The 72,089-nt window shown below is 36.6% G+C and overlaps 3 protein-coding genes across 4 annotated transcripts; all 3 read right to left on the bottom strand.

Moving 5' to 3' along the window:
* Window positions 1-208: 208 nt before the first annotated feature.
* LOC114320526 (uncharacterized) lies at window positions 209-1,344 on the bottom strand. The gene is made up of 3 exons (XM_082881267.1): window positions 713-1,344; window positions 343-415; window positions 209-214 (listed from the first exon to the last, which is right to left on the bottom strand). Exons 1-3 carry the CDS (start codon window positions 1,342-1,344, stop codon window positions 209-211), a joined length of 711 nt encoding a protein of 236 aa, XP_082737393.1.
* A 26,944-nt stretch (window positions 1,345-28,288) lies between these two features.
* On the bottom strand, window positions 28,289-28,972 carry LOC145796221 (uncharacterized). Its single transcript, XM_082881266.1, has one exon. It carries the CDS (start codon window positions 28,970-28,972, stop codon window positions 28,289-28,291), a length of 684 nt encoding a protein of 227 aa, XP_082737392.1.
* Window positions 28,973-42,149: 13,177 nt separating this feature from the next.
* Window positions 42,150-51,216, bottom strand: LOC114305919 (zinc finger BED domain-containing protein RICESLEEPER 1). Of its 2 annotated transcripts, none has more exons than XM_028251062.2 (4): window positions 50,912-51,216; window positions 43,298-45,307; window positions 42,751-42,816; window positions 42,150-42,471 (listed from the first exon to the last, which is right to left on the bottom strand). In XM_028251062.2, the coding sequence occupies exons 2-3, from the start codon at window positions 45,279-45,281 to the stop codon at window positions 42,761-42,763; spliced, it is 2,040 nt and encodes a 679-aa protein (XP_028106863.2). In that variant the 5' UTR covers window positions 45,282-45,307; window positions 50,912-51,216; the 3' UTR covers window positions 42,150-42,471; window positions 42,751-42,760. The 2 variants fall into 2 exon arrangements, with proteins under 2 accessions (XP_028106863.2, XP_028106864.2); XM_028251063.2 differs by having other exon boundaries at window positions 42,150-42,430.
* Between the last annotated feature and the right edge of the window lie 20,873 nt (window positions 51,217-72,089).

Below are 72,089 nucleotides of genomic sequence, written 5' to 3'. Positions count from 1 at the left end.
TAAAGACAATATATTGATTTTTACTGCTATTTTTACACAGATGTGGAGATGGAGGACGACAATTCAAGCATGCCGTCCTTAAAACCTACCCGTAAAATAGGAAAGAAGTTGAGTAAGAAGATCAAGTTGGCTAAAAAGAAGCATCGCGGCAGTTTTGGTAAGGGCAAGATCAGGAGGAAGCACAACGTTTAGTTGTCGAAAATATACATCATGCCTAGATTGGACATGATGTAATCTTATTACATTGCAGTAATAGCATATATGAATTATTGAGGAAAAAATATACATCATGCCCTCATGGTGCAGAAATATATGCATACAAAAAATATTTAAAAAAAGTACCTTTAGTATGACCTCTTCTGCAGCTGTCCATGGGAGTTTCTTTTGCCTCAACTGAGGAATTGCCGGGTAAGTGCTGCAGATTGGAACAAAGTTCATCCCTTATCAATCAAATTAGCAGCACCCAAATCCAACATCAGAGTATTCAAAAGACCAAGCGCATACATGAGGATGGGAGAGGACATACAGTTGTTGGACATTCAAATACTTGCAACAAATTAAAGTTGATAAAAAGGAAGATCAATTATTTAACAGAAATTTGCCAATTAAGAACATATTAGTGTTTGGATGCTGGTTAGAATAGAGTGATTTACTTTAGCATAGACATGCAGAAAATAAACACCCCTATCATCTACAAATACGACAAACTCACTACTTTTTTTCTTTTCTTCTGAGTGATCTGGAGTAATTAGAAGAGGTCTTATCATTTTCTTCTTCAGAACTTTCCTCTGCGTTAGCATTCGGTGGACATGCAGCTTTTTGGGTTGAATCAGTAATCGATTGTTGTAAAACTTCCTGTTGCTTTCCATCTCCAGCAAGTATCTTGGTCACATCGACAATCTCTGCGTCTCTGGAAGATGGATTATCTTCATGAAGCTTAGAACCAGACCGTTCATCAATCTGTTGTGTCTCCGCAAGTGTTCCATCATTTACGGTCACACCACCTTCTCGACAAGATAGATTGCCATTAAAGCCTGATACTGAAGGTTCTGCTTGTTGCTTAGCTTCTACATTTTCTCTGTATTGAGAACTATTGACTTCATCTACATGGTTTCCATTGTAGTTTGTTTGATTGTTTCCATTCACGTTGTCATCTCGTCTCAACTGATTTTGCTCTGATCTAAGAAATCTCTTACAAAGTTTGTTTGCCCGATGTCCATTCTCCAATCCAATGAAAGCAGCGAGATCTTTCCTAGCTAAAGACGCCTTTTTCTTGACTTCAAAGTACTTCAAAATTACATGAGAATATGCACAAAAAGGGCAGTAAAATAGTGAAACTATCATCAAAGCTGGGTGCAGAGCTCAAGCACCTCTGATGAACCACTAACGGACACGTGCTTGGACTACAAACAGTTCTTTATTGCTATATGCATGAACCAAGTTCTTTATTGATGCAACTCGGTGGCCTTTTGATCGAAACAGTTCTTTATTGCTATATGCATGTAGCAATCAATTTCTTTAGGGTAAAGTTATGGAAGGAGGCCAAATGTGGTGTTAAGAGTGTCTCCAACCTTTAATCTTTTGTTTCATCAAATAATCTAGTGCTCCAACGTTAACATCAAATTAAATTTGATGAAAAACGTACAAATCTAGGGCTCTATCAAATTAGCAACACATGGTATATACTTTTATTTCGTTGATACAAAGAAAATGCCTTTATGTTCTATTCTTCACTTACCAGGCGAAGTTATCAAATAAAGCAATACATGCACTTGAATTGTAGTTACACTATGATCATCAAGTGCTTCTATGAATTGTATGAATTGTAGTTACACTATGATCATCAAGTGCTTCTATGAATTGTAGTTACACTTGAATTGTAGTTAATAAATGCCTTGTTTGCAGTTACACTATGATCATCAAGTGCTTCTAAAATTACCTAATATTCAAAAGATACAGGAGCCAAAGCCGCTGAATATCTGTTGAGGTAGTTTAGTTACTTGAATTGTACTTTGATCTTTCCTCTGCAGTTGTGAATACTAGATTTTCATAAATCATATGCTTTAGATATGTTGAGAAGTGCAGGTTTTTATAGAACTTTGCCTGAGCTCTAGCTCATCGTTGTATCTGTATGAATTTGGGGGTGCTTTTAATGAACTTCTCAGTTTCTAAATTAGTTGAGTTAGGTCATGCCTTCAAAATTATTTTTTGTCCAAACTAACTAAATCAGGCATATGATGGCATATTGGAAAATGGAAAATGGTGTTACTTATGTTATTGTGTAGTTCATGTATTATTTTTGTCTGCAATAATCAAGCGGACTTATTTTTGTCTAGTTCATGTATATAGTGTTACTTATGTTATTGCAGATTGGAAAATGGTTCCTGGCTTAAAGACTGGTCAACTTCGGAAGAAGACACTCACGCAGCCAGAAACAGACTCGCCAGCTGCTATTCCTTTAGGATCACCCGTTGCTCCGTCTCCTGTTGTACCCGTCCGATCAAATGTGGGACCATCTCATCATGTCACTAGCCAACCAATGGATGATTCTGATGAGACACAAGCCCCATCCGAAACGCAGCCGAGTGGCGTAGGTAAGAATAAAGTGTATAAAATTTGTCAATTACCACATGCCATTGCCATTGTTTTTTTGTAGCCAAATTTTAGGCAATTTTCATGATGTTATGTTGTTAACAGGGACTTCGAAGCCCTTACGTGTACGTGGACCGACACTTGGCAAGGGCATACAAAAAATAATTAGAGCCAACAAAGGGGAAAAATGTTATGTTCACATCGATCGTGGGTTGAATGCAATGACTGGCAAGTATGCCACTCCAGCAACTAACGAGTTAGGAATTCAAATTAGAACCTTGTGCCCTTTGAAAGATGTGAAGTCATGGCTGGATCTTGATGAGACTACTAAAGCTGCCGTCATCCAAGGAGTTCTTGTAACTAATATTTACTTGTCCACAATATGTAATTGTATTATGTGAGTAATAAGAAAGACTAATATGTAATGATTACTATTTCAATTTGTTTTGCATGTAGGACAAGTTTCAAATTGGAGACGATTTCCACAATGACTTACAAGCACAGGAGATTGTGAATAAGAAGGCCTATGGGTTGTACAAAGATTGGAGGTACACCTTGAAGCAAGAGTTCGAATTGTTAGAAGGACTTCCACGTGATGAGATCTATGGTCATCCGCCCGTAGGGGTGAGTTTAGATAATTGGAAGCATTTGATCGATGTGGCATGGCAAGATGCATCTCACCAGGTAAAATAATAGACTAGATAGAGTAGATACATCTATGTGAAAATGTGATATGCCTTAATATTGACAAAAAAATTGTTTATCTGCTTGACTTATTTTTAGAAACGGTCAAAAGCTGGCAAGAGTAATAGGAGTCAATTGCCGTACAATCATACCAATGGGTCTCGCTCATTTCCTATCGCAATGGCTGCTATGGTGAGTTCGATTTTTTTTAAACTTGAATCCATTATATGTTGTTTGGATATGAAAAATGTTATGTTTTGCTACACATATATATATATATATATATATGTTAAAATCTGTTAGCAAACATATGTTAGCAAAATCTGTTAGCAAAATCTGTCTACACTATACTATATATAAATCTGTTAGCAAAATCTGTTACAGTATATATATATCTGTCTACACTATAATACACAATCTGAACTATATATACTGCACTCTAAAAATCTGTCTGCACTATACTACAAAATCTGTCTACACTATATATAAATCTGTCTACACTATACTACAAAATGTAAACTATACTCTAAAAATCTGTCTAAACTATAATACAGATTGTGTATAGTTCAGATTTATAAATCTGTGTACACTATACTACACTATAATACAGTATACACAATAGTTTACTAAATCTGTCTACACTAATTCATACACAATCTGAACTATATATACTGCCCAAAAGCTAAACTATACTCTGTTTTTCACTTAAGATAATTAGTCTTGCAGCTCTTTGTGTTTTAGATTTAAGTTAATTCATTCACAAAAAACAGATATTCCTGTACATACACCATGTTATAATACACATAATCTGACGTGATTATAAGTGGCTATGTGCGAAAATCTGTTGCACATAATCTGTTTGAGAAATTCTGTTTGATAATCTCTACTAACATAGCTCATATAAATTTGTTGGACATAATCTGTTTGAATTTAAAATCAATGAGGATTGGGTTAATTTGATTATGAGCTATGTTACTAATAGCCACTCCTCCATACTTTGGAATGGAGAAGTGATTAATGGTATCCATAATAAAAGGGGCGTAAGGGAAGGTGACCCAATCTCACCTTACCTTACCTCTTTGTACTCTATATGGAAAGACTCTCAAACATGATCACTTCCAAGGTTAAAGATCGCACTTGGAAGGGCATTAAAGCCTCTAGAAATAGTCCCCCACTTTCTCACTTGTTCTTTGCTGATGAACCCAACTGTGAAATTATCATGGATGTTCTCATTGAATTTTGTGATGTGTCTGGGCAGAAAGTCAACCATGCTAAATCTAAACTTTTTGCCTCTTCTAACCTTCCTAGACATAAAGCTATGACCATGGCAGTTTGAAAGTAGGATCCCCCTGACGTAAGATCTTGGTAAATACCTGGGATCCCTACTTCTCCATGAAAGAGTTAACAAGACCATGTTCAATGAGATCATAGAAAAGATGAAGACTAGACTCTCAGGGTGGAAAGCTAGAAATCTATCTCTTGCTGGCAGAACCACTCTCATTTTGTCTGTGAACTCAATTATTCCCAATTCATTTGGTGTGTTGGGATAATGTGTGTAAAACAAAAGTTGAAGGGGGACTAGGTATTAGAAAAGTTAAAGATCACAGTGCATCCCTTCTCATTAAACTTGGATGGAAAATTTTTAGTGAGAAAGACAAACTTTGGTGCTAAGTACTACAGTGTAAATATCTTAAGAATAACACCATATTCAATTGGCCCATAAGGAAAAGATCATCTCATACTTAAGAATAACACCCAATCATTAGTCTAGTAACATAGCTCATATAAATCTGTTAATGATAATCTCTTTGAATTCGAACTAGAATAGTGCTGCCTCTATTTCCAAATCTGGCGGCAAATATGTCTGAAAATCTGGGAGAAAATCTGTCTCCAAATCTGTCTACCAATCTGTCCAGCAATTTGTTTAAAAATCTGTTCATGGAAATTTGTCTGTTTGGTGCATAAAGTGTCATTGATTTATACATTGATGTGTTAACAGGTAGCAAAAGATAGAGAGTTGGATTTCCCAAAGTTCTATGAGGACAGCCACACTTCAAAGAAAACGAATGACTGGATCCATCCAAAATGCCGTGAGCTGCATGTAAGTATGTGACAACGAAATATATGTATTCAATATTTTCTTATACTTAGTACCTAATAATACATATATGTTGCCAAAGTTTTTTTCGTCTTATTTATTTGAAATGACAGCAAGAGATGGTCAATGTACAAGCGGCTGCCATCGAGTCGGGGACGCCATTGACACAAGAGGAGATTTCAAGACAAGTGCTTGGACAGAAGAAAAGGTACTTGCTTGGATTTGGGAGTGGCCCACAACCGTCTACCATATTTGCAACACGAGCACACGATAAGGACATGGAGGCAATGCGAGCTGAGGTGGAGGCACTTCGTGAGGAGCGGCAAAAGGATCATGACGAGTTAATGAAAGAGCGAGAGGAGCGCGAGAGATGTTACAATGAGCTGTTGAAAGAACGAGAGGAGCGCATTCAATTATCCAATGAGATGTTGAAAGAGCGGGAGGAGGGACAAAAGGCAAGGGACGAGACAAATACAAAGGTCGAGCATCTCAATAACGTAGTCGCCAAACTGTCACAACTCTTGGGAATCTAAGTTGGGCATCCGACGTTTGGTTTTTGGTAAGAACAATTTCATTAATGTCACACTTACTTTGTTTAAATATGTTCGCTTGAAGAGTTGAAAATGTCATCAATTTTTGAGTTATTTGGGGTTAATGATTTCTTGTGTAGTTACTAGAGTTTGGTATTGAGTTTTCTTAACAATGAACTTGTATTTAAAATATGTACTTGATTAAGATTAACTATAGTAGAAACATGTTAAAAAAACATAGCGAATTTCAATCTTCGTTTAGAGTAACATGTAAACTTCAACAGTGGTATTTTGAATAGTAACTCGAATATGTGTTTAAAAGTAATGGTAACATTCCCGGTGACAAAAGTGACACGTTGGGACAAACGGTACGTAAATAGGACACATACGTTGGGAGTTAGAGTTGAAAAAGTCATAAACTTAGACGAAAAAAGGGGTTCGAGGGGCGAAAATGCGAAATAGCCCCCGAAACACTATTTTCTCATAACGGGAAGCTTCCCGGTGATAAATGTGACATGTAGGGACAGACGGTATGTAAATAGCACGCCTACGTTGGGAATTAGAGTTGAAAATGTTATAAACTTAGTCGAAAAAAGGGGTTCGGGGGGCGAAAATGCAAAGCATCCCCCAAAACACTGTTTCCTCATAACGGGAAGCTTCCCGGTGACAAAAGTGACACGTTGGGACAGACGGTACGTAAATAGCACGCCTACATTGGGAATTAGAGTTGAAAATGTCATAAACTTAGTCGAAAATAGGGGTTCGGGGGCAAAAAATGCAAAGCAGCCCCCAAAACACTGTTTTCTCATAACGGGAAGCTTCCCGGTGATAAATGTGACATGTAGGGACAGACGGTACGTAAATAGCACACCTACGTTGGGAATTGGAGTTCAAAATGTCATAAACTTAGTCGAAAATAGGGGTTCGGGGGGCGAAAATGCAAAGTAGCCCCCGAAATTTTATTTTTTGGTAACGAGAAGCTTCCCGGTGATAAATGTGACATCTACTGACAGACGGTACATAAATAGGACACCTACTTTGGGAATTAGAGTTGAAAATGTCATAAACTTTGTCGAAAAAAGGGGTTCGGGGGGCGAAAATGCAAAACAGCCCCCGAGCCACTGTTTTTCCGTAATAAGAAGCTTCTCGGTGATAAATGTGACATGTAGGTGTCCACAATATGTAAGTAGGACAAGAACTAAATGTGACGAATGATATATCCTGTTGACCTAGTCCTTTGGAAATTGGAACAAAGGATTTGTAAAGTTCAGCTAAGGTTTAGGCGCAATTGTGTATTTGATAAGTTTAACTATCACCACTACAAAATGTGCAACAGTTGAACAATAGATAGTTCATATACATAACATGGCCTCAAGATTTGGCTGATGGGAGGATAATTCCTCAGCAACAGAATAGGGAACTTAGGACTAAAGAAGCTAAGTATTGAAGGTACGTATCAAAATTAGATGGTGTAATGGAAGAATAATTAAGCATAATCTTATATAGCTCGTCCCCATAAGCCTTTAAAGAACCCAAGGCATTACTCATTCACAAACAGAAGCATATGTACATCTATAAACCCACTAATTAGTTTATTCTTTAAGGAAAGTGTTTCCAAAATTTCAATGAGTATATCGAGAAAATTAGAATCTTTTACGAAGAAAAAGACCATATTAATTTCCATCCGTGGAGGTCAGAAAAACACTGAACTAACGTAACTGGAAGCTTCGTGGAGGTCACAAAAGCATAACCATAGTGAGTTTTATGGATACCAGACAAACTGTAATGATGGGTTTTCTTACATTTTTATAACAAATAATTTTTGGATGAAATGGTAAGTACACCCAAAATTTTGGTAATTTCATAATACCTACACAATTTACTTTCACATTTAAGTACTAAAATTTACTTCGATAGATTTAGAGATAAAAAAACTAAAACAAGAACTCATGATGGGTTCATGTTTGGATGTCTTGCATTAGTTAATAGATATCACTGTCCTTGTCTTTTAATGTTTGAAATTATTACGATATATATATGTCGTCCAGAAGTGCCATTACACGCACCGAACTAATGATTTTTTCCCCCTTTCTTGCAGATGTTTTTGGACATACAAATGTGGATATATTTTTGTTGACAAGTACGGGAGGGCATTTTTTTCATATCTCTATCCGTATATGTAGTGGTTTGTAAAAAAGTTTTTGTTGGTAGCAATTAACATAGCACGTGGTACATAATAGTTTTGTGGCAGTACATAATATAATTTTTGTTGTGGTACAAAAGTTGTAGGTGCACAATGACTTTGGTTATTCCAGTATTATGTATTGAATTAAATTAAATTGAATTAAATTATTGACGTGGGCTTAGACTTTGGTTCTTATGAAATTTGTAATATATATATATATATATATATATAATTGGATGTTCAATATTAATTTTTTGGATGGTTGGAATTGAAATGTGTGTAATTGTTGTTGAATGGTTCATAACATATTTACCGTTGATGGATATAGGAATGCTGATTAATAATGGATACAGGTGCACCAAATATTTTCATTAAAAAAAAATGTGTAACGTATTTGGCCACCAAATATTTTGGTAGGTAAATATGTAATCAAATGTTTTGGTGACTAAGAATTTAGTAGCAAAAACATAACCTATTAATTTTTTGCGACCAAATAATTAGTAGCTAAAACAATTGAGAAAGAGATAAAGAAAGTATTGGCTACTAAATTTTTTAGTCACGGAAAAAATATGGTGTCATTTGGCTACTAAAATGTTTGGTGGCAAAAAATGAAAAAGTGAATGTGAGCAGGCTTTTGGCTACAAAACTTTTAGTGGGCAAAAGTAACAATGACAAAAATTACTTAGTCACTAAAAATATGTATTCTATTGGTGACAAAAATGTTTGGTCTATAATAGTTATTCTTAAATTATGGTAACACTTTTAGTGACTAATAGTTTAGTGGCAGAAGCAGACCTTTTGCCGACTAAACTCAAAGTAGTAGCCAAATGTGCACTTTCGGCGACCAATTATTTAGTAGCTAAAAGTGCACCTTCCCCGACCACCACATATTGGTAGCCAAAAAGTGTAATTCCGCGACCAATTATTTAGTGGCAGAAACATATATTTTGCCGACCAAAATCAAAGTCGTAGCCAAATGCTGATTATCGGCGACCAATTAATTTAGTAGGGGAAACGTATCTTTTGCCGACTAAAGCCAATTTAGTAGCCAAATGTCTACACTTTCGGCGACCAAGAAGATTTTAGTCGCCAATACTATCGCCGACAGGGTAAAGACGACGAGCTTAGCGATGAAAAGTTTTGGTCGCTAATTCATTTCGGCGACTAAATAAGTGACTTTTGGCGACCAATATTTTGGTAGCCAAAAGTGACATTTCTTGTAGTGATAAGTGGCGTTTGACACGAGTCTGGGGTTTCCTAAATTTCCTAAAAATATTTAGGTGGCGACTCTGTATCTGGCAAAGCAGTCTATTTTTGGCATTTTGATTCAAAATTGATTTTCCAAAAGATTTATCGGATTTGAACTCTTTGGTGTTTATCTATTTCACATTGCACTTGTGAGATCAAATTCAGAGCCGCGAGAGTCCAAACTGTAGGGCTAGTCGTATCCAAAAGGAGCACGAAAAGTCGAGCTACACTCATTTAATTCTTAATGGTTTTGGTCATTCTTTTTGTAGAGTAAAGATCTTGTTACAAAGAATCTAAACCCATTTGATCCCACTCAACCAATGGTTAGGACCTACTTTAATTTCATATTAAAGTCAGCATAATACCATTTTTTCCAATAATCCCCCACATGAATAAAAATTGACTAAATAAAGAAAACGGACAACGTTTATAACCAAGACTCGGAGAGAGAACACACAGACTAACCCTGCATTAGAAAAGATAGCTATTGGCTTTGAACCTTTCATAGTAAATGCCTATCGAATTTACTGGCTATCCAGTGAACGTGATATCTTGAACTGTTCTGTCGTTTGTGTAAACTGAGACAATAAAAGCATTAGCTTAACCTTCCACTCCCATAGGATATCACTGAACAAAGTAATGGACAAGAGGATTTACCTCTTCAGTGACTCACCTGTTACACGAAGTTAAATTGTTCCTTTAAACCTAGATCTTGGGATCTCCAGTCAACTAGGTTGGGTTTTCCGTTCTGGTAATATTACTAAAGGCCTTAACTCCATTCCTCTTGATGAAATTTCAATTAACTCTCGAGTTAACCCTTTAGTTAGCAGATCCGCAATGTTATCCTTAGACTTTACATAGTCTAGATAGACAACTCCATTAGAGAGTAGTTGTCGTATGAAATTATGTCTACGACGGATATGTCTAGACTTTCCATTATACATATTACTTTGTGCTCGTCTAATCGTGGATTGCCTATCACAATGAATATAGATAGCTAGCACAGGTTTCGGCTAACGTGGAATATCTTTAACGAATTGGTAAAGCCATTCAGCTTCTTCAGCTGCTTTATCCAAAGTAATAAACTCAGATTCCATCGTTGATCTCGATATACATGTTTTCTTGGAAGATTTTCAAGACATGACTGCCCCACATAACCACTAGTGGATTTGGAGTCCTTTATATCATATATTCAATTAGCGTCACTATACCCTTCTAGTAGCACTAGGTATCTGGTATAATGCAGCCTATAATCCCGGGTGTAGTGTAGATATCCTAACACTCGCATAATACCCCTCCAATAAGTAGCATTTGGATTACTCGTGTATCTACTGACCCTACTAACAGAGTAGACTATATCTGGCCTTGTACAACTCATTAAATACATCTAGCTGAGAGGCACTCTTACCATTATTCTTGGTCAAGTGTAGACTCAAGTCTACTGGTTTCCTAGACACACTTGTATTTGATTTACCAAATTTCTCAAGTATCTTTTCAACATAGCGAGATTGAGAAAGTATAATAGCACTATATGTTCTGGTAATCTTAATACCTAGAATTACATTTGCAAGGCCCATATCTTTCATGTCAAACTTAGAATTTAACGATCTCTTGGTAGTTCTAATCATTTCATCATTACTGCTAATAATGAGCATGTCATCGATGAATAGACACAAAATGACATAGCCTCTATCTGTGTCTTTGACATATATGGATTTGTTACACTCATTGATTCTAAACCCATTTGACAGCATAGTGTTGTCAAACTTCTTATGCCATTGCTTAGGAGCTTACTTCAAACCATATAATGACTTGACACGCTTACAGACTTTCTTATTTTGCTCTGGAGTTGAAAACTCCTTGGGTTGCTCCATGTAGATTTCTTCATCTAAATTTCCATTTAAGAAAGCTGTCTTTATATCCATTTGATATATCTCCAGACCACGTAAAGCGATTATCGCAATCACCATGCCAATGGATGTAATTCTTGTCACAGGTGAATACGTATCAAAGTAATCTAGGCCTTCTCGCTGCCTGTATCCTTTGATAACTAGCCTAGCTTTATACTTATCAATTGCCCATCCACTTTTATCTTTCTTCTAAAGATCCACTTACTCCCCAAGGCCTTACTGCCTGGGGGGAGATCAACCAACTCCCAGGTATGGTTTTGTGAGATGGAGTCAATCTTACTCTTAATTGCTTCTTTTCATAAGGGACTTTCAGGTGAAGTCACAGCTTCATAGAAAGTTAGGTTCTCCCTCTAACATATAAGTCAAGAAGTCCGGACCAAAGGACTTAGAAGTCCTAACCCTCTTATTCCTTCTTGGCTCATCTACTTCCTCATCTTGATCACTATTGCTAAGGTCATCTTCAACTTCGTTTTTAGAACTTTGATCCGCTCCTCGGTTTTGGCAAGGAAACGCGTCCGCAAAGAAAGACGGATTCCTTGACTCCATAATGGTATTCTTGTGTATATATGAAATATTAGATTTGTGCACAAGAAACCTATATGCACTACTATTCTGTGCATAACCAACGAATATACAATCCACGATTTTTGGACCTATCCTAACTCATTGGGTGGAGGTACTGCCACTTTGGCAAGACACCCCCACATTTGTTGGAAATTATAAGAAGGCTTGCGGCTTTTCTGTAATTCATATAGAGTCTTGTCCACTTTCTTCTAAGGTATTCTATTTAGAATGTAATTTGCGAAAAGAATTGCTTTCTCCCACAAGTTCTGTGGCAACCCAGAGCTTATCAATATTACATTCATCATTTCCTTCAACGTCCTATTTTTTTGTTCAGCAACACCATTTGACTAAGGGGAATAAGGCACTGTAGTTTGGTGGATAATTCCAGATTGAGCACAAATCTCAATAAAAGACGATTCATACTCTCCACCACGATCCCTTCTTAAAGCCTTGATCTTTCGGCATCAACTTTATTCTTAAAAAGAATAAACTTATCAGTCGCCTCATCTTTACGTTTAAGCAAATACACATAACAATATTTAATGCCATCATTAACAAAAGTGATGAAGTACTTGTTGCCACCACGTGATTGTACGACTTTCAAGTCACACATATCACTGTGCGCTAAATCTAAAGGCTCAGTACTTCTTTCAACAAAATGAAATGAAATCGTGTCAGTTTAGCTTCTACATAAGTTTCACACTTATGATTTGGATTAATCTTGACAGATGGTATGTGATCTAACTTGATTGATCTACGCAAAGAGTCAAAATTCAAATGACTAAGTCTACCATGCCATAATTTAGAAGCCTCAAGCATATAAGTAGAAGAAGAAGCTTTCTCATTAATCTTAAGGATAATAGTCATTACATTGAGCTTAGACATACCGCCCGACATATACCCCTTCCCCACATAGACCCCGTTCTTAGTCAACATGACCTTATCAGACTCAAACACCATGCGAAAGCCATGCTTGCTTAAGAGCGACCCCAAGACAAGGTGTGACGACCCCGACCTCGATAATATTATATTACATTATTTCAATAAGTTTAATTGCATGATTGTTTGTTTAATTGTCTTATTACATGCTTAATTTCGTGATTATCTGTTGATACATGTAATGCCTGTTTACTTACCGACTTGGAATCAGAAATTGAAAGCCGAAATGGCTTTAGAAACCAAAATTGACTAGCCCAATAGGCTAATTAGAATAATTAAAATTTTATGGCAACTTTAATTGAAATTTGATTTAGATCAAAATAATTAGAATAAACTAATTAGAATTAATCAAGACTAAGTGGGATTAATTAGTTCTAAGCAAGCTTAATTAGCCCAAGTTAATTACACTATATATATAAGCCTAACTCATGTCTTGAACTCATATTTTTCATACATGGGTTGAGAATCCTAGAGAAAGAGAGTGTGTGTGCTCTACACTTGAGAGAGAGAAGAACCTGAAGGAGGTCGGGAGAAGATTTGAGGAATTAAGCTATACTTGAATTCACACTCTAGGTATGAATTTCATACTTAAACCTTAGAAATAAAACATGTAGAAATTGAATTCATCTAGTTCTTGAGTTTTTGCATGTAATTGTACAATGGAGGCATGAATTACCTTGAATTTGGAAGACAATAGTTGATCATATACATGCATACATAATTTGAGTTTGGAATTCATGAAATTCTTACATGCATGGCACTTTTACACCTCAACTTGAAGAGTTCTTCATGTTTTCATACTTCTCATGTCATTTGATCATATTTTGAAAAGATATAGACTCAACTTGGTTCAAACATGGTTTATAGCTTGAAGTTGAAGTTTTGTTTTGAAAATTGGCCTCAATTTTGAGTAATTGGTTTCGAATTAGAGAGTGTTTTCATGTTACACAATGTTTTTCCATGTTTTTGTACCAAACTAGCAAGTTTTGAACTTTTGAATTCATGTTTTGAGCTTCATATTCAATTCTGAAAATTTCAGAATTCGACCAGTTCGCTCGAGCGAAGAAAATGTCGCTTGAGCGTAAAATTCAAGCTCCCAGTATTTTTGCAGACAATTGCACGATGGGTCGAGCGACAAAGTGGCTCGAGCGAACCCACTTTTACCTAGTCTTTGGCTCAAGCGACCATCGAGCATAAAATTCAAGCAACCAGTACTTTTGTAGAGTTTTGCAGACCGCTTGAGCGACCAAAGTTGTGCTCGAGCAAAGACCCTGTTTTCTGCAAATTTTGACTAATTCTTGTAAGTGCATACTTGCATCCTCATATCATTTCAAGTACTCTTAGGCATCAATTGGACTCATATAACCATGAAATGAGTTAGAAACACATAAGAAGAGTTAAACTAAAATCAAATGGATATTGAGTGGTGTTTCAATTGTGTATTTGTTATGTGTTTTGTTTAGGTGGACGTTCGAGGATTAGCATTGGCTTAACCCACTGTGAGTAGTAACTTTATAAAAATATGTTCAAGTTATATCTACTTTCTAAACTATTATTGTTTTCGGATTTGATATATGATTGATGGAATGGTTTATTGAAATGCTATTTTTCCTCAATGAATGAAGTTCCCTTTGAAATTGTATTCGTGGCATCCATTGATTATAGGCCCTTGCCTAGGGGAACCAATACCATGGCTATTGGATTAATTGAAACACAAAGATTTCTGCTGTTAGACCTTGATGGTCCATTGGATTGTTGAATGACCTGTTGTGGTCCATTGATTGACCCTCGTGGTCCATTGTTATTGTAATGGATGTACCACGTAAATTGTTATTGTATTGAATATTTTTATTGAGATATCAAAGAACATTTTAAATTGAATGGAAATGAGAATTGTCTGGAAAAACTATTGAACTTCATTCATTTAACCTCTTTATCTTGTTATTACTCACTAGGTTCTAGCTCACTATTTATATGTATATGTAGGTGAGCAAGCTGAACGCCAAAGTTAGGGAAAGCCTCGAAAAGTCTACCCTGTGTCAGCCTTTTTGAAGAACTTCCAAAGTGAAGCAAGTTAGGGTCGTGTAGAGCCAAGTAAGTTAAACCCTTTTTTGTTTGAAACCTCGTTTTGATACTTTTGGTATTTGTAAATGGGGTTTTTGTTTATTATGACTTGTGGAGTTTTGGTGTATGGATTAGATGTTTTAAACTTTTGAGATGTATATACTTAAAGAATGGTCGCACAGCTATAATATGACGTCTCTTCATATAAGTACAGCTCAATGGATTATTTTCAAGTCATATATTACTTCCGCTAAGCCCGCAAATTAAATTAAGGATGTTTGTAAGTAGAGGCCATAGGTAATCTATGATTATTGGCCGGTCATGATGCTAAACCTATATGGACATGTTTGGGTTGTGACATAAGGTTCTTACGAATGTCTGACACAAATAAGACATCGTTCAGAGTCAGCTCTTTTCTTGACGTCATCTTCAGGACCACCTTACCTTTACCCTCAACAGTTGAGGTCGCAGAATTTTCCATGAAAAACTTCCCACCGTTTGATACCGGTTTAAAAATTACGAACATTTTCTTCTCAGCACTGATGTAGCTAGTGGCCCTAGTGTCCACCCACCATTCATTCAGGTTGGACCCCACCATGTTCACCTTAGAGACGATAGCTGACAAATGCATGTCATTCATATCTTGTGACAGATCCTCCATTTCAACCATGTGAGCTCGGCTTTTGTTATGTGGAGGGTACTTCTTGTAAGGCTTATTCTTCTTGCAGCAATCAACTACCCAATGCCCATCACTTCCATAGTTGAAGCACTTTCCATCAAACCTAAAAATAGGTTCCTGTGGCTTGTAGACCAGCCTTTTGGAGGCGCTGCCTCTAGGCACCAGCTTTGAGCTTTTTCCTATCGATGGCTTCTTCTTCACCCCCGAGGATTGGCCATGCTCAACCATGTTCACTTTCGCAGTAGAGGTACGTTCCCCACTCTTCTTGTTGTCTTCCTTAATTCGTAGTTTGACAACGAACAATTCAATTGTCATCTCCTTTCATTTGTGCTTCAAGTAGTTCTTGAAATCTATCTAGCCACTAGGCAACTTCTCAATCAGAGCAGCTTCCTAGAATGATTCACTCAGGAACATTCTTTCTGCATGAATCTTGTGCAGAATCACTTGGAAATTTTAGACTTGGCTAATGACGGTTTTTGAGTCCATCATTTTGAAGTCCAGAAACTGGCCAACACAAATTTCTTTGGCCTAGCATCCTTGGTCTTGTACTTCTTGTCCAAAGCATCCCACAGCTCATTCGCCGACTTCTTGGCATAAAACACGTTGAACAGTGTATCTGCCAAGCCATTCAGAACATAGTTCCAGCTAAGGAAGTCTGACTGCTTCCTAGCATCTAGAGCCATGAACTTCTGTTTGTCTTGCTCATTCTCCTCCACGGCTGATGGATCCTCACCCAAAAGTCTCGCAAGGCTAAGAGTAGTCAGGTAGAATAGCATTTTCTGTAGCCACCTCTTGAAATTCACTCCAGTGAACTTCTCCGAGTGCTCATGATGGTTGAGCGGTCCTCCCGGAACAGCGAGAATTGCAACAAGGTTGACCATAGAGGTTACGGCAAGGGCTGGCAAGCCAGTTGCCCTAGGGTTCTGATCCCCACTAACATTAGTAGTAGCATTAGTGACAATTGCCATTTCTGAAAAATATAAAAGAATTTCACTATTCTGCGTTTCTAGAAATTAAACTTAACATTAGAAAATCTCAAAGTTGGAAATTTAATTCAAAACTAGTCTCACCACTTACCCTAAAATTGAACAAGGTCAAGAAAGTTTCTAGGAAGACTGGAGGGGTTACACCGGTCCCACTTAAGACTTAGTTAACCTTAGACAAAACTTTCAAAAGCATATTGACTCCTAATCCATGGGAAACAATTTTTAGAATTAAATTTTTTGGGGGATAAACTAGGTTAAAACAAATTAAGTTCTAAAAATTACAAGTAATTAAAAACTTGCAACAACAATTATAAGCAAATAAAATGCTTTCAAGAAATTACAAGCAAACAAACTTGTTTCAACATATTGGGAAATAACCACTACTAGAACTCAAGCGAAAAATGCTTCAATCATAAAGAAAAGTAACCAATCCACTTAGGATTCTATTTTGTCCAAAACTCCTTTCTACGCTTAGGTATTTCTGTTAAACAAAAAGTTAGAAGTCCAAATTTTTAGTTTTACAGTACCAAATATTATTCATTTGGATTTGGATTTTTTCCCATTCCTTTTTGCATAGGTATTCCTATAAAAAAAAAAAAAATAGCAGAAAACACTACAAAATACAAAGCAAATAATTGAAAGAAACTGTAAAAATAATAAATTAATTTACTAGCAAAATTAAGTAAAAATTAAAATGCTAGATAGGTTACACAATTAAACTTATAACTCTAAAAATTAAATTAAATATAATTGGCAAGAGTTATAGGAAATTATTATACAATAAACATGTAAATAATTCTAGTAATCATGCAAGTAATTCTAGAGCAATTAACATGTAAATTAAACAAAAAAATAGAAATAAACTCATGCAAACAATTCTACAGCACTAGACAATAATAAGCATGTAATTTAACTTTAATTTAGAAAATTTAAAACATGCAAATTAGGTTGCAAATATAGAATTAATAAACATGTGAAATAAACCAGAATCTAGAACATATGAACATGTATATTATATTAGAAAAGTAGAACATATTTAATATGTCAATTTTAACTAAACAACTAGAGACTCATGAACATACAAATTATATTATATAATTATAAAATAAAGAAACATGCAAATCGTGGTAGGAAATAAAAAATTATGCTCATACAATAAAACTATGTGTCTGTTTGGCAGAAATTATAATCAGCTTATTTCAACTTTCAGTTTAATTTAAGTTATTTTGATATATTTAGTTTAGCTTATAGCTTATAGCTTATAGCTTATAGCTTTTTGGAAGTCAGAAATCAGCTTATTCTTTGAGTGGGGCAGGAGATGCTTTAAGAATAAGTCAGAAATCAGCTTATGTTCATAGTTATAAGTTATAAGCTGTTTAGGTATAAGGTATAAGCACTTTCTCACAGCTCTACCAAAGAGGGCATATATTAGAAACAAATAAACATACAACTTACAATAGAGATCTAGAAATTAAAAGCAGTCTCTTCTAAATTGAAAAATTATCAAATACCATTAAATAAAATACTAACACATTAAAATGTATTTAACCACTTAAATCAACTGAAACAGTAGACTACTCAAGTCTATGAAACAATAGCTATAAGCATGCTAGAATTCCTACAGGTGTGGTCCCAGAAACAAACAGTAGCATGCACACACACATATACATATATATATATATATATATATATTATTTAATGTTCACACAAGCAATAACATAGTGTAATCTACAAGGACAATTAGAATTTCTTATTATGAACACATGTAACAGTAAGCTACTCAAAACCAATTTCGGTTATTGACTTACAGAAGCATACAATTGTAACTCAATGAAAATGAGTAATGATTTTCCCATGCAGCAAACAGAGTACATTCTTATAAATAAATAAATAAATAAAAACTAATTGAAATATGAATTTATTTATCTAATTTTATGAGAAACATAGAATCTGTTTTAAGTTTATTGTACAAATTATGTAATTAAATAAAATAAACAAACAGATTCATACGAAATTAAATTGATTTACAGAATAAGAAATCATGGGATTACATGATACAACTTAATGAACAGAAATACATGTAATAGAACTTCAGAAAAAAAAAAAAAAAAAAAACAAATAGAAACCTGTGTGATATCACAGTCTCCTTAAAACAGATTCGTCGTCTCATTATGGGTGCTGGAGGTACATCGGCGTTTGTCTCCCCGTATATGACGATGTAGACCAACTAATGCAGAAGCACTTTCTATTTAGCTCCGGCAAATTGACAATGACAGCACTCTCTTGCACAAGAAGAAGAATATAGGAGTAGATTGGTTGTATAGTATGAAAGCCAAAAATTATGTATTTGAAACTAAGGAAGATGGCCTTATTTAATACACAATGGAGGAGAGAGCAGGAGCCTCCCAAACATGAAAGCTGGCAACAAATGCAGCCCATTACTCCTGCAAAACTGATGGAATAATGCACAAAACTGACAAAGAATAAGTGTGTGAGTTACACACTCTATATACGCGTGTGTATATCTGCAGCCACCAAACAAACCTAGCCCCAAAAAATTAGGTTGGTCGACCACTAATCCGGCCCAGTCCAAACCTAACCCATTCTAACAAGCCTCAAGCCCAAGCCCAAGCCCAAGTCCCAAGATCCACGATCCATGGACCCGAACTCGGCCCGGTCAAGTTCGAGCACACGCGCACGTGTTGCAATTTTTGCATAACTAACTTGGACCACAATTTTGACCCAAGTCTATTCTTGAAGCATTCATAACTCTATTTCTTCGGAAAATTTGGATGCCCCAAATAGCTCATGCCTTTATCAAAATCTTGAGATTTAAATACTCATCAATACTTTTCTCTTCAATTAATGTGGATTTGGTAGTTATACACAATTCTCAGTACCTCATTTATGAGGCCAATTTTATGATACAATTTCTCATTCAATTCTTAATGATATTTTATCATTCTTTTGTGGTGTAAATATTGTTACAAAGAATCTAAACCCATTTGATTCCATCTCAACAAATGGGTGGGACCTTCTTTAATTTCTCATTAAAATCACCATAAAACTATTTTTTTCAACAGCTTAACCACTGTTTTCCTACCAGCTACTGCAATCACCATTTACTCAATACATGTATTCATTCTCTCTCTCTCTCTAGCTAGATGTGACCATAGTCAATCCAAATATAATCCAAGTCTCTGTGTGTATGGGGGGGGGGAGGGGAGGAGGGGGAGGGGTTGTGGTTTGATTTGTTTTAGGGTTTGATTTGTGTGATGGTGTGTTAGCATTGATTAATAGTGAATTTTTGCGGATGGAGATAGAAGTGGTAGTGTAGGTTAGTGGTGGTAATTAGAATTTTTTTTTTTTTTTTTAGGTAGAAGAAATGATGGATGGAGGTTAATGGTGGCGACAACAGAGGCAAGACGTAAAGATAGTAGAGTTTGGGAGACACAAAATTAAAATGGAGTGAGAGTGTGATTGTTTGGTGGGAGGGGGCACAAATGGGAGGTGGACTATAGTGGTGGTGCTTATCGTGGTTTTGTAGCAGTGATGGGTGGTTGAAGAGGGAGGAAACAAAGAGAGAAAGGATGGAAGAGAGAGAAAAAGAGAAGGTGAAAGAGGGCAAAACTATAAAATTTTCATATTTATGTAATTAATTAAAAAATTGGGTAAATTTCAAAAAAAAAAAATTAGAGTTTGAACCTTATAACAAAATAAGCTCAGAATTTTCAATTTAAATTCTAATTATTTTAATTTATTTTTAATATAAACCATTTGTCAATTTTTGTTGATTAAAAATATAAAAAATAATATATTTTAGTCATTAAACTCAATAAAAATAGGTATTTTATACATTTTACATACACTACATTGAGTTTGATGACTAAATAATACTTTTTTAGACAGTTTTACTTAAACAAAAATAAGTACGTTTAGATTGAAAATAAATCCAAATATTAGAGTTTCAAATAACAAAAGTAAAAAATTCAAAATTTATTATGTTACAAGACTAAAATCTTAAAGTTTATATACATATATATAAAGTCAAAAAAAAAATTATCTCCATTTTTTTTAATATGTTTTTTCGTAAAAAGTCAAATCATTCCAAACATAAAAATTTTTTTATCTCATATTTTAATTAAAAAATTATTCAAATAACATATTTCCAACCAATGCCTAATTTACAATTTAGAGGGTGTTTGGGGTGTACTACAAAAGTGCACTTTTTTTTTTTACAATCTTTTTAATATTTTTTAGATCATATTATCTTTTTATTTTTTTTACACATTTTTTCATAAAAAGGTAAAAAATATATTTAGGGATTGTTTATAATGATTTAAATAAATATACTTTTTGACATTTTACAAAAAAAATATATAAAAAAATAAAAAAAAATATATAATTTAAATAAATATATATTTTTAATTTATACCAAATAAAATTATATTTAAATCATTTCAAACAACCCATTATTTTGTCCCTTCAATTTATTTTATTTATGGATGGATGCACATGGTGGAGCAAGTTGGGAGGGGGGAGCCCAAGTTGGTAGTGGGGGAATGATTCTTCGGCTCCGAATCTCCAAAGCATGCGGGGCCCGAGTTGCCTAGGCTTGCTGACTCCTGCTAAATGCCGTCGCGTGCTCTATGCTGCTGGCCCAGTGTACGGAGATTTCGTCCCTCGATTTTTTACCAATCAAATTTTTTTTAAGCAAACCAAAACAGATAGAGCCTCCGTTTGGAAAAGAGATTTTTGGGATTTTTTTTAATTAAAATAGTCATAAAAAAATAAAATAAATTTATTAATTTAATAAGATAAAACATCACATTAAATCCATAATTATTACATTCTTTTTCTCATAAAAAAGTTAAAAAAGCCAAAAATCATTTTCAAATCAGACTTTTTAATTGTAGATTAAAATAGTCAAAAAAAATCAAAAAATTAAAAAATTAACCTATTTTCTAAACGACACCAGAGTAGGTCCATTCTTAGAGCATATCCAGTAACATCTAACAAAATATAACAATACTTGATATCTCGTATTTTTATAATTTGAGTGGTTCAAATATTTTAAAATAATATTATTTTAGAAGTATCGTTTTAATATATTTGAGTTATTTAAATTATACAAATTCAAGCCATCCAATATTTTTTAACAAAATAAGTAGTCAAAATTTCACTTTATTAGTTTAGTCAAAATTTCACTTTATTAGTTTAGCTAGTCAGTTAATTTAGGCCTCATTTAAAAATATATTATTTTAATAATTTTTTATTTTTTAATTAAAATATAAAGTAAAAAAAAATTATCAACAATGCTAAAGACTTAAAAAATTCTACCAAAATGTCTCACATTGTAAAAAATTTGGTAGAAATTTTGAGATCTCTAGCATTATTCCAAAATTATTATTTATGATGAATTTTTGACTTTTTATGAAAAAATAAGCAAAAAGTAGAGAGAATTTTTTTTTTTTTTTGACTTTTTGATATGAGATGTTGACTTTTTGATTAGTGACTTTTAATTTTTTACATTAAAAGATTGAGTTGCCAAACGAGACCCTCGTTTGGGAATAAACTTTTTTAGTAACTTTTTTGTTTTTTAACTAAAATGTGATGCAAAAAAAATTAGTATGTTTGGGATGATTTTTTGGCTTTTTACGAAAAAAATGTACAAAAAATAGAGAGAAAAGAGAATTTTTGATTTTTTTAATGACTTTTTAACTTTTTGACTAAAATAGCCACTTGCCAAACGAGGCCTAGGAATAGGCTAATTTAGTAACTTTTTAGCTAAAATATGAGCTAAAAAAAATTAGTATTTGGAATGAATTTTTTGTTTTTTACGAAAAAATGTGCAAAAAGTAGAAAGAAAAAAGAATATTTGATTTTTTGATATAGATTGTTGGCTATTTGATTTTTTTAATAACTTTTTGACTAAACCGATCGCTTTTCAAACGAAGCCTTAATGTGTATTTTAGCTAGGCTTCTATAGAGGCTCTAGCAGTAATATGTTTGGTCACGTTTATATTTATTATTTTCTATTTATATTTATAAAAATTTTAAAAATTATAAATAAAAATTCGTTTGATTTCTATTTCCGTTTTCTTCTATAAACACAAAAAAAAAAATTAGTTTCTTTTTCTGTTTAATTTTTTTTTTCATTGCTTCGTTTTTTCTCCCACTTTCTCCGAATACCACCCATTATTTTCCCATCTCAATCTACTCCATCCCCACTTCAAATTTATTTATTAAATATATATACATATATATATATATATATATAATATTTGTATAATTAAAATTTTTAATATATTAAGGGAGCCAACATTCTCATTCTACTTCATACCAAATACACTTAATTGTTTATCCTTTATTATACATAGTTATATTGATATCATTTCACACAAAATACACTCTTTGAAAAAATAAAAATTTCAACAGTATTAATGTAATTATGTATAATAATGACAAAAAAATTGAGTGTATTTGGAATAAACTGAAGTGAGAATAGTGACTCCCTATAATAAAACTAAAATATTATACTTAATATTCATTTTCACACATTTATTTATCATATTACATCTTTTAACTCTTATTAATTATAAATTATTATCTAGAATATATTTTATTACTTTTATTTTTTATTAATTTTTATTTTTTATTTTTAAAGCTACAAAACTAATTTAAACCCACTCACAATATGATATGTGGTGCAGGTAGAGGACTACAAATCCGCTTCAAATTCGCCTCATTGCGATTCCTTCTCATTGCTATCGGCACCAACAATAACCATATTTGTCAACCACTTTCGACCATGATCTTCCGCAATTGCTAACGACCTTTCAATGCCACCAATCACCTCTTATTGACGGTAACTATCTTTTCAACTACCATTTTAGGCGGTTGACTGGCCATTATCTCTGACCATTGACAATCATTTTCGACCAACACTTCTTGTGAGCAATAACCACTTCTAGACATTGCCAACTATCTCTTACTAGTGAAAATTACTTTCGGCCATTACCTCCTGTTGTCAACAACTAACTTGAGTTACCATCTCCAACCGTCGACAATCACCTCTTGTAACCTCTATTTTCATTTGTTTTCAAAATAAAATTTTAAAATACTTACGTACTAAACATATTTTTTTATTTTCATTTTTACTGAAAGTAAACAATAAATGTAAATTTTACCAACCAATACCTTAGTAATCTTAGAATATTTTTCAACGTTACTTATTACTTTGACATTTGTTAAATTGTTTTTTAAAATTCAAAAAAAAATATTAAATTTCATAATCTTAACTAATAAATATAAAGTTGAAATACCATGTAAATTTGTTCAAGATCTGCCACATAATTTTTCCATTCAAAACGCCCACTGAGAGTAGGTCCATTTCCACGAGTAATTGTTAGAAAAGTTTTCAACGTTACCTTTACTTTGACTTTGTTAAATTATTTTTTAAAATTTTAACAAAAAATATTGAATATTATAATTTTAACTAATAAATATTAAGTTAAAATATCATGAAAATTTGTTCTAAGATCAGGCCGGTTCTGGGGACAAGCTGATAAAATCGCCGCTTTAAACTCCAGATTTGAGTTGAAAAAAATAAGGTACCTGTAAGAAAATTTCTTGTAATATTGAGTAAATTTTTTTTAAGATCTCAGTTACATGAAAAGCGTCAATTATTTTGATCTTACTTAACTAAAAATAAGTTAAAAACTGACATTTTAAATTTCTTTTATTTTTTTAAAAAAAAATGTGCAAAATAACAAAGATGTGATGTGATGTGATTAAAAAAATAAAAAAAATAATTTTTAGCTAACTATCCAAAATATCAAAAACAAATCTGCTTTTGTATTTTAACTTACCAAAACCCAACTTACCAAAACCCAACTACGTCGAGTGTTTAATACTAAACCTAAAAACGGTACTATTTTTATTACCGGTGCTGTAAGTAATTGACTTTACTTCTTTCCTCCCCAATTCATAATTTTGATAGTAAACTTCTTTGGCCTTAATATTGACTTTAGATTTTGAATCATTTCAATTTGTATGTCAATTGTTTGTTAACTTTACGAAAAATTGAAATCTCTATAATTAAATTGATGATTGCTTATTGAATTATGAAATGGATTATTTATTTGATCCTACTTCCTAGAAAGTGTAGAATAATTAATTGAATCTCAACCAAAAGTGTTGGGTATATCTCTTTATTAGACTTTGAGATCTAATTGATTTATTAAAAGAGTTTAGTTTGATTTGGTGTTGGTTATAATATATCTTAATATATTATATCTAACTTTGGGAAGCCTAATAATTTGATTATAATCAGTTTGGTACAATTAGAATTTTGATAAAAAGTCCAAGAATTTACAATATAAATATTGGTATTGTTTTTTTTTTTCCAAGAAAAAAATCTGAGGGACTGTGGCGGTTTTTTTTTTTTTTTTGATCGGGTAAAACAGCAGAACAACTATATAGCCATAGAAGATAAGCACCTAACAAGTCCCATAGGTGGTTGGGCAACCCAATTAGAGGTTAAAACATTGAGAAAAAAAGCAGAAGCAACCCAGTGGGCAGCCCGATTACTCTGTCTAGGACACCACCGAAAGACCCACTGCCTATGCGAGGCCAACGATCTAACATCACTAAGCACAGCAAGACAGTCCCATGGGGGAACCCCCTCAGAGACACAAAGATGAATAACTGATTTGCAGTCACTTTCAAACTCCACTGCAACAAGATTGAGAGCAGCGGCCATAAGACACGCTTGGCGAAGAGCCAAAAATTCTCCTTGAGCAACAGAGTTCACTCTGACCTTACACACCACTCCATCTACTAAATCTCCCAAGTGGTTCCGAAGAAGAACTGCAACAGCTCCAGTGCCTTGACGCAAATCCACAGCAGCATCACAATTAAATTTCCACGTCCCTCTAGCAGGGGGAACCCACACAGCCCCGCCGTTGTTCACCCTTGTGGCTGCCGAAGAGGGAGTTAAGGAGACTTGGCAAGTGGCCAGGAACTCGGATTCATCACGCTTTGCCTTCACAATCACTGCTGTAGGATCAACCAGACAGTGATTGAACAGATGATCATTACGACCTTTCCAAATGGTCCAAGCAACCCAAACCATGGAGCAGATAACTGACTTACCCCAAGCAGATGCACCCAGAGTGTCGAAGCATTTGCTAAACCAAACTCGAACCGAAGAACTATCAAGAGCATCGCATCTAAGACCAAGATCACACCCAAGCCAAACTCGTTTAGCCCACTCACATTCAAACAGAATATGCTCAATAGATTCAGACGCTTGCAAACACACAGGGCAGCATCCCGAATTTGCACAACGCCTGTTAAAAAGGTTCTGGGAGGTGGCCAGAGCATTGTGATAAATCTTCCAAACAAAATGCTTTAGCTTTGGGGGTAAGTTCAGGCTCCAAACAATCTTCCAGTCTTTCGGCGACCAAGTCATAGAAGAAGATGGAAAATTAGAGCCCAAATGCGCTTGTTTCACGGCTTCTTGGTACCCCGATTTGACCGTACAACAACCCTTGGAGTCATGGTGCCAAAGAAGAATATCATCTTTATCCTCAACTGAAACTAGAAGAGAGAGAATAGCTTCACACTCTGATGCAGACACAAGGCTTCGAAGTTTCGGAACATCCCAGGCCTTGTAAGACAAATTAATCACCTTATTCACTCTTTGCACCGAAACTCCAGGATGCCTCACTGACAGAACACGAAAGCCCGGAGTATTGGGAATCCATTGGTCTTCCCAGAAGTTGATAGATTTACCATTCAACACCTGCCACCGTAAACCCCCAGAGAGAATGTCTCTACCCTTAAGTAAGCTGAGCCAAGCCCATGATGGGCGCGCCCCCCGCGCAGCATGTTGAAAATCCGAATAGGGGAAATAAATACCTTTAATCATTTTAGCAAATAGGGAATCTGGGAATTTAATAAGTCGCCATCCTTGTCGAGCAAGAAGCGCTCGGTTAAAAGCTCGAAAATCTCGAAAGCCCAAGCCACCATTTCGTTTCGTCAAGCACAATTTATGCCAACTAGCCCAATGAATGCCTCCCCCCTCTGGATCACCTTTCCACTAGAAGTTCCGAATGTAGGAGCTTAGTTTATCACACAGATTGTTAGGAAACAAGAAACAAGCCATGACATAAGTGGGCATTGTCTGGGCGACCGATTTAATAAGGACTTCCCTACCTGCCTGAGAGAGTAATTTCGCCTTCTAACCTTGCAGTTTACATAAGACTTTCTCACACAAAAAATTGAAAGCTTCGGTCTTAGACCGACCCCAACACGACGGCAGGCCCAAATATTTAGAAGAAGCTGGTAGCTGGGGAATGCCGAGCAGATTACACATCTCCACCCGGCGGGACCGTGGAACATTGCTGGAGAATTGCACTCCCGACTTGTCAAAATTAACCGACTGGCCCGAGGCTTGACTGAAGATTGTCAGCAAATTGCAGACTTCTCGACACTCCTCACTGTTGGCCTTGACAAAGAGCACCGCATCATCCGCAAAAAACAAATGGGTTAACGTTGGGCAGCCCCTTCTGATTCGAAGCCCAGACAAACTCCCATTTTGAGCACTACGACTGATCAGCTTCGAGAACACATCCACGACGAGTGTAAACAAATAAGGGGATAAAGGGTCCCCTTGGCGAAGACCCCTCCTAGGTGTAAAGCTAGTGCGCTTGGCCCCATTAACAAACACAGAAAAGGAGACCGTGGATACACATTCCATCACCCATTGAATCCATTGAGAGTGAAAGCCCATCTTAAACAACATGGCCCTGAGAAAGCTCCAATCCACTCGATCATAAGCTTTATTGAAGTCCACTTTAATCGCCATATCCTCCACTTTTCGTTTGCGGATTTTCAATGCGTGGAAAGCCTCATGAGCCACAATAATGTTGTATTGAATCAGCCGTCCAGCCACAAAGGCCGACTGATTTTGCGAAACCACAGCACTTAGGAGCCCTTTTAGCCGGTTTGCAAGAATCTTGGTGATCACTTTCATGTTGAAATTGCACAAACTGATAGGCCGAAACTGCGAGAGCTTTTCAGGAGCTGCCACTTTAGGAATAAGAACCAAGTTCGTGTGGTTGAGCTCCCTTAACAAAAAACCCCCCCGAAAAAAACTTGTCACTGCAGAGCACAAAGAGGGCCCCACTATATCCCAATGCTGGTGATAGAAATACCCGGGGAATCCATCCGGTCCAGGAGCTTTCAATGAGCCAAGTTGAAACGCTGCTGTTTTAATCTCCATATCCGACACACCTCTAGTCAACAGCATGTTCATATCATCCGAGATAACTCTGTTAACCACCTCAAGTGCTGCAGTCATATCACCTCCATCCCGGCCCGAAAAGAGAGTCGAGAAATAATTGAACAAATGAGAATTAATGTCCGACTCTGACGTTAGCAGACTGCCATCATCACATTTCAGGTGGAAGATCTGGTTTCTTTGACGGCGTTGATTAAGTGTAGCATGAAAGAAAGCAGAATTACGGTCTCCAAAGCTGAGCCAGCACACCCTGGAACGTTGATGTAAATACATCTCTTCCCTCTGCATAGCCAAATCTAACTCTTGGGACAAAAGCTGATATTGCACTGCATTTGCCTTGGTGCAAGGTAGACTTTGCAGGTGAGCAATCTGACCCCTAAGTTTCTCAATGGTCCTCCTCTCATTACCAAATTCCTTAGCACTCCAAGTCCAAAGCCTCCTTTGACTCCTTTTTAACTTATGGACAAGTTGAAACATCTGAGAGCCCGAAACATCTTGGTCCTACTCTGCTTGGATAGTAGCCGCACAAGCTGGGCTAGTGGTCCAAAAAGTTTCAAACTTAAATTGTTTTGGCACCCGAGCAAGAGGGACACAACAATTAATGACTAAGGGACAATGATCCGAGCCGAAGCAAATTTCATGAAAGACCTGGGCTGACGGAAAGAGGTCCCTCCAAGCCACCGTCGCCAAAGCCCGATCTAATCTTTCTTGAATATTAGCCTCACCCCCCTGGTTATTGGACCAGGTAAAAGCATTTCCTTTGAAACCCAAATCAGTCATATTACAATCCGAAATCATCTCTTGAAACTCATTAAGCTGAGAAGAATGACATGCCCGACCACCTTGCTTTTCCAAAATAGAACCCACTTGATTGAAGTCACCAATACAGAGCCAAGGATAATGCTGCTCCCGAGCCATATCTCGTAAAAAATGCCAAAAGGCCCTCCTCTCCCTTCTACAAGGGGGGGCGTAAATAAATGAGGCAGCCCACCTCCTTCCTGCATTTGCTGAAACAGTACAGTGCAGAATATTGTTTGATTTGGACCAGACATCCAGCACAACCTCAGTCATCCACCAAAGAGCAAGTCCTCCGGAGGTACCGATAGGATCAACATAACAACCATGCTGAAAATTAAGGCTTCGCTTGATCCGTTCCAGCTTTGCACTCTTATTCTTGGTCTCCATTAAAAAGATCACCGTAGGCTGATGGGTTGTACACAACCCTCGTAATACCCGGACTGTCAGGGGACGGCCCAGCCCCTGACAGTTCCAGCTTAAGACTAACATGACTCATGTGGTTGTTGTGGGTCAGCCACTACCACCCCTGCACGGTCAACAGAATTCTCTACCCCTCCTTTTGGTTTGCAACATTCGGCATCATCCAAAGAAACAACATCCACAAGGACAGCACCCCCTTGGTTCGGTATGACAGTGGAAGCAAACGAGTAGACATGGATGTCAACAAGAGAGTCCCTCCTCTTACGACTCACTCTGCGAGGCACTACCCGTGCTTTCGGCTTGCAAGCAACTACACTCATTGTCTTAGGGTCAGTAGTAGCACCTACCCCTTCCAAAGCCACTCCCTTGAATTTTTTCAATGGTTGATCACACACGACCTCCTCATCAAGAGGTCTCTTCAAAGAAAGACAAGTGAAGACCTGGGCTATGCTCAAATCTGTCATAGTATCACTGGCCTTGCACCTTTCAGGACTTAGACTGGGGCTAAGTTCTACGACATTGATAGTAGAGTGGGTCCTGTGATCCATGGGCTGGGGAATAGCTGATTCAACATCTAAAGGCTCAGAAACAAAATAAGAGTCTAGAGGCCGTATCACAGAGTGGCCCATCTGAGGGCCCAATCCCGGGCGAGCCACATCCACAGATTCATCTGGCCCAGTATGCAAATCAAAAGGAGGTGGTAGGCTACACTCCAAATTTGGTTCAAGCATGGGGGGGTCCAGGTCAGAAGAAGGTTCTAGAGGCGGACTTGAGGAGCATGGACGTGGGACCATAAGCTGAAAGGGGGCCATATCTCCCAATTCCACTACCCAATTTCGTACTGGACGTACAGCCACGTTCTCAACCAGTTTGGGTACACGGGTTGTAGCAGACCCACTCACATCAGCCCCATGTGCCTCTCCTCTACGCGCCTCCGTGTGGCCGATCGAAAGAGTCGAAGGGTGTGCAGGCTTCTCCCTGCCAGCACTCTGGTCCGCCATAGATTTCGAAGGTAGATGACGAAGGGAATTCAAGCTCCTGGAAACCCCTGTTCGTTGGTGTGGGCCATAGCCAGAAGAGAGACCCCCCTCTCTGGAGACAAATTTACAAGACTGCTTATCATGCCCAATGCGTCCGCAATCATAACAAAAATCAGACAGTTTCTCATACTTATAATAGACCTTGAGGCCATCTTCACCTAGCCCCGACCCACCACGCCGATGTAAAACAAACCCCTGAAGCAGAGGCTTAGTGACATCCACCTCGACACGCAGTCTTAAAAAGCTACGATGCAGGAGAGGACCATCCGAGAGAGCCTCGACCTCCACCAGTCGGCCGATGCGATTGCCGATGACCTCCCCGTGGGCACGAGTCATTTTGTCAAAAGGAAGGCCATGGACTTGGACCCAAAACGGGTTCCACCGGAACTCCATTTCATCCGCAGCCATACCAGGTTGAAGCGGCAGAAGAACTAGTAAACTCCCCATGACTGACCAAGGAGCCTCCTGGAGGACCCTAACACGATCCTCCAAATCTTCAAACTGGAAAAGATAGATGTTCTCTTTCCAAGGGGTCATGGAGACACCCGCCCGTGCCTTCCAAGCAGCAAGAAGTATGTTATTAACAGCTGGTTTGTTCAAGATTTTGGGTGCAAGAATCTTCCCCACCAGACACCGGTGAGAAACATCCTCACACTCATCCGTGACCTCCGGCAAGTCATAGGACTCCATACTCCAACCAAATACCCCTCCAAGCAAAGTCAAGACGATGAAGACAAGAAAGGAGAAGGCGGTAAAGAAAGATCCCAAGGGATAAACCCAAACAGCTGCACTCAGGCAGAGAGAACTCTCATGCTAGAGAGAGAAATTTACTTTTCAGTAACAAATTTTGTTGAGTACCCAATAATTTTAGGGACTGTGGCGGTTAGATACATCAATTCAGTGGGTAGCTTTTTCAATTGGTTGCTTGGAAGATTTGATTGGTTTCAAGTTCTGGTTCCAAGTATTGTTAGTTTCGGCGGGTGCTTGGAGATTGATTTGGGTTGTTTTTTTGGGTTTTTTATAATTCTGTTTCGAAGGTTTTTGTTCATTTATTTAGTGAGATCTTTCCTCTTGATTATTTTTGATTTTTTGAAATTCACCTAAGGGTGGTTTTGTGAGATCATTCGTGTCTCGTTTGTAATCGTGAAAATCTTTTGGCTAATAGTGGAATCGGATTTTGATCCCGTGGACATACCTCACATTGAAGAAACCACGTAAAAATTTTTGTGCCGCTATTGATTTAATTTTTCCATATTAGTTTTTATTCTCACCTATTGATTTATTTGTGGAGAATCATATATTTTTTCTAATAAAAAGCTCTTGATTCAATTGCACGGCTAAAAATACAAAAATAATATTATTTAAGGGATATTGCGTTCAATTTATTTATTACTTTAGATTTTTGTAAACTATTTTTTTCTTGTGTAAATGGTTAAAATATAAAACAATAATACTAGATTTTATATGTTTAAAATTTTATAATTATTATTTTAAATTAATTTTTATTTTTTTAAATAATATATAAAATTATAAGACCAGAAATTAATGCTTTGCTTTGGATCCTTGCCGGCTCTATCCAAGATCACCACGTAAGTTTTTTCATTTGAGAAGAGGAGAGAGATAGCTATTGGTCCCATTACCTAGGGGTGGGTATTCGACGGGTGGGTATTCGTTGGGCTAGACACCATATAATAAAGAATTTTATGTTTATTTAAATTTGGTTTAATCTTAATATCGGATCTCTATATTTGTCTAAGTTTAATTTAAAAAATAATTATAAATTTTAAACTTATTTATCGGACTATACGTTAAAAAAAATTAAAATATCTCAAAATTAAATTGGATCATATATTATATTTATTAAATAAATATATTGATATCATAATAAATTGAACGATTTTGTGTCTAATGTTGGGCCGTTTATTATAGATCATATATGAAGAAAAAAAAATTGTATATTAATTTTAGTTGTATGATATGGAGAAATTTAGGCAAAGCTCTTCCATTAGACCTTGCTTACTGAGAAAGACAGCCTAATTTATTTTGTTTTATAAACCCCTAAGGAGGAGGCGCATAATTAAGTAAGGATAAAATAAATTTTTTTTTTATGACAATATTGCCAGAGTAACATGTAACTGTGAATCAGAATAACATGTTATTGTTTATATCAATTTCGACTGTAATAAATTTTTTTTTTAAAAAAAGAATTTCATAATCAACATCGATATTATTTGACAGATCTTGATGAGAGGATTTTAAAAATACTTATTTTATTAAAAACCGACATCTAAATCAAAAGTTATATTATTTTAAAGTTTAATATTTTAATAATAGTTGTACGTGTTGAACTTTTCAACGAAGACTTTTTGTATTTGTTTTTAATACATTAAAATTTTATTATGAGAGTGTTTAACCAAATCCCCGTATTTTTAAATATAATGTTATACCAACAGAACTCATATAATTTTAAGAAGTCATGTAAAAAGTCAAAGAAAATGTATATCATCAACAACAACAATATATATCATCACCACAAATGTGAGTTTCAATAAATTCAACAAAAATAAAATCTAGATCTCAACCAATTTTTTTTTTAATATATTATAATTAATTAATTTAATAGCGGATCGAGTCATGTTGGGCTGAGTTCAAAATATAAATCCCAAATACAGCCTATTAATATATCAGATTAAAAATATTGGTCCAATTTGACCTTATGAGTTAAAACAATAATCTCCGCAAGCCCTAAAAAAAAAATTAGACTCAGATCGAGCTGTGCGAACTAAGCGGGCCAACAGGTTAATATCACACCATTACCACACCAGGTCCATGGAGGAGGAGGACCACTTGAGTAAAAAGTGTTTTTGGAAATTGATAGTACTAAAAAATTAAATGGTGTTTTAAAATTAATGGTGCAAGTCTTTGGATTGCCGCGCGACATGGGCCGCTTGTTGTCGAAGCCGTTACGAGAAATCCATAATATTTATAAAAATGATAAATTATATTTTGCCTCTTTTATATTTAGTCATTTTTTTATTTTGATTTAAATTTTTTTTTTTTACTTTGACTGACTTTTTTTTTTTTTTTTACTCCTAAAACTAACTTTTTCTTTTTTTTTAAATTATAAAAAAAATACCACGATCACCATCAAATAATATAAAAAATAAATTATTATATTGAGATTTGAATTTGTATCGCAAGTGTGAGTTATATATAATAAAATATTTATATATCATATAATTGTTAATGTGTTATTTTGTATTTAATTTTTAACAAAAATTAACTTTAAAAATAAAATAGAAAAAAATTAGAAATATAAAGGGCCAAAAGTGAAAAAAAATTAAATTTTAAAGATTAAAATAAAAATTGATCAAACATAGAAAGAATAGAGTGTAATTTACCTGATAACTCGTAATAAAGTTTTCGTAGGTAAACTTGAGGAATGATTATTGACGAAGTCAAGGTTTGCTGCACATTAATTCTAGAATTACAACAGAGTTGCAATTGCCATTAAACAAAGAATAATGTTATATGCACTAATTAGTATACTAACAAGTGTATTAATTGATGATATGATATAATTAAGATATTTTTGATATTTATAATTTTTATAATGAATGAAATTAATAATAATATCATAACAAGGATTGGTACGTTAGTTAGTACTCTATTTAGTGTATGTAGCACCATCATTAAACAAAGGAAATGTTGTAGACTGAATGATGATGCGGCCCGTGAGATCTACACGAAGGGTGTGTTTGATTTGATAGACTGGATAAAAGGGACTAGAATCCATCGGACTTAAATCCCACGACTGTAAATCCCTTGGACTATTTGGTTAGATTAGATGTATATCTGTGTTTGTTTTCTAATGGGATTAGATGTTTGAAAATAACTATTTTTAGTGAATATAATGTTTGGTTGGACAGACTGGATAAGGATAAATGAACAAAAGACTATTTTACCATTTTCAATTGTTTACTAAGTAATATCCATATTAAACATATTTTTAATATTTTAATTATTTTTTAGGTAGATTAAATAAAAATTTATTTTTAAAAATTAAATAAATAAGATATCAATAAAAATATATGTTATTTTTTAATTAAAATTTTAAATAAATTTATTTTAAAAAATAATAATAATTAAATAAAACATCTATTAAAATTTAAATAATGAAATTAAATAAAATATAAACAAAATTTCAAAATAAAATATCTATAAAAAAAATATTTTAAAAAATTAAATAAATAAAACATCAATAAAAAGTTAAATAAAATTATTTTATTTTTAAATTGAGACATTTAAATTTTATTGAATTTTACCAAATATAATACATAATTAAATAGTAGAGGGTCAAAATGGTCATTTCACCACCTAATCCCAACGGTAAATAATCCCATGAAAATTGTCTCACACCCCACCGCTCCCCCCAGGCGGATAGTATAATCCCACATATGGGGGATAAGGAGTCTGGCGGATTAAAAAAACAAACACCGGACTATTTGGTTCCAATGAATTACAATCCAGACAGTAAATAATCTCCCCCCAATCCCCCCAATCAAACATACCCGAAGAGTTCTATTTCAACCATTTAAATTATTTATTTTTAAGTCAGTTTGTGTAGATTATTTGTACAAAAAATTAAATCAATTCAAAATTGTATAATTTTATCAATTTTTTTTTTATCAAAAAAATATATGATCTATTTTTAAAATTATTCTTGTCGTTTATTTTTTTTTGCCATGTGAGTACTTCATAACTTCTGATTTCAAAATAATATCACAGTATCAAACCACCCACACTAGTGCTCAATTTACCGATGAAGGAAATGTCAATATAACCTTATTCGACAAAAAGAAAATTGCTAGATGGAAAAAGAATGATCCTCAATTAACATATATTCATATAGAATTAATTCAAGCAAAAATCATTACTTTGTTTAGATAAGGTACTGATACAGTCATCTTAGTAGTCTTACTAGATAAAAGATTTCATTATCCAATAAGAGCCATTATTGGAGGAGCACAATCTAATTTAGTAAATGGAATAGTTTGGTTTAATATAAAACCAAATTTCTTTGTGTCAATAGATGATCTGAATATAGAAGATTTTAGTATTCGTCTAAAAACACAAAATATAGGATGAAAAAAAGATTCCTATGATCCCGCAATTCAATGGAAAATTATTCATGAATTAACAAGGCTACCTGAAACATCAATTAAACCAATTTATACAAAAATAGTTGACATGTTGGAACTCAAACCATACAAGACAACAATTCAATCAAAGCTTATAAATTGGCCAGATTTAGAAATTCCAAGAAACTGGTTAATTTTTGAATTATCAAAAGAAAGAGCAAGAAAATCTGCTAGCAATGTCAAAATATAGGCATCTGGTAGTAATTTGTATATAACAAATGACAAATTAAAACAACCATCACAAAATTTATCAGTAGATTGGAAAAATTCAATAAACTAAAAATTGCACATGATATTAATAGCAGTAGTTCTCAAACAGAACCTATTAGTATTAAGGCAGTGCAAGTTCCTATCATGCCAAGAATACATCACAAATTTGAAGAACAAAAAATGTTTCAAATCTATCATTATCAAACAAAACAAGATGAAGTAATTTTTGCTCCCAGCCAAGGAAATCGAAAATATACTTATGTTTTGCGAACTTTTAATTTTAAAAGTCATAAACCATATAGTCTTAGTGTTCTACTTGACACTGGCGCCACAATGAGCACATGTAGAATAAATGTTATACTTGAGGATAAATGGATTTTAATGAAACATCTCATCTCATTTAAAGGAGTTAGCCTCCGTTTGGGAAGTGGGTTGGCTTTTTGACTTTTTGGCTTTTTTGGCTATTTTAGCCTGGGCTAAAAAGCTTGGTTTGGGAAGGACTTTTTGGCTTTTTGGCTTTTTTGGCTTTTTTTGTGAGAGAAGAATGTAATGATTATGGGTTGGATGTGATGTTTTGTTTGTTATGGCTAAAATAGCCTATTTTGTTTTTTGTGGCTAAAATAGCCAAAAAAGCCTCAAAACCATCTTGCCAAACAGAGGCTTAGTGGAGGAGACACCATAATTCTAAAAGCAAAAAATATAACTGTTTGGTTTAATAATAACAAATTTGTTATTCCAAAAGTTTTATGCTTCCCAAATATGCATGGAGATTTTATTCTTGGAATTTTTTTTTTTTTTATTTGGATGTTTACCAATCATGCTTGCTGAAAAAACAATCAGTTTAACTCTCAACCAGCAATTGATAACAGTTCCTTTGTTGGAACAACATCATCATATATGTGATCGAGAGTTCACACCAACTAAGCGTGGTGACTTAACACCATATATAAATACTCTTGATGAATTTCATTGGATTTATAAAATTTTAACTGAAAATTTTAGTGGCAATCCTTTGACACTATGACATCGTAGTCCACGATATTGTATTTTAAAATTAAAAAATCCTAATATAATAGGGTAAAACCAATGATCTATACCCGCCAGGATATAAATGAATTCAAAATTCAAATTAATGAACTTCTTGAGAAAAACCTCATTGAAGTAACCACTAGTCCTCATTCGTGCCCTGCATTTATGGTTAGAAATCATGCAGAAATTAAAAGAAGAAAAGCCAGAATAGTAATTAACTATAAAAGGCTTAATGAACATATAAAATTTGACAGTTATTATATCCCAAGAAAGGACATTTTGATAAACCTAACCCAAGGGTCAAAAGTCTTTAGTAAACTTGATTGTAAGTAGGGATATTGGCAATTACAATTAACAGAAGAGTAAAAACCATTGACTGTCTTCAATACTCCAAGAAGACATTACCATTGGAATGTAATGCCATTTGGATTAAATATTGCACCACAAATGTTTCAAAGATGGATGGATTCTATTTTTAATGAACTTATAGATTTTTGTGTAGTATATATAGATGGCATTCTTATTTTTTTCCAAATCAATGGAAGAACACAAGAATCATCTTAGCTAATTATGTAATAAATTCAAAAAACATGGAATTATTCTCACTTCTAAAAAGATAGAGGTAGAGAAAGAAGAAATAGAGTTCTTAGGATTAATCCTTACACCAACAGGATTAAAATTATAAGAACATATTATTTCAAAAGTAAAAGAATTTCCAAATGAATTAACTAAAGTAAAACAACTTCAAAGTTTTTTTTGGAATTCTTAAATACGGGAGAAATTACCTCAAAAATCTAGCAAAATTAGAACTTCCCTTGTTAGCAAAATTAAAGAAAGATGTACAATTTTACTGGTCAAAAGAGGATACTAATTTAATTAAACAAATTAAAAAAAGTATTACAGTTATGCCTACAATTTATTTACCTAAAAAAGGAGACAAACTTATTCTTGTAACGGATGCCTCAAATTTATGTTGGGGATGTGTATTAAAAACAATACCTTCTCAATTCTGGACCGAGTCCAAAGAAACAAATAGTTATGGAATTAAAAATAGGAAAAAACCTATTTCCATAAAAACTCAGAAATAAGAATTAATTTGTGGATATAATTCAGAAAAATTTAAACTTGTTGAAATAAGATATATTATTTTTGGAAAAGAACTTTTAGCCATAAAACGTGCTTTAAAAAGATTTAGCATATATGTTGCTCCTGAATGCTTTATTGTTAAAATAAACAATCAAGCAGTAAAATAATTTTTAGTTAACAAGAAAAATATTGAAAAAAGCCGCCGACTTCGATGGTATAATGAAATTGCTACATATACTTTTGAAGTTGAACATTTGAAATGAACTAATAATTTTCTTGCAGATTTTTTAAGCAGAAATCACTAAACCAGTGTTTTCTCTTTTCAGTCATGAACAAGGGTAAATAGCCCCCTGAGTCTGATAAAGAATGGGTGACAATTGCCAAAAATGCAATTCTCAAAACAGAAAAAGTTTATTTTGTTTTGTAAGGTAGACAACCTGGAATTTACACAAATTAAAAAGATTGCAATATGCAAGTTGTGGGATTCCCTAGAGCTTGCTATCAAGTGTATAACAATATGGCAAAAGCTAAAAAGACTTTCTATAGTGCTCCATCATTGCCTATTTTTCAGCAGTAGCAAACCAATCTAGTCCTTTTGAATTTTAGAAATCTAAACCAAATGAATTTGAAATTGAAGACGTTTTTAATCATGGTATTCCCAGAAAAATTTATAATGAATAAAATAGTGTGTGGAAAACCCACATTTCTGAAAACAAAAAAGGTTTTAGATTACATATGTCTAACTTATCATTTCAATTAGTGGAACAAACCACTAAAATAAATGAGTTACAAAAACTTTGTTTACAACTCATTAAACAAATGATTTGGGATCAAGATTTTAAATTTGAAAAAATAAATACTTTTCTTCAAATTTCTGAATTTATAAACCATGAATATTCAGATCCTTCTTTTGAAACAATTAGAAGAATTTGTCTTTTTAAAAAAGCAAGAACAATTTTTCCCTGTGAAAGAATTAAAGATAAAGTAGAAGACCATTGTGAAAGAATTAAACAAATTCTTTCCAAATCAATTAATAAGATTAATTTACGAGATGATATTACAAAAACCACATTATTCTTAGATACCCAAGAATGGTTCTATGAAGATAATGATTGAAAGGTCTCTGAAGAAATTGACTAGAGAATAACTAATGATATTCCAATTTTGTATTCTAGCTTCATAGACTTTTGAAAAAGCAGTGAAGCCTACAGTTAGACTTGAAGACTTTTGGTTTTTAGACTTTTGTTTGTATCTACAAGTTGTATTCTATAAATTGGCCTATGAGATGTAAGTAAAAGATGAGAGAGTTTATGAGAATTTATAATGATTCATTATGTTGACTGTAGGCCAATTTATAAAGGGTTTGGTTATGGTGTGCAACTTACACCTTACACCTTATACCTTACACTTACACCTTACACTTACACCTTTTGTAAAAAATTAAACCTTACACTTACACCTTTTTTGAGGTTGCACACCATGTGCAACCCACTTACACCTTACACCTTACACTTACACCTTATACTTATACTTACACCTTACACTTACACTTTTTGTGTAAGTGGCACATGGTGTGCACTTGCACACTTAAGAAAACTCCATTTATAAAATACAACTTGTAGATACAAATAAAACTCTAAAAGCTAAAAGTCTTCAAGTCTAGCCGTAGGCTTCATTGCTTTTTCAAAAGTCAATGAAGCTAGAAAAAAAAAAAGTCTAAAATAATAAAAACAATGGAATACAAAAAGTCTAAAAAATAATAATAACAATGACTTTCTATTCCATACATGTACTACACCTACAGTCCTCTTCCCTCGGTTTGAATTTCCATTATGGGTATCAAGTTTCTATAGATGATGAATTTGATGAAACTCCTCTTTTCATTTCATCAACGCAACCAGCATGGTGATTAAAGAAGAACAAACTTGAGAATCTAAAACTTCAGACTCAGAAATTTCTGATGAAGAAACCAAATCTGCAACCACAGGTAAAGGTAAAAGAAAAATAGATGAACCATTAGATCTAGAAGAATTTGAAGCAAAACCAGAATTTCACGAGTTCATAAAAACTATTGAACAAACGGTACCAGACACATCCACTAATGAAATTAAACCTATTGATCCTAAACCATCTTACCAAAGAAAATATGATTTAAACAAAAATCCAGTAACCCAACATGGTACTTATCTGAATTTAACACATGTTGCTTTCAAAGATCAATTAAAAACAATTGATAATTGAGCACAATCCATGTCTATTTTAATAACAAATTATAAGTCAACATGGACAATAGAAAGATTCTTAGATTATATTCCAGCAACTTTACAAGGAAATTGACAATGAGAAAATTTTGATTATGGAAAAAAACCAGAAAACAGCTCTTTTATCAAACTTTTTAAGTTTTGATGAGATGCTGAGTGATTTTGTCACCATAGTTAAAGAAAATACATGTGGTTATTCAGGAGAAATTAATTTGTAAGAAGATGCAAATTATGCTCTATCCAAACTATAACTATGTAATATTTGTCAATTTAAAGAGTATGTGACATTATTCCAAAAATATTAGTATGTTCTAGATCCTTTACAAAATACCTACTAGTTAGAAAAGTTTTTTCATAAACTCCTAAACCCATGGGATGAATTAAGTTTTAAAAAATATCCTTAATTTTTAGAGAAATTAGGAAAAAGTGATAATCTTAGATTTAGATAAATTTTGTCTTGAGACTAATAGCAAATCAGTGCTTAACGGTATAAGCAAAGAAATAGGTGAAAAATCAAATCATCAATTCCACAAAAGCAAGAAAATTGGAAAATTAGTTGCACACCTTCTTATAAAAGAAAGAGTAAAATTAAGAAAAAGAAATTTAAGTGGAAACCTTAGAAAAAGAAAAAAAAAATCTAAATATAAAAAATATGTTAAAAAAAAGAAAAACTACTTCTTCAAAAACATCTAACAAGAAAAAAATCTTGTAAATATTATATTTGTCATGAAGAAGGATATTATGCACCTTAGTGTCCTAAAAAAGGAACCAGTGCTAAAAAAATGATGAAAGTTCTTGAAGAACAAGACTTTAAAATTTGTTTTGGTGAAGAAATTTTGGATACAAAAGAAATACTTTATGAAATTTCAAGTGAAGAACATCCATCAAGTAAAGATGAAGAATACATCTTTATGATGAATACAATTACAGAAAATCCTGAGGAATCAGAAACCCTTCGATTAGGGGATTATATCAGTGAATAAATTATCTTTTTCGAAGAACAATTGACCAGGGCAAACTTGATACCCAAAATCGCCAATTGAAGGCTCTTAGGGTGTTAGTCATTTACGCTGTGTTTGGTTGGAGGATTTGAAGAGGGATTTGGAAAGGGAAAGAGAAAAGTTTTGTGAAATATGAATAAAATATATTTACATTTCACCTAGTTTCACACACCTTTTCCCTTTCTCTTTCTAAATCCCTCCCCAAATCCCTCAACCAAACACAACATTAGGGACACAGTTTTAGGCACCTAAAGAAAAACAAGAAGATTTTAAGTACCATTGATAGTCTAATATGGCAAAACATACTCAAAAAAATATTAGATGTATAGCTATGCAAATAGGAATGGTAGAATATGAATTTCATCATAGTATGCACATTGATAAAAAAAAAAAAAAAATAGTATTAATCTACTTGCTATAACCTCTACTATTAATGGTATGTTTGATTTATTTTCTTCCTGGTTTGAAAATATAGAAAAAAATACAAGAACATAATCATATGTATATAGATAAGAAATTTGCATCAGACTTTAGTAAATGTGGAACAAGATGTTATAAATCTTGGTAATATAATTAATATAGATTTAAATGAAAAAAAAAAATGAAAAATCTAATAACAAAAACAGATTTTCTAACTGAACGTAGCGAAGGTTGGGATCCTCCTGAGGATACCTCAATACCTCGTCTGTTTTATGAAAATGATGAAATAAACGTCATTGAAAAATCAATTTCTTCTTATATAAAAAAATAAAGAATATGAAAATCTTGTTGAACTCATCAAGTATTGGGAAAAGCTTTACGCAGATCCAACATCAACTATTGAAGAACGCAACAGATTGATTACTCAAATTCAAAACTTATATTTAGAAAATGGAAATTTGTTTACTCAATCCTCTTTCCATGAGGATCTGGTGCTAACAAGGTAGGGTTTCAAAATCCTCATCACTTTATTGTAAATTAAAAACTGATAATAAAAAAACAGAAATCGAAAATCCCCCTCCACTAACTTTCAAATAATCAACATTTTCAGCTTGTAAACATAAATTATATTAAACAGTCTAATACAAACTCTCATAATAAATACTAATAATAATAAAACTAATAAGCAATCCATTTAAGTTGTACCAAACAGGTCAAAGTACAAGCAAGAAGTCACCAGAGCTTCAAACACACCGAATATTGACAGATGGAAATCAATTCAATCCAGCAACAAGAAGTCAGTAGTTCCAAATACTCATCTCCTGAATCCATCCTATCATGCTAGCAAAATATTTAGATCTTCAAGTTAAAAGCTTGAGAAATGAAAAAATAAAGGGGAAGGAAAAAAAACACTAAATTCTATTTCATAGTGATTCAGAAACCCACAATCAAACTTACAAACAGGGGGGCCATCCGAATGGTGAAATGGAGGCATCCTTTAGTTTAAGCATCAGAGTGAGCATTTATTCAGTTCAAAAATGTACATTTTACATAAAAAGATTACCAAAAATCATAATAATAATATAAGCAATTATCCATCTAGCCTGTGTGTAAAATATGGACAAGCAGCACGGAGGTCATATAACAGCTCCACACCAGGATCGAAATCAGGCCCAAACTGAAAAGAATCAGACACCATCACACAATCTGATCATCAACCTTGCATGAGAAGACAATAAGGGAAAGAAATTGACAAGATCAGCAAAACTATGAATCACTAAAAGTGAATGAGACATTCTGGGAAGATACAGAAAAGGCAAAACTAATGTTGTGTTTGGTTGGGGGATTTGGGAAGCGATTTAGAAAGAGAAAAAGAAAAAGTAGGTGAAATGCAAATAAAATAAGCTATATTTTACCTAATTTCACACACCTTTTCTCTTTCCCTTTTCAAATTTCTTCCCAAATCTCCCAACCAAACACAGTGTAAGAGAATCATACCATGGACACATTAATTTGTTTCAATGAGAAGGGGCAAAGCTGAAAGGATAGAGGATTGGTTGGATTCTGATACAAGAAAAATAAAACTTACGTAAGCGCTAAATTATAGATCAGAGGCAACATAAAAAGTAACAGGCAATCTGGAAACCCAAGATCGAGGTTGGATGAGAATGAGGATGGGGTTGGTCACCAAATATTATGCTTAGTTTGGCAAAATCATTTATTAGTAGATTTTATACATATGTGAAAAAAATTAAGGCAGAAAAGGCTCCCCCAGTCCAATTTCCCATCTGTTCTTCCACTTGCACAAAAATTAATCACAGAACCGGACCCTCTCACATAAACGTGGGATCCACAAAAGGTGGAACATGAGGGTTATGTGTGGTACTATGATTGATTTGTGTTCCTAGATTTCTTCATTTCCCAAACCAACTCAATTTTGGTTTTCCAGATCCAAAAACTTAAAATGAAGTGAGACTCAACCTGAACCACTTCTTGAGATTCCAAAATAGCCCCAAAATAGAAAGAAGTTTGAAAACACACATACCTTCTGATTCCATCTGCAACCAATCTTGCCCACACATCAAAGCTTCTCGGATATCTGGATTTAGTGAACTCCAATGATTTTCCAGTACTCTCCCTTGAGTGCTGAACGCCAACTCTGGTCTAAGAGTTGACAGAGGTATTCCCAAAACATCGCGTGCCATCATTGATAGGATGGGGTACCTTGGCGTGTGCACTTTCCACCAATTTAATACATTGAAATCATAATTACGAGGAAAGACCGGTTCCTCTAGATATTTATCTAAGTCTGATATTGTGCTTTGGCCTTGTGAACTTTCATGGAGGAACTTGTCAAAACCCCGTAGACTATCCCTAGTACCATTACTAGTACTAGGTAAGTTGCTACCTGGCCTCGCTGAATCTTGATTAAGTGAAGTTGAGCACATACAGTACTCAATAAAAAGTTCCCTAATACCATCAGAAACCTCCTTGATGTGATTTGGGGCATCACTGCCAAAAATTTGGGGATAGTAATACTCTATCAACTTCATTTTGAATCGGGGATCTAATATAGCCGCTATTGCTAAAGCCAAACTGCATTTGCTCCAATACCTATCGAACTTGGTTTTCATCTTCAATGCCATAGAACTAATAAAATCATCTGGGCTCTTGCACCATTCAATCAATTGAACGTGAACATCACAAATCTCGGGAAAGTATATATTTGCAGTTGGATATTTGTTCCCTGAGAAGACATCGATGACTTCAACAAAAAGCTTCAGAGAGCCAGTAACAGAACTTGCCCATTCCCACTCTCTCTCTGACATAGCCACTGTGCAGCCAGTATCATGTTCTTGAAGAACAGAAAAGGCACCCCTGTATTCCAAGGCTGTTTCAAGCATGAGATATGTTGAATTCCATCGCAGTGGACAGTCAACAAATAAGCGCGTCTGACTATTGGTGCCAACTTGCTGAGCAACCTCATTGAACTTTCCTCGAATTGCTTGTGTACTATTAACATACCTAATATATTGTCGAATTTTGTGGGTCACATCTTGAAGTGCTTTCATGGCATCCGAAGCAATAGATTTTAGAATGAGAGTTGCACAGCGCATGTCAAACAATTGACCGTTCTTCAAAAGAGGCTTGTTTTGAGAGAGCCAGTCTTTGATTTTGAAGACAATGTCATCATTGCTGAAATAATCATCAAATGTCATGGCAAACAACATCCTATCAACATCCCAATCCATCACACATTTAATAATAACTTCTGAAAGTATGTCATCAGTATGAGAAACATCCAATGTAATGAAATTCAACATCTTCTTCTGTAGCCTCCAGTCCTCATCAACATAGTTGGCTGTCAATCGCAAGTAACTTGCATTTTCAGGTGAAGTCCACATATCAACAGCAATGCTAATTCTGCCAGGCAAAGCGTGAATCATCTGATACACTTTATGTTTCTCTTTCCCATAAATTGTCATACAGTCAAACTCGATTGCACTATTAGTCATAATCTCAAACAAGGGTTGGAGATTCTTGACAAATATTTTGAATCCAACATGCTCAACCATAGCCAACGGATAACCGTGTAACATGATCATACGGGCAAGATCCAGCCGACTCCTCTCTTGATCAAACTTAACACTTCCAAGGTTGGCGGTTCCAAGGTTGATGGTTTCATCTTTCTTTGGCTCTTGTTCAAACTTAATATTTAAGGGAGTAATAATTCCATCATTTCTTTCCACTGCCTCATAGTCAACACTAGTAACTCCAAGGGTAGAATCTTTTTTCCTTCTCTTTGCTGCAAGTATTTGAGAAACATCATAATTGGATCTCTTCAGACAGCGTATCAAATGATTTCTCAGATGAGTAGTTCCACTGTTACTCGATCCACTAAGTTTCTTCTTACAATGTAGACAAACAGCATAACAAGCGTCAGCCTTTTTAACCCTCTCAAAGTGATTCCATACAATAGATGTCAACCTCTTTGGTTTCTTAACAGGTACGTCATTAGCTATTTCCATCACATGGATTCAATATTGATTAAACCCTGCAAACCAAATGAAATCAAGTAAGAATATTTCTTCTTTAAAATAAAGATAACATACCAGTAACTGAATAAACTCGCAAAGAGAATTTTAATGGCATCAAACAAAAATAACACAAGCCAAAGAAATAGTAAAACAAAATATATTTTGAATCTCAGCTAGAAATTAAATCATGATTCAAGGCCATTAAGAGTTCATATTGTACCAGAAGAATTGCTTAAAGAAAACAACAATGTGCAATTTTGGCTGATTATAATTGTGCTCAGATAAAAAATTTCAAGATCTTCCTTCTCCAAACTATAGAAGAAGAGAAAACCTAAAGCTATGCAGAAGGAACACAATAATGTATATCAGTCTAATTTTGGAGAACCCAAAAGATTCATACTCTATACATGCATGTTTGCACACTTACAATTGCAATTTAAGGCAAAGAGCCAAAAGTTTATGGGTCTTTCCATACATCTAGAAGAAGAAAAAAATTAGGATGACAATAATTCCATAAATGTACAGAAAAAAACCAAAAGTGGACCAGCTCCATCCAACTTCTGAAGTAGTCAAGGTGAACCTGTCTTTGAAAGGCATGCAAGATACAAGATCACAGAGCTAGGTCCCTTGGAGCTTCTGGACCCCAAAGACCACTCGATTTGAAAGACAAGAACTTCCATTTCACATGGTCCTTGGCCCCTCCCGTGTCAAACTGCAAACTACCAAACTAACTAGCATATAGTATTTGTTAAAAACCACCTACTCTCCACCTACTTCACCCACTTAAACCTACTCCACTAAACCTAACCCACTACACCACTACCACCTCACCTACTCCACTAAACCTAACCCACTACACCACTACCACCTCCACTTCACCTACTCCTTACCTACTACACACTCACCCTCTTCTATATATAGGAATCATGAATCATTGTAATAGAAATCAATATATCAATCAATAATAATACATACAATTTATTCTCTCTCTTTCTCTATACATTATTTCTTACATGGTATCAGAGCTGGTTTAAAACCTAGTATTTTCGCTTCCCCGGCGGGCGGCAACCTCACCTTAGCCGCCCGCCGGACCTCAACCTATTCCGCTGATAAAATCAACAAAGATTTGTGCAACTGTAGTCATGTGTGAGGCTGATGGAGAAGAATTCTTCACCTCATATGACGAGACAGTCTGGAACTGGAAACACTGCAACATTCTGCTCTGGAATTCTGCAGCAGCTAGATTATAGCTTGGTTGAGTGCCAAGCTTTGATTCTTCCACCCACTCTTGAACTTGCCCAGCAAAGTGTGAAGGTTCATGCTTGTGTTGGAGGGACTAGTGTGCGCGAAGATCAGCGCATTCTCTCCAGTGGGGTTCATGTTGTTGTTGGTACTCCTCGTCGTGTGTTTGACATGTTGCGGAGACAATCACTTCGCCCTGTTTACATCAAAATGTTTGTCTTGGATGAAGCTGATGAAATGCTGTCACGAGGTTTTTAAAAATCAGATCTATGATATTTTCCAGTTGCTGCCACCCAAAATCCAGGTTGGGGTGTTCTCAGTTGCTGCCACCCAAAATCCAGGTTGGGGTGTTCTCTGCCACAATGCCACCAGAGGCTCTTGAAATCACCAGGAAATTCATGAATAAGCCTGGAAAGAGAAAAAGCTCATGCTAGGATTTGCGAAGTGATTCACTGCAGGAATTTTGGCTTTGGATGAAACCCTTACCATACTCCACTCATTCTCTCCAACTGTTCTAACTTTTTATTTTTATTATTATTATTATTATATCAAATAATCAATGCACTCATGTTCCCCACTAACAGTGTCCACTTTTGACCCAAACCATTTTCAATCCATCATTTCTCCTTCACCTTTTGCACCCCACTCACCGACTCTCTCTCCACTTTATCACATGGGTTTGTCCCTCTCTCTCCTCCATTTGATTTCAAAAATCACTTATTTTTATTTATTTTTTCCAAGTCACTTTTCCTCTTTTTTAAATACCCCACTTTATTTTGAAACAATCGCACTGATGTTTTTCATATAATCCATCTATAAATATTTTTTATCTATTTTCTTTCTCCCTTGTTTTCTTTCATTTTATTTTTATTTTTTCAACAAAACACTCCCAAAACAAAAACAAAAAAAAAAAAAAAACAAAAAAAAAAAAAAAAAAAAAAACAACATTTTACAAACTTGTCATTTCTTCATGCCGGGGATCAACCCCGATCAGCATTTTACACCATAAAAAAAATAAAAAAATAAAAAAATAAACTAAAAATAAAAAAACACAAAACAAACCAAAACACAACCAACACAAATCGGAACAGTGGGATGTTTCTTCTCGCCTATTCCGCCGGTCTTTTCTTCTTGCCACCGTCTTGGGCGGCCCTTGCCGGTGTTGCCTCCGTGTTTCCCACTCCACTGGGCATGATCACTACTCCCTGCTCCTCCACTGCAGCATATGGCGGCCCTCCAAATCGAAACATAAAACTGGCCTTCCGCTTCAGCTCCTTGTTTTCCGCCTTTAGCACACTTATCTCTGCTCGCGCATCCTTATACATGCGTTGGAGCAGAGCCAGTTGGGCGTTTAACTGCTGCACCTCATTTGTCCTACTCTGCAGCCGGTTCGACAAATTTGTAACCGCAGTCATGGTTTCCACACATGACTTCAGAGTATACTGATTGGCCTCAATATCAGTTTGCACCGCCATTTTTTGCTCCACCGACCGCATCGGAAAGTTCAACGGAGCAAAACTAGAGGTGTTTGGTTGAGGTTCACTGGCCACCGCACCAGTTATTTCTCTTGTGGACTCGTTCAATTCTGGAAAGAGCGTGAGCAGACCACGGGAAGAGGAGGCCATGTTCTGGGTAGCTGGACGGGAAGAAGAGGCCATGTTGCTGAGTGTTTCAGAGATGGGTTGGTTACAGAGTATTACAGAGTTTCTCTCTCAGTAAAGGAAGAGTTTTTTTCAAAGGATTTTCAGAAGTTTTTTGTCTGCCTCAACCTCAGCATCAACCTTGGTTAAATAGACGGGGCAGCCACGCGTATCGCGCGCCACTTGACGTCAGACGACAAACGGGCGCGCCAGCCAAGGCACTCACGTGCCTCGCCATCATGTCCGGCACATCTTTTTATGACTTGGGCTCGCCTTTTGATGGCACGTCTTTTTATGGATTGGGCACGCCTTTTGATGGCACGCCTTTTTATGGATTGGGCACGCCTTTTGATGGCACGCCTTTTTGAAAGATTGGGCACACCTTTTGAGGGTGCGACTTTTTAGGGGTCCGACAAGACTCTGTAAACTGTCCCGACATTTGATTCCGGTTAGCTTTTCCAAGGGTCCGACAAGACTCTGTAAACTGTCCCGACATTGATTCCGGTTAGTTTCTACATGGGTCCGACAAGACTCTGTAAACTGTCCCGACATTGATTCCGGTTAGCTCCTTCAAGGGTCCGACAAGACTCTGTAAACTGTCCCGACATTGATTCCGGTTAGCTCCTTCAAGGGTCCGACAAGACTCAGTAAACTGTCCCGACATTGATTCCGGTTCGCTCCTTCAAAGGGTCCGACAAGACTCTGTAAACTGTCCCGACATTGATTCCGGTTAGTTTCTACAAGGGTCCAGCAAGACTCCGTAAACTGTCACAACAACTGTCACAACAGTGTCTGTTACAACGGTCCGACATGACCCCGTAAACTGTCTTCTACATCGGTCCGACATGACCCCATAAACTGTCTTCTACATCGGTCTGACACGACCACACAGTGTCTGCTACAACGGTCCGACATGACCCCATAAACTGTCTTCTACATCGGTCTGACACCGCCATCCAGTGTCCTCTACACCGTTATGACACCACCATACAGTGTCCTCTACATGGTTATGACACCCCCATACAGTGTCCTCTACAACGTTATGACACCACCATCCAGTGTCTTCACCAATGGTCTGACACGACCATACAGTGTCTCTTATCCTCTTTTATTTTTATGTATTTTCTTGTTTTGTTACTCTCTCCAAACTCAAGTTGGTTAGTTCCTATCCCCCTTGAGTTTGCGGGGGGCTGTTAAAAACCACCTACTCTCCACCTACTTCACCCACTTAAACCTACTCCACTAAACCTAACCCACTACACCACTACCACCTCACCTACTCCACTAAACCTAACCCACTACACCACTACCACCTCCACTTCACCTACTCCTTACCTACTACACACTCACCCTCTTCTATATATAGGAATCATGAATCATTGTAATAGAAATCAATATATCAATCAATAATAATACATACAATTTATTCTCTCTCTTTCTCTATACATTATTTCTTACAGTATTCCATCAATATCCTTCCATCGATTCAATTGCTAATCTCACAAGTGAACTGTGAGAAACCAGCTACTGAAAATGCTTAAGTAGTTAGATTAGGATGGGCCAAATTACGTATACTACGCTTACACATCTTCTATTGAATGCAACCTGCTCTCGCATACAGCATCCAAGTAAACAAACAGAATGGAGGAACAAATGTTAACAGAGAGAGCTGAAATCTTAGTGCCATCTTTTTAGGCAACACTACCCAAAGGCTTGCGCATCATAGTCTGAGGCGTGCACCTCAAGGGCGCATTATATGCCTTTTGCGCAGAAGCGTATGAGAAGTACGCATATGAAGAGCTTGTCTTGGGCTCTTATTAAAATTAGCCCGGTAGATAGTTTAAACATAAAAAAAGAAAACCATTTTGCAACTGCATTCTATAGGAAAAAATCAAGTAAATGACCAATAAAGAAAAAACACAAAGTTAAGGATCAAGTGAGAAACTCGATAACTAATGCTAAGAATGTTGATTTCATTTTTGATGAGAGCTCTGCGATGAAATGTTCAACACCCCGAGCAGATAAGTATTTACCCCTTCATATTTAATTTTAACTTTTTCTTTACTATTTTAAAATATAATTTATTTACTAAATATAATGATTTAAAATTCGAAATGCTTATGCCTCTCTCAAAGGGTAAAACGGCTCACATTACACATTTGCCTTAGAAAACTTTGTATACATATATTAAATTTCAAATGTATCAGCATTTTGGTCCAGTTTGTCCAGAGTGTTATATATCCAACAGTTCGACCCAACTCCTAACAGTATAGAATCTGTACAGGAATACTTCAATATGTACTATCATGGTCAAGTTCACCAGCCAAATCATAGTTGATCATAAATATTAAAAAAAGTAAGGTCTTTAACCTAATCAAAAAAAAAAAAAAAAAAAAAAATCTAGAACATTTACATTGGTGGAAGACAAAAATCAAGCAAATGGGTCGAATCAAACCATTTCCAAAAAAAAAAGGATTTTAAGGCAATTATCATTTGATTAGAAGACTTTAAATTCCCATTTAAGGTAACAATAAAAATCACAAATTCGAGTGACACAACTCTAAAATCACCAAAATCTCAACATTCCAACCGATAAATCGAACCAACCCATCAAATTCAAACACATAACATTGATAAAACAACATAAATGAACAGATTAAAAACCTAAAAACTACGTGTAAAGACATCGAAAGATAGCTTGAAATGACAACGAAAAAATGATCAGAAAAACAATCGAACCTGAGAGAGTTGCATAGGGATTTCACGCTCTTTGATTTCTCTGTGTGTGTGGTTCGCAGAGTCCGATCGGACGATCCGGAAGGTTCAGGGTTAGGGTTAATACCGGAGAGAATCTGAACCGGATCAAATGAGGCGAGTTTGGGAGATCCGGTACGCCCCGATTTCATAATACCCAGATCCAGATTGGTTTCTCTATGGAGATTGGGTTGGTCAACCTGTTTGGTTAGTTTTTTAAAACTGTTTTTGAATTTTTATTTTTTCTGTTGTTTATTTTTTTTTTATATTTTTATTTTTTAGATGCACTCAATTTAGGGTTGATTTGGAAAGTAGTTTTTAGTATAGTTTTTTGAATTTTTGACTAATATATGAGGTGAAAAAAATTAAAATGTTTGAGAATAATTTTTTAACTTTTTACTAAAAATGTGTAAAAAAATATAAATACTTGTTTTTTAATTTTTATTTTTTGACTTTTGGCTAAAAAAAGTCAATTGGCAAACATTACATTAAAAAATGGAAAAATTAGTCTAAGGTCTCTCTCCCATTTTTAGTAATAGAGGGATTCACAATATTATTTTTTGATGTCTAAGGTTCCTAAACCCACACCATATATCATATTAGAGAAATTTGACTCTCTGTCTTCCTTCCTCTACTGCAGAGTGGTACTTCTAATCTTATATCTCTCTCTATCTCTCTCTCTAAAACCCTAGACAGAAGAGATGGGTAAAGTCAAGGGCAAGCATCGTTTGGACAAGACTACTAGAACATGGCTACAGATCTTGCGCAGCATGGAAGCTCATCCAGCTCGAGTCCAAGTTCAGCTTCCTCCGCTCCTCCCCGCGCCATCCTCGAAGACCACCGTAACGTCAACGCCCCGGACTGTAGCCACTTCATCGCAAAGTCCGCCGTGAAGAGATCGTTGCCATTCGCTCAGATCCAAGGTTACCTTTGCTTCAACGACTCTCTGGCGTTGCCATTCATTCCCTACTGGTCTTTTTCGTTTTTTCTAAAGAGAGAAACATAGATTTGCAGGCAGCCAACAAAGAGAGAGAGAGAGATCGACGGTGGTGCTAGATCAAATGAAGACCAGAGCTTTCTTGTCGGCACTATTATCGCGAAATCCTCCGGCTTATGCATGCAAGTCTCGGATCGGAGGAGACAGTGAGACATACAAGGAACATTGTGGAATTTATCTCTTTCTCTTTCTCTCGATTGATTTAAAACTCAGTGAAGTTTAACTGAGTAAAATTGGTGAAGTCATATATGTATGTATATATATATATTATACTGTTTGTTTGTGTTTTTGTTTATTTGATACACTCAGTGAAATTTCAAAAAAACAAACTCAGAGAAATTTGTTTAATTTTCTCTGCTATTGATATTGTTTGTTTGTTTGGTACACTCAGTGAAATTTATTGAGACAACTTAGTGAAATTTCAATAAAAAAAAACTCAGAGAAATTTGTTTAATTTTCTCTGCCTTTAAGTGAGTAAAATTGATGAAGTCATATGTATGTATTGATATTGTTTGTTTGTTTGGTACACTCAATGAAATTTACTGAGACAACTCAGTGAAATTTCAATAAAACAAACTCAGAGAAATTTGTTTAATTTTCTCTGCCTTTAACTGAGTAAAATTGGTGAAGTCAATTTTCTTTGGGTTGGGAAAGTCCAGAATTTATCAATTTTCTCTGGTTTGAAAATTGGTCAAACTGAACCCAGAGAAATTTGAATTTTCTCTGGTCCATAATTTCTCTGGACAAAATTTCTTTGGATGAAATTTCTCTGGATCATATTGAGGGACCTTAGACAATATGAAAATATTAGATGTCCTTTATGCTATAAAATCTTAATACCAGAGACCTTAAAAAAAAACCCTTAAAAAATTGTGTATTTTTTGTTTTTATTTATTATATTTCTTCGTATTTAATGACTTTTTTTTTTATATTTCTTTACAAATATTTTATTTTTGAAAAATATATAGATTAAGGCCTCGTTTGGAAATAGACTATTTTAGTAACTTTTTGACTTTTTACGAAAATATGTGCAAAAAGTAGAGAGAAAATGAAATTTTTGACTTTTTTGTATAAGTTATAGACTTTTTGACTTTTTTAGTAATTTTTTGAGTTTTTGGCTAAAGTATTAACTTGCCAAACGAGGCCTACGTGGATCTATAAAGTAAAAAAATAAATAAATTATTAAAATATTACACAAAGGTTCACTAAAAATTTAAAAAATATGAAAAGTAATCAGTTTTTGAGTTTTAAAACAAAAAAGAACGAATGTTTCATAATAAATTTTAGTTGAGTTATTTACGTATATATCAAAGAATTAATAATTTAAAATTAATGAGTAATTCTTATTTTTTATTTTTGTAATTAAAGATATTCAAAAAGTGAAACTATATAAAACATTATTTTCAAATTTTGAATAGAAATATGTTGTGACATATGTAGGATTTAAAAAAATATAGGGCGAATTGCACTAACGGGCTCTATAGTTTGGGCCTTTGTATCACTTTCATCTATGACTTTTCGATTATGACACATTTGACTATGAATTTTAAATCTTATTCCAAATAAGGACAATTGAAGATATTATTACTCAATTTCAAGGGCAAAGTCGTCAATTTGATAAAATATAAACTCATTTGACAAAAATAAATGTTAAAAAAATATTTTAGAATTTTTAAAAATTATTTCTACCCACTAAATATAAAATTATGTAAATTGTTATATTTTTTAGATATTTATTTAATTTTTTTTATCAAACTAATTTTTATTATGTATTTAAATAATAATCATGCAATAAATGATTATTTTTATTTTTATTTTTATTTTCATTAAATTAATTTTTATTTTTCCAAACGTTAAATATAACATTCACAAACTAAAAGCTATAAGGACTTCCTTACTCAACTAAAATAGATACTTTAAGGAAATGAAGCTACAGACTACACAGACTATAGGGAAGATAGAGATATTCTCCTTGCTTCATCACAATAATTTTGATATCATTATTAAATTAAAAATTTTAGAATTAAAAATATTTTATATATTAAATATATCGATTCCACATTAAAAACCTAACAACCACTCATGATATGATCATTATCCAAGTACATAATAAAAATTAATTTGATAAGATAAATAAATGTCTAAAAGATTTATCAATCTTACAAATTCTCTTGTTTCCAGATATGGTGGATGGGGCACTCACAGCCTCTGAAGAGTATTTTTGCATCTTCCACCAAGTTCTTGAACGGACAATTGCTCGCAATTGGTTCCTCCATCAGCTTCACTACCTGGGTTGCTTCAGCCTCGATGGTGACATTGTTGATGTTAGAAATTGGGCGCCCATGTGGCATGACCCTTAGAACCTTTTGAACCTCATCCAAATGGGTTTTGAATTTGAATTCAAACCTATTTGGATAGCCACTCAGGATATATATCTATCATATCATGATATGGATAGATGATATAGATATCAGATATTATCTCATTTAACAAATGGATAAATGAGATAAATAGATTATATATCTGATATATGGGATATGGGTGATTAAGTGGAAAAACAACGTATGCTTGTTTTTTTTCAAGATACTGACTCTCTCCCAAAATAACGATCAAAGCCATTTGCACTGTGGTTTGTGTGAGTGATATTCAATATTGTAATATCACTTCACTGCTAGGTTGATTGACTAGATTCAGGAAGCACGTGATTTATCCACGAGATTTTAGATCAATAAAGGTATGATCTAAACATTTTATTCCGCTGCATATTTTATACTTTGATTTACATTGGTATCAGAGCCATTGATGGATATTTTCGTGTTTCCTTTAATCATGTATATATTTTTACATGTGTATGTTTACATTATATACATGAATGTTTTTAAAGGAGGAAAAAAATCTACTTTGATTAGATTAAGAGCATAAATATTTTTTTTATGTTCATTAATGTCTTTTTTTCATACCATAAACGGTTTTATTTTGAAAAAAGGAGTCCGGCAGCACAAAAATCGGACCAGAAAACACCCGGGAAGGCGGCGCGTGTGATTCACGCGCTGTATGACGCCTCCCAGCAGCGCCACGCGCCACCACACGCAGCCACGCGCTCCCACGCGCCGGATGCCCTGCTGACGCGCCTGCACGCGCCATCACGCGCGCGTCGGCGGCGCTGTCCACGCACGCGCGTCGTCCGCGCCTCGCATGCGCGCCGCGTGCTGGAGCCGAGCCACTTTTGAGCCGTGCGTCGAGCCGCTCCGAGCCGGTGCTGAGCCGCGCCGTTTTCCTCCTGCGGCTTGGCTGGCTTGGTTGCTTATGCCTTAGGCTCTGTTTGTTTGTTTTTAATTCTGAATTGCGTTAATTGGCCATAATTTATTCGTTATAGCTTTGTTTTAAGCATGGTTGGTACCGTTAGACTCAGAATTAATTTTTCTACATTCTGAAAAATTTTGAAAATTTTATGAAAATAAAAAATATTTTTCGTGAAATAATAATGCATTATTTTTGCTTTAAAATGCATCTGGTGTTGCATGATTAAATTTCTGGGGCTGAATTTTTTATTGTAGACTATTGATATAGTTTACTATTTACTGGTATAGTTATAGCATTTTATCAGATTCTGGAATATTTATTTCTGATTTTATGTGTGTTTATTAGTTATTTAAAATTTCAGAAAATACCAGAAAATTCCAGAAAATTTCAGGATGATGTACTTTCTGTTATGGCATAATTTAAATATTTAATACAACATATTTTTTTTAGAGTTTGTAATATGTTGTAATTAGAGGAGCATGATTATTTATTTATTTATTTATTAGAATTCCATTATTAAATGAATATAGCATGAATTATTTGTAAATTTACATTAAGATGCTATTGTATGGAATTTATCATGCTTTGTATATGCCATAGTCAGTGGGAGGTTATTCGGTTGAGAGAAATCTTTGTAGATTAACTCCCGAAAACCAATATTTTGCGCATAAATTAAATTAAATTTTGGATAATTGTCACTTGTGGCGCAAGAGATGATTACGAGCATAGCGGATTTTCGATCTTGCGACTTGTGTAATATTGTCACTATTTAATTTAGTTTTTTGCGGCAAAATTATATTATGCTAATCAAATTAATCCCAATGCGAATTTCTCTCTAAATTGATTTAACTTATGGAAGTTAATTTGATTGACCTAGACTTAGTAGAGATGTTCAAATGTGAACAAACTAATCCCATTCTTTAGATGAGCAAAAGTCTTGGAGACTTTAGGTCAAACCTTAATTGAGCCAAAGTAAGGAAACATGACTCAAAGTCGCCGTGGTTTTGGTGCCTTGTTTGGCACAATAAAAACTAATGTGTGCGCTATGGTTAGCGGCATACTACGTAGTTTTGGTTGGCGAGTTTTGGAGTTATGAAATTAGTAAGCCCTCAATAGATCAGTATATGAGCTTGACTAATGAGCCGCGCGAATTGACTTTGTAATTTGATTTGTAAATAATGTTACATCATTGGATGAAGTAACATTCAAGAGTCACGTCATCCAAGAAATGCGAGCTTAAATAAATTAGTCATTAAGTGTAAGACGAGTAGCCAGTATGAGCAGTGTTTTGCTCTCTACCCAATTATTGGGAGTTGGATGGAGCAAAATTTCATGCACTATAATAGTGTGCATTGAAATATCACGTGAAGTTAAAAGATTAGCGCTTAGAAGCTGCAAAATCTATTAACACTAAGTGAAAATATTAGCGCTTAATAGCTGCAAAATCTATTAACACTAAGTGAAAAGATTAGCGCTTAGTGGCTGCAAAATCTATTAGCATTGCCAACTTGTCTAAGTCTGGACACTTACTGTTTCCACACTTGAGTGTGAGACATGAGGAGGGGTTTCTTTGTATAATTCCTTAGCTAGGCTAACGTTTTTTAATAACGTTTAACACTAAGCGCAAACGTTGCGGCATAGTGATGAAAAGGTCAAGGCCGACAAGGTTGTTATGACTCTAAGAATTTGACGCATCACTTGTGAGAGCATTGTGTTGAATTAGACTCTTTAGCCTAATTCGCGCTTAAGTTACTTTGGAGCTGTCATAGTTGATAGCTTATTCTCTCCTTCTTGTAGATAGTAGAATTAATTGCAAGTAACTATGAAGCGAGAAATAGATATGGCAAGATGAGTATCGTCATCTTTCAACTAGATGCAGTAAAGTGTATGGAGAATAAAATTGACTTGAAGGTGCAGGGAATTAGCACTTACTAGTTAAATTTGCGACTTAGGTGCACTTGATATCTCCATGACATCCCTTTTATGATCTAGTGAATATGACTTTGTCGTGAGTCATTACCTAGTTGGGCCTAAATCTTTAAAACTTGTCTTTGAGAACTCACACATTAAGATGATTGGAATTAGTTTATGACATTGGTCATGAACCAGTGGCTTATTATACTTAATCACATTAATGAGATGATGACACGATGGTTTGAGTAGGCCTTCTCGAGCCCACTCGCTTATGACATCCTGCTCTCATGTGAATGTGTAACTTTGTTCGCAATGGGTGCGCACAAGTAAGTAGGAAAGCCGTAGAAGGTCATTTGTATTGGCGCATTTAGTCCACTATGATATTTGTGACTAGATATATGTGAGGGTATGATAGCTAAGCCTCAATCTCGACACATTTATAGATTACGATACGCATCTGAGTCAAGACTATTTGATCTCCCATAAGTCAAAAGTTTTGAGATGATTTTTGACATTGCATATATGAGGTTGAGATCAATTAGATAACAGCTTTCATGCTTTTAGTTTTGACCAAGGTGGCGAATATCTATTTGAGTTATTTTTTAGAAAACTCTGTGAAGAGAGATGGGTGCTTAGAAAATTGATTATTCCTAGTACTCAACAACACAATTGTGTAGTAGAGATAAGGAATTAAATATTGTTAATGATAGGTGGATAATGGCGCAAAATGTTTCCCAATTGGAAATTGCACTAGTTTGTTGCCTATATCCCTAACTAAGTGCCCTCCATATCAGATTTTACACTCCATTTTGAGTAATGGGTTAGCGGAGAGCCATCTATGGGCGATCTGTAACTGTTAAGCAGCTTATCTTTATCTTACTTCTCATAAGATTGCGAAGTTCAGACCTAGGGTTCTATAGCGCATTATTGTATGCTGTCTTGTAAACACAAAGGGTCGTGTGGCGCATTATTGTATGCAGTCATGCAAACCCTCCGGGTCATGTGCATATAGGTAAGCAGCTTTGTGGTAGTGTAACTAAGTCACATAAAGTTTTATTAGTAAAGGTGACGTGAATAGAGTTTTTGGAACTCTATAAGATGGAGAATTCCAAGCATAGCGCTCTATGTAGCCTAGTTGAGAATGGAAAGAAATTTCTAATATCCTAGGGACAGTGGGAGCGATGTGCCTACTAATGGATTACTCCATTAGAACAGAATACTCTACATTCTTAGTTGCGTGGTAGCAAATGTGAAAATTTTCCACGTCATCACTAGGTGATTGAGAGGGAAACATTCATGATTGCTCCGTAAGATGATAAAGAGCCTAGGATAATGCCAAAGGCTCTAGTCCCCTGTTTTTAGAAAGTGGATCAATGTTGCGCAGTTTAAGACAAAGTCTTTGAGGATTAACCATTTTTATAATTTGGTTGACTTTCCATTATGACGCAAAACTGTTATAAAGTTATGCGTAATTTGGATAGTCATTGTTGAGGCATAAGGCTCGCTAGATACCGAATGGTCGCACCATTGAGGAAAGTGTAGTCCATGAGAAGACTTCCTCCTGGGGAGTGAGGTTATTTTGACTTAGGCTATGATTGACATAAGTTCGGAACATTGATTTGTGGACATTGTGACCCGATTTTTCATTAGAGAATTGGATAAGTAGATCCGTAAGGATTTACCTTCTGCTTTTATGGTGAAAAGTTAGGAGCGCAAAAGGCTGCTGGTTCCAATAAATCTTTTACAACCTAAAGCAGTTATCCAAACAGTGGTTCTTAGATTTCGTCAAGCCATGATAGGCCAACGATGATCAATGAAGACCACTGATGCATGATCCATGGTCCAAAAGAAGTTTTTTCCTTACTTAGTCATTATGAGCCAGGAATTTAAAAGGTTGTCGCCACCTAGGGTGGGCAGTCCTCCATTTTAGATATGATGGACATGGGTGATGTAATTCATATGCTCGGATGTACGATCCTTAGGGATTGTTTTAGGAAAATTCTCGGTTTGTCTTCGATGACTTACATAAGGAATATCCTAGAACGATTCTAGATGCAAAATTGCAAACCCATTGACTTACCTATCGGTAAAAGCCAGAGCCTTAGCTATTGAGTGAATCCTCAGATTGTCTTTGGGAGAAACAGATGACCTATATTCCTTGATCTTTTCTTTGTTGCGGGAGCCTAAAGTACGCTATGTGGGCGTATTCGGCATGATAAGTGTTATCTTTGATAAATGGTTAACTGAGTTGTTTAGAAATTGACCTTGCTCATTAGACTGTGGATAAAATGCTTTATTGGAAGCATATTAATTTGCTCCTTGTAAATTTCAATGCGCTAGTTGGGCGCATCTGCGCTAGTTGGGCGCATTAAGAATGAACGCAAATTGGTCACCAAAAATATCTTTAGAGAGGTTATTGCGCAAGAGGTAGAGATCTTAAATCATTTCACGTGAGGCGCATATGGTGGATTCCGTTGTATATACTTATCGCAAGAGGTGCTGATAAGGCTTATGTTTGGAATCTATAATTGCGCAAGCTGTGGTCAATTTTTTTAAATCGATCACTTATTTTGAGATGATGGGATGCTGACACTATTATGGTTTGTGTCATAATGATTAGCAGATGATGATGTCAGCAGGCAAGATTGGCTCACTCACACGAGCAATTGCCCTTGGCGCTTGGGAGCGAGCAAGGATGAGACTGGTGGTTTATTTTTATTTGGAGCCAAGAGAGGCTTAAATCATCCACTATGTATGTCGCCTTGGTTATAACTAAGATGAGGTCGTGTTAAGGACCAAACATGGATGTTAGTACCCACTTTCCATGTTGTGCCTGTTATGATTAGCCAGATGCGAGATCTCATTTGGCGCCTAGAAGGCGAGCAAATAGAGAATTCGGGTTAGGCGCTAGAAAGCGACTAGACTAATATCTGTACGGTGTATCGAGTATGACGTCACTCTTTATGGAAGAGTTACTCCACCGTAGCATGTATTCATACTATATGTGCTTGGCGACCGAGTAATGAGGTTAGAGAATGGATCCCTGCTTCCTCACCGTGTGAGTCTTACGTGTCATTATTGATATGACTTTCATTTATGTACCCTTTTGTGACTTTTGACTATGTCATAAGGTCAGGGGTTGAAGTTCTGCTACTTTGGTATGTTGCCTGCGGTCATGCATGATTCGGCCTTAAGGGACATCACTGGGAAAGCGGTCAATCCTAAACAAAATGGCATGAGTGCAAAGGGAAGATCATCTAGTATTACACCACTGTTGTATATTCACTGCCGGCAACTCATATCGCTCTGTATGAGAGGCGAATTGAGTGTGAATATATTGCAAGAATTGAGAGGGTCAAACATGCTCTTTTTTTGAGGGATTAGAGATGTTTTTTGGACCGGTGTAATTAGATGGGTCTGGGGTATATGAGACACTATTTCTTTTCTTTTTGGGTTGATGTCTCTATGTTGGCTCATTTTGAGTTTCTAGTATAGAGCTCCCACATGCAGGTGTTCTCAGCAGTCGCACGGTGCAGTGGCTAGTATGAAATTGTTTATTTTTGGGGAGATTGAGATTGAGACGTGGCAGTGTCATGCCAACTCATGTCCGAGTGGGAGATGTTAGAAATTGGGCGCCCATGTGGCATGACCCTTAGAGCCTTTTGAACCTCATCCAAATGGGTTTTGAATTTGAATTCAAACCTATTTGGATAGCCACTCAGGATATATATCTATCATATCATGATATGGATAGATGATATAGATATCAGATATTATCTCATTTAACAAATGGATAAATGAGATAAATAGATTATATATCTGATATATGGGATATGCGTGATTAAGTGGAAAAACAACGTATGTTTGTTTTTTTTCAAGATACTGACTCTCTCCCAAAATAACGATCAAAGCCATTTGCACTGTGGTTTGTGTGGGTGATATTCAATATTGTAATATCACTTCACTGCTGGGTTGATTGACTAGATTCAGGAAGCACGTGATTTATCCACGAGGTTTTAGATCAATAAAGGTATGATCTAAACATTTTATTCCGCTGCATGTTTTATACTTTGATTTACAGTTGAGACCTTGTTGAGACCTTGTTGAAGAATAACAGTCAGCCCCTTATACAAGGCCCACAGCTCAGCTTCAAGGCTAGTTCCCATCTGTATCTTGCCATAAAATCCACACAGCCAAGCTCCTCGCTCATCCCTAATGCTGTGTTTGGTTGGGGAATTTGGAGAGGGATTTGGAAAGGGAAATGGAAAAGGTAGGTAAAATGTGAATAAAATATGTATATATTTCACATAGTTTCACACACCTTTTCTCATTCCCTTTCCAAATCCCTCCCTAAATCCTCCAACCAAACACACCATAAGTAGTCCACCAAAGCCACCTTCTCCTCCAGTGCGTCTGCAACCATCAATGTTCATTTTGAGTCTTCCTGCAGGTGGCAAAGTCCATTGAATCAGTCTATAAGCTGGCTTAGGCATAATAACTAAATTGAGAAATGCTTGGTTGATTTCTCTAGAATAACCTGAAATGAATTTGAGACTCTCTTGGCAACTGGTAATTTTGTTTTCAAACACAACACAGTTTTTATTTTTCCAAATTTTCCAAAGGGTTACAATGAAGATAGTGTACCAAGAGATGTCTCCAGAAAAATGTTTTTTATTGCATGAGTTACTTTTAAGCCAATCCTTCCAAGGTTGTCTCATCAAATTGATATACCAGGTTTTGCCAAAAAAATTTAGCCACACTTCTTTAGCCTTGTAACATTCCCTGAACAAATGGTTAATATCCTCATGACCACTACAATTAGAACAAGTGGGATCAGTGGTTAGACCCTTCTTCATCCTCATTTGATTGGTTAATAACTTCCCATGACACACAGTCCATAGAAAGGCTTTTAATTTCTGGGGCAGTCTTAATTTCCATAACCAATTCCAATGCTCCTCTATCTTATCTATCCTTACCAACAGCTTGTAAACAAATGAGACAGAGAAGACTCCATCAGGAGCACCCTTCTACAAAGGGAGGTCCATAGCAGCTGTGTTGGGAGGAGGCTAGCCCAGGACCAGGGCTGAGATAGGAGTTGGGAAAACAGCATTCACCCAGGTCTCATCCCAGTTACCATCCTCCCTCATCAAAGCTTGGACATGTAGCCCACTTAACTCAGTAGGCATGTTTAGATTGTGGCTAGTAAGAATGACCTCAAGAGGCTTGTCACCACACCACCAATCCCTCCAAACATCAACATTCTCGCCATCCCCAATTTTCCATTTCGTTCCCTGCCTGAGAATATTCTTAGTATGAAGAAGCCCTCTCCAGAGATGAGAGGTTTTCTTCCCTTTGTTCCAACCTTGAAGGGATGTATGCTTTAAGTACTTGTTCTTAAGTACCTCACACCACATCCCCTCTTGGTTGCTAACCAGCTTCCATCCTAGCTTTGACAACAAGGTTGTATTTTGGTATTTGGCTTTTTTAATACCCAGACCACCATGTTTTTTCACTTTACACATAGTATTCCAATTAACAAAATGAACCTTTTTCTTCTCCAGGGTGTCACCCCATAGCAAATTCCTGTTCAGCTTATCAATCTCATTGCTAACTTTCTTGGGTAGAATCATAGTTTGCATAGTATATGAGGGAATGACAGCACTCACAGATTTAATTAGAGTTGCTCTGCCAGCCATAGATAGAACTTTGGTTTTCCAGCCAGCAAGTCTTCTTTGTAATTTCTCAATGATTGCATTAAAATGCCTGCTAGTAACTCTACCATGAATTGGGGGAACACTTAAGTATTTCCCTAGATCACTGGTTAGAGAGATCCCACATAAGGAGCTCAAATCTCGAGCAGTCCTCCTATCAAGGTTAGGAGACACATAGAGTTTGGATTTGTGGGGATTAATCTTCAGCCCAGAAATGCCACAAAACTCCTCCATAACTGTCATTATAGTGTTACAAGTAGGCAGGGTAGCCTGACCAAACAACATGAGGTCGTCAACAAAGAATAAATGTGTGATAATAGGGCCACCTCTACTAGTCGCAATCCCTTTCCAATGCTTTTTATGAACTTTATAACTGATCATATTAGAAAGTCTTTCCATACATAGGACAAATAGGTACGGAGATAGAGGGTCTCCTTGCCTCAAACCCCTTTGAGGTTGAAACTCCTTCAGGGGTTCACCATCCCAGATAACAGCAGTACGAACACTAGTAACAACAACTTATAATAAGGTCAATCGGAATTTTGTCAAAGTTAAATTCCTCCAGAGTTTGTTTAAGAAACTCCCAAGAAATATTATCATAAGCCTTCTCCAAATCGATTTTAAAAATCATGCCCCCTTGTTTACCTTTCTTGTGGCTTAAAGAGTGAAGAATCTCTTGGGAAATAATAATGTTGTCACTAGTATTACGGCCAGGGATGAAACTACTTTGGTTAGGCCTCACAATTTTTGTTAAAAGAGGCCTAATACGATTGACAATAATCTTGGAAATAATTTTATAGGACACATTACAAAGACTGATAGGTCTAAAATGCTTGATGCTCTCAGGATTATTAGATTTGGGAATTAAAGCAATCAAGGTTTGGTTAATTTCAGGAGGGATGTGCCTATCAAAAAAACAACCCTTCAGAAAGTCGCAAACATCAATCCCAATAATGTCCCAATAAGTATGGTAAAACAGGGCTTGAAACCCATCTTTCCCAGGAGCCTTAAAGGTATTAATGTTTTTCACAGCCCTCCAAATCTCCTCATCAGAAACAGGTCTAATGAGATCCAAGTTATCCTCTTGATTAAGTTTACACTTCACTAAGTTGTTCCACTGATCAAGGGAAACAGTGTTAGAATTACTGAACAACTTAGTAAAGTAGGCATTGATAAGGCTTTTGAGTTGATCAGTCTGGTCAACCCAAGTGCCATTCTCATCTTTCAGCATTTCAATCTGCCTTTTCCTTCTCTTATTCAGGGTGGTGAGGTGGAAATACTTAGTATTTTGCTCACGTTGAGTAATCCAATTAGTTCTAGCTTTCTGGAACCACAAGAGTTCCTCTTGATATAAGACTTTATTATATTGATCTACCAACTCGATCTCAAAATTGTGGAGGTTATGGAAATAATTAATGGCTTGAGAGTTTTGAATGCCTTCAATTCTTGCCAATAACCACATCTTTTTACGAAAAATGTTACCAAAAACCTCCTTGTTCCAAACACTGGCCTCATGACCAAGTGTTTATAATTTATTACATAGTGAGGTATCTTTTCACATCCACCACATTTTTAAATTCCTCATGGGTAATCCAAGCAGCCAAAAATTTAAAGGGTTTACACTTGGAGATAAAAGGGGACTTACCTTGAGTGAACACCATCATGGGGGAATGGTTTGAATAGGTATGAGGAAGGTTCCTCACAGCTCCATCCGGAAAGGTTGTTCTCCATTTAGTGCGGCACAAAGCCCTGTCCAATCTAACCATAGTATTGGCTCAGCCTTTCCTATTATTGGACCAAGTCAACCGTGGGCCTGTGCACCCTAAATCCATAAGTTTGCAGGAATCAATACGCTCAGTGAACTTCCTACTCCTCCTCTGTTCTTTGCTTAGGTGTTGTTGTTGGCTAGTATGGAAAGTTCTCTTGTCAGTAGGAGCCGTGAAGTCATTAAAGTCCCCAGCAACTAGCCAAGGCTCCTCCATGTGTTGGGCAATAGTTTCCAGTTGAGCCCAAAGGTCATCCCTCTTGGTACTGTTTGGACTAGCATACACAGTTGATAGCAGCCAGTCGGGGAAATCTTGTCTTGAAATGGTAGCAGTGATTTGCTGTGAGCTATCTTCCACCACCTTGACATTGACCACATTAGGGTTCCAAAGCATCCAAATACCGCCACTCCTACCTATGGGATCTACATGACTTGAGGCTGTAAAACCCATGCAGTTGAAAAACATTCCCATAGATTTGAATTCAACTTTAGTCTCCATGATTACCATCAGCTCTGGTTTGTGGATTTGGACTAATTCCCTCAGATTCCTTTTGAATCGTTGATTCCCTGCACCCTTAAAATTCCAAATAAGTAGATCTATGGGCAAAATTTGTTGAGCAGGTAAGGGTTCCTGGTTTTCAAGTCCCAGGTATCCCCTTATGGCTTTGTAGTTCTCTTCCATTGTCTTGGATGGGGTCATTGAGATGTAATGGAGGTCTTGTCTCACGTCGACTTGCCTCCATGGCATGATCCTCAGCTATACTTCCTCGTTCCACCATGCGGAGGTAATGAGGTGAAATGCTTCTTTCTCTGGGGACAAGTTCACCCTTACTCTGTTCTGTTCGAGCTTGTGCACGTCTGTTGGATGATTCTCGCCCTCCTTCTCCATGTTTGTCTAGTGAAACCCTAGCTTTTGGTGTTGAGTTGTCCACCCTAAGATCTGAACAACCCAGCTTACTAATAGAACTGACTGGTTGAAAAGAGGGCTGAAGAGGAAGAGAGTCTGGCAGTGTAGTGGTGCTCTGTGGGTTGGTTGTATCACCATGTCCCATTCCTACTTCTTGATCTCGTATCCTTCTATCAGAGTTAGCTGTTGTCCCCAGACTACCTGCTGCTCCTATCTTGTCTTTAGCCATTACAGAGCTAGTGTTCCTTTTACTCTTTTCTATTAATTTAGTCTGGAGGTTTGATCCTATAGTAACCTGGCCTGGACCCTTGCCTTTCCCCTTGCCATGATGGGCCTTGGCTATTTCATTTCCTCCGTCTTCCCTAAGGACTTCAAATCTATTATTCTTTTGGGCTGTTTGTGATTTAGTGCCCATTGGGCCTCTGTTTCTTTTTTTGTGGTTCTGAACCATCATCCACGGTCCGTAGTGCCCTGGGTTGGCCTCTGGTATTGTCTCTCCTCTGGGCCCTAACCCATTGTTAGGAGGAACTGCACCCACTTGCTAGCCATCACTGGTCCCTGACTGTTCGACCTTCTCCTGCACCGGCATAACTCTATCACTACAAGCTTCCCTCCGATGCCCATACCTGCCACAGAGAAAACATAATGAGTGCAAATGTTCATATTCAACTCCATAGGTGTGACTACTTATAGAAAATTGAGATATTAGTGGTTTTCGAAGATCTATTTCGATGCAAACTCTTGCATATTTCCCTCTAGCAGCCATAGCTGTGTTGATATCAATCTTTAAAAGTGCTCCTAGGACCTTTGCTATGTGGTAGAGGACCTTCTCATTATAGTATTCGATTGGTAGATTCGGGAATTGCACCCAAATTGCTGTAGTATCCTCCTTGGCTTCATCCGACTTGAAGTCTTGTTGCTATTTCCTCACAGTTACATAGTGGTCCATGACAACCCACGGTCCTCTAGTGAACACCTTGTTATAATCATCGGCCATATCAAATTTCACAATAAAGAAGCCATGACCAATATCCAAAGCTTCAAAGTCCGCTTGTAGCCCCCATAATTTGGTCATTTTGGCCATGAATAATTTGTATCATATGGTTTTCTCCAAAAGTCTCACAATCAAGCATTTCTTCCATGGTTCCCGAATTTTCTTTAGGAGCCCTGGTGGGATAGTGACTTTAGGAATGCCGCTGTGAGTCTCCTCTTCATCCATTTTCTCTAGTTCTCCTTTAGGAGGAACATCCTCCTCATCCGAGGAAAGTGCCTCAACATCACAATCGAAGTTTTTTTCATTCCCATTCTCTATGAATCTCGATCTTAGAAGAGCTTGTTTGAAAGATTTGGCCACTGGTTTAGTTGCCTCACCGCCCTCCAGTTGATCAGAATCAATGGCGTCCATGATGGCGTCAGCTTGTAGTTCATTGACTTTGTGCGAAGAGGAACTAGGGTTTCGCATGTCCCCTTCATCTATTTCATTTGGAACTGAATCCGGCATCGATTCATCATCTGGCTGATCAATGTAGCTTTTAATTTTCTTTATACTCCGAATCAGATGATCAATTTCCTTTGTGGAACAGCCATGATCATCTCGACGGGCTGGTGTTTGCAAATCGCCAATAACGGTCATATTTCTAGAGAGAGAAAAATCTACCACCACCACTGATAAACAACCCCTTTATCAATCTTACATAATTTTATCTTTGGTGAGTAGAAATTAGTTTTAAAAATTCATGACATTTATTTTTATCAAATTAGTTTATATTTTATCAAATTGACAACTTTGCCCTTGAAATTGAGTAATGATATCTTCAATTGTTTTTATTTGAAATAAGATTCAAAATTTAGAATCAAATATATCACAATTGAAAAGTCAGAGACAATGACATGTGAGAGGGTAATTTTTGGGAAAATTGGGCCGAACTTCGAGTTTGGTTTTGAGGCCCAAAACGCAGTGGACTAGGTAAAAAGGCCGTACAGAATACTCCGGCCCAGAAGGGCAAAGTTACTCCAGCCTTGGGAAGACAAAGCTACTTCGGCCCAAGGAGGCAAAATTACTCCGGCTCAAGAAGAGATCGTTACTTCAGCAAGAGGAAGAGTAAAATTACTCCGGTCTGGAGGCAATTCACAGTTAGGCCGGTCTCAGAGTTAGTCCGGTCGCAGTATGTTCTGAGAAGGCCGGTGTCGGAATTAGTCCGGTCGTGACTTACATTGGTTAGGTCGGTCCGAACTTGTTACTTGGAAGTTTGATCTAAGCGCATCAAGGTCGAACAGGGCAGCCGAAGTAAAGAGTTGGAGGAGAAGACCGAGCTAAGGATAGTTCGGCCTTCTGTGGCTCGGTATAGCCAAGTTTACTTCGGTCAAGAGGAAGTTCGGCCGTAAAGAAAACCATCCCACTTGGTTTAAGCAGTGGGGGAGGGTGTAAAAGGATAAGCATTATCCTTAAGAGATTGAATCCTAGGAGGACTCTGTATGGAGAAATACAAGTCCTACTAGGATTGTGCCATATGAAACTTATAAAAGCTCACAAGCATCACCTTGGAGGAGGTAATTGAACATAATCTTTCTGAGAACTTAGAGCTTTGTCTATTTGTCAAGTTTTCTGACTTAGGCATCGGAGAGGTTTCCGGCACACACCCGCCGGCTAGCTCACGTTTGTGTTTTCAGGTGACAAAGCGACGTCGTACGGAGAAGCGTGGACTTGGTCAACAGGATTATACGAGGAGAATTATTTCCTCCCCGTACAATTGGCGCCGTCTGTGGGAAGAACAGACAAGAACAAAAACCTCTTGACTAAGCTTCTCCTTTTCTCATTCAATGGCACACATTGAAGACTTGCCGCAGTCCGCCGTCGACGGACTAACTCCAGAAGGGGGCGCAAGGCGTGAGGGATTACCTGCTGTCCCTCCCATGGCGGACTTGGAGCCCCAACAACATAATTCCAGGAGGAGCGGCAGGGGAAGGCGGAATGGCAGCCCTCGTCACTCTCAAAGTCCCGACAGGCAAAGGAGGAGGATTGATCCTCAAGTCCTGGAAGATCGCGTAAAGGAACAGGATGAACTGATTCGGAGGATGGCGGCGGACATGGAGGCCTTGAAACGCCAGATGAAGACCAAAGATGTGGCGATAGGAGAGGGGCGCAAGCACAAGACGCCCCCTCGCCACTCAGAGAGTCGTAGTAGGAATACTACACCTTCCCAAAGAGAGAGCAGAAGCCTCAGGACAGGCGACACTCACTCCTTATCTTCAAGAACTCGTCACTCCAGGTCTGAAAGGACGAGATCCGAAAGATCATACACTGAAGGTAGCACGTATTGGCCTTCACATTCACACCAAACCAGATCCAGACAAACCGAGCTACCCAGGTCATCCGACTTACGAACCGTGCTAGAAGAAAAAGCACGATACAAGGAGGATGCCAGGGCAAAGGATCCACACCGAATTTCAGCCTTACAACGGTTGGCTCCTCGAACGCATGGAAGCGTCGAGGTTGGAATGCCAATACCGCGACCGGCCTACGAACCAGCGGACAAAGCATTGGCAAGACTACAGACTTCGCCGTTTGTCCCAGCGATCGAAAACGCGCCCCTACCATCAGGCTTCCTTCAGCCGAAATTCAATACATATGAAGGGAAGACGGACCCGTATTCACACCTAAGCCACTTTCGCCAAGTCATGGCTGTGTACAGGCGAAACGAGGCCTTAATGTGCATACTCTTCCCGTCCAGTCTTGGTGACCTAGGCTTGACTTGGTTCGAAAAGCTCCCAGAGGGCAGCATAGCCTCCTGGGCCCAATTGGCAGAAGCGTTCGTGACAAGGTTTCGGACAAACACAAAAACACCGGTGGAGATAGACCAGTTACTCTCCATCGACATGGGTGAAAAAGAGACCCTCAGATCTTACAACAGTCGCTACTGGGAGACATTCAACCAAATTGGAGACTGCCCAACCAATCTAGCCATTGCGCAGTATAAAAGAGGTCTACCAGTAGGGAATAGACTAAGGGATTCAATTACAATGACGCCACCCCTCACCATGGAAGCCCTGATGGAGAGAGTGCATCAGCACATCAGGGTAGAAGAAGATGGCGCACGTTCCAAAGCCAAAACAAGTGCGGCCACGGTACCAGAAAAGAAAACCTCAGCAAAGGTTAATACGGTGGACCGAAGTAACAAAAATGGACGTGGCAGACGAGATAACGGAGAAGACCCAGACAAAAGATGGCTGAGAATTCGCACTGCCATAACCACGGTGTTCAAAAAACCAATATATCGGATTCTGAGCGAAATCAAGGATGAGCCTTTTGTCAAGTGGCCAGCCAAGCTTGGGGAAGCTCAGAAGAATTACGACGACAGATCACGGTGCACCTTCCACAAAGAAAAGGGGCACCGAACTGAGAATTGCACGCCCCTAAGACAGCATTTAGAAGAATTGGTGGCAGCAGGCCACTTGGACGAATACATTGAAGGAGGAGCGCAACCGGCCCCCCAAGATCATGACCAACCCAACAGAATGCCAAACGATGCACCACCGCAAGGCATTATCAATGTAATTCATGGAGTTTTTGAACCTGAGCGCGTATGCGAGCTTAGAGGTTCAATCAAGAAGGCTGAACACTTTAGGGAAGTATTAAGTTCCCAACCCGCCATCAAGAAGGGGAGGACAGAGGCCACAAACGTCATGTCCTTTTCGGATAAGGACTTGGAGCGAATTTACTGCCCCCATAATGATGCCCTGGTTGTCACTCTCCGAGTCAAGGATTTTGACGTCAAGCGGATTCTGATTGACCAGGGTAGTTCATGTGAGATCATGTATTACGACACATTCAAGCAACTAAAGCTGCAGGACAAAGACTTGGCACCCGCAGTTTCTCCCCTGATTGGATTCAACTCCATGCCAGAGTGGCCTGTCGGCAAAATAATCCTTCCAGTCAGAGCAGGAAGTGTATCAAAACAGGTGGAGTTCTGGGTATTGAAGGTCCCCTCCACCTACAACATCATCCTGGGCAAAACATGGCTGCATGCCCTGCGTTCGGTAGCGTCATCATATCATCAGGTAATGCGGTTCCCCAATGACGCCGGTATAATCGAAGAAGTTTATGGCGATCAGATCATGTCAAAACAATGCTTCGCCACAGCAAATGGAAGCCGAGCTGCCAAAGGATATGTTCATTCGGTGGAGGAGCCAGAAAGTAATGAACTATTCGCTGACGTCGGCAAAGAGGCTGATCAAAAAGCAGTGGAAGACTTGGTGGAGGTAAAAATAGATGAGAAGAACCCGGATAAGTTCTTCTTGCTTGGATCATCGTTGTCTAACGCTGAGAGATTAGAGGTCATGGAATTCTTGACCTCCAATATCGAAGTGTTTGCCTGGACACCTTACGACATGCCAGGCATTGATCCAAACTTCATCAGTCACCAACTCAATGTCCACCCATCCGCCAGACCAGTCATACAACGCACACGCAGATCGGCACTCCACCACGCCGAAATAGTGGCAGAAGAGGTGGGCAACCTGCTGGAAGCAGGAGCGATAAGGGAAGTGCACTACCCAAGATAGATCTCCAACACCGTCGTAGTGCCAAAAAAGAATGGTAAATGGCGTGTCTGCGTCGACTACAAAACGGTCAACAAGGCGTGCCCAAAAGATAGCTTCCCTCTACCAAGGATAGATCAACTGGTGGACCTAACGGCAGGGCATAACCGACTTAGCTTTTTGGATGCATACAGAGGCTACCACCAGATCGCCATGCATGAACCAGACCAGGAGGTCACATCCTTCACAACACCAAGGGGGTTATATTGCTACAAGGTCATGCCCTTTGGCCTAAAGAACGCAGGGGCGACATTCCAAAGGATGGTCACCAAGATGTTTGAACCATTGTTAGGCAGAACAATGGAGGCGTACATCGACGACATGGTGGTCAAAAGCAAGGATGAGAATGACCATCTGAAAGACTTAGGCGAGATGTTCCAGATCCTGAAGAAACACAAGCTACGCCTCAATGCGTCCAAATGCGCATTCGGAGTTGGATCTGGCAAATTCTTGGGCTTCCTGGTGACCAACCGAGGTATAGAAGCCGACCCCTCTCAGATCAAAGCAATCCAGGAGTTGAAGAGACCAAACTCAGTCAAAGAAGTGCAGCATCTTACTGGTATGGCGGCTGCACTCAACCGGTTCATAAGCAGATCGTCGGACAGACTACGACCGTTCTTCCAAGCATTAAAGGCCAAGTTTGAGTGGGATGAAGAATGCGACCGAGCTCTGGAAAGCTTGAAGGAGTACATGTCTTCCCCACCACTACTTGTAACTCCAGTTCCTGGTGAAGAACTCTTTTTATACCTGGCAGTTTCTCAGCACGCAGTTAGCGCAGTGTTGGTTCGTGCAGAAGGAATACAACACCTGCCCATCTTTTATGTAAGCAAGACATTGTTGGGAGCCGAAACAAGGTACTTGCCCTTAGAGAAACTAGCATTAGCATTAATGATGGCATCCAGAAAGTTGGCACATTACTTTCACGCCCACACCATAGTCGTTCTCACAGCCTTTCCACTAAAAGCTCT

The sequence above is a fragment of the Camellia sinensis genome, chromosome 7, assembly GCF_055761805.1.
Source record: "Camellia sinensis isolate YWXY chromosome 7, ASM5576180v1, whole genome shotgun sequence".
NCBI classification, from domain to species: domain Eukaryota; kingdom Viridiplantae; phylum Streptophyta; class Magnoliopsida; order Ericales; family Theaceae; genus Camellia; species Camellia sinensis.
Note: the sequence above shows the minus strand (reverse complement) of the source record. Positions and strands in the feature narration are given on the sequence as shown.

What these genes read in the sequence shown, in the direction of transcription:
- LOC114320526 (XM_082881267.1), bottom strand. Translation starts at nt 1,344, where the DNA reads ATGATAGTTTCACTATTTTACTGCCCTTTTTGTGCATATTCTCATGTA. An exon ending in AGAAGAAAAGAAAAAAAGTA is followed by an intron (nt 416 to 712) that starts GTGAGTTTGTCG and finishes TCCAATCTGCAG; the next exon opens with CACTTACCCGGCAATTCCTC.
- LOC145796221 (XM_082881266.1), bottom strand. Translation starts at nt 28,972, where the DNA reads ATGGAGACCAAGAATAAGAGTGCAAAGCTGGAACGGATCAAGCGAAGC.
- LOC114305919 (XM_028251062.2), bottom strand. Translation starts at nt 45,281, where the DNA reads ATGGAAATAGCTAATGACGTACCTGTTAAGAAACCAAAGAGGTTGACA. An exon ending in GTTGCAGATGGAATCAGAAG is followed by an intron (nt 42,817 to 43,297) that starts GTATGTGTGTTT and finishes TTCTTGTATCAG; the next exon opens with AATCCAACCAATCCTCTATC.